The 72,089-nt window shown below is 47.8% G+C and overlaps 3 protein-coding genes and 1 long non-coding RNA gene across 6 annotated transcripts in view; 2 read left to right on the top strand and 2 right to left on the bottom strand.

Moving 5' to 3' along the window:
* Positions 1–12,247, bottom strand: part of LOC135806377 (adenylyltransferase and sulfurtransferase MOCS3-like) — a 19,767-nt gene extending 7,520 nt beyond the window's left edge. Inside the window, exons 1-6 of one of the 2 annotated variants that reach the window (XM_065320552.1) lie at positions 11,940–12,247; positions 6,822–6,966; positions 6,009–6,101; positions 1,491–1,546; positions 703–767; positions 116–190 (exon numbers count right to left, since the gene is read on the bottom strand). In XM_065320552.1, coding sequence (XP_065176624.1) covers positions 116–190; positions 703–767; positions 1,491–1,546; positions 6,009–6,101; positions 6,822–6,966; positions 11,940–12,029 — 524 coding nt within the window. In that variant the 5' untranslated portion in view covers positions 12,030–12,247. Of the gene's footprint in view, positions 1–115; positions 191–702; positions 768–1,490; positions 1,547–6,008; positions 6,102–6,584; positions 6,735–6,821; positions 6,967–11,939 lie in introns of those variants that run through there. The other variant, XM_065320554.1, reaches the window with a different exon arrangement.
* A 97-nt stretch (positions 12,248–12,344) lies between these two features.
* On the top strand, positions 12,345–14,097 carry LOC135807164 (uncharacterized). Its single transcript, XR_010551492.1, has 3 exons — positions 12,345–12,741; positions 12,834–12,999; positions 13,535–14,097. It is a non-coding gene; the product is annotated as an uncharacterized LOC135807164 (long non-coding RNA).
* Positions 14,098–22,671: 8,574 nt separating this feature from the next.
* LOC135806373 (28S rRNA (cytosine-C(5))-methyltransferase-like) lies at positions 22,672–39,821 on the top strand. The gene is made up of 10 exons (XM_065320549.1): positions 22,672–22,883; positions 24,490–24,548; positions 33,299–33,467; positions 34,141–34,424; positions 34,780–34,895; positions 35,528–35,636; positions 35,972–36,091; positions 36,489–36,608; positions 38,183–38,288; positions 38,817–39,821. The coding sequence occupies exons 1-10, from the start codon at positions 22,739–22,741 to the stop codon at positions 39,173–39,175; spliced, it is 1,587 nt and encodes a 528-aa protein (XP_065176621.1). The 5' UTR covers positions 22,672–22,738; the 3' UTR covers positions 39,176–39,821.
* Positions 39,822–40,775: 954 nt separating this feature from the next.
* Positions 40,776–48,449, bottom strand: LOC135806372 (uncharacterized). Of its 2 annotated transcripts, none has more exons than XM_065320548.1 (7): positions 48,166–48,449; positions 47,672–47,932; positions 44,993–45,567; positions 44,484–44,685; positions 42,737–43,048; positions 42,002–42,280; positions 40,776–41,700 (listed from the first exon to the last, which is right to left on the bottom strand). In XM_065320548.1, the coding sequence occupies exons 1-7, from the start codon at positions 48,236–48,238 to the stop codon at positions 41,189–41,191; spliced, it is 2,214 nt and encodes a 737-aa protein (XP_065176620.1). In that variant the 5' UTR covers positions 48,239–48,449; the 3' UTR covers positions 40,776–41,188. The 2 variants fall into 2 exon arrangements, with proteins under 2 accessions (XP_065176620.1, XP_065176619.1); XM_065320547.1 differs by having other exon boundaries at positions 47,672–47,935; positions 48,166–48,448.
* Positions 48,450–72,089: the final 23,640 nt, after the last annotated feature.

Below are 72,089 nucleotides of genomic sequence, written 5' to 3'. Positions count from 1 at the left end.
TATTCGGCAAAAGAAGCCTTTACTCTTCAAAAGCTGAGGTAGAACAAAATCTTGCCGGGCACTTAAATTAAAAAAAAGCTGGTGTATGGTCAAAATGTGAATGAGGAGTGGATACTGGCTAACGATGTCCATGGCATTGAAACTATTGAGAGCAACATGGTGACGTCGGCACTGCACATGTGAGTTGATCCTGTAAACAACACAGGGCATAAAGCAGCTTAGGAACACTATACATTGGATTGCATTTAGAACATGAGCTGGCTGGACGACTTGGTGTTATGATGCTGATGTCGCCTTAGAGGAGTAAACGAAGTTCACAGTCGTGATTCTCAACCTCAAAATTACAAAGTAAGGCAAAGAAGTATTGTCCAACAACATCTTCAACAACAACACCCCTGCACTATGCGCCACTGGACATCAGTACAGGTGCCTTGGTCCCTCTTCCCAAGCCTGGAAACAAGCATACAGGGCCAGTCAGCAGTAGGTTAATAGTACATGTACCGGTACTGGTAAAACCAGGTCTCAATGGTACCCATGCGGCTGGCCTACTGTATGGTCAACCCTGCAAATTCAGCTGAGCATCCAAAAAAGGTTTTCAACATATTCACGTCAAAGAATATTGTGGTACAGGCCATGTGGTCACTGAAAGTAGTTGACAACTTGACCAGGTTGTATTCTTAGACATGTCATACCAACACTTACCTGAACAATGCATCCGCTGCAGAATCGCATTTCCGAACATCAGAGCCTGCCTCCGTGTGTAATACCTGTACAGCAAGATGAGGCAGTGCAATGTGCACACACACATGCACACACACATGCACACACATGCACACACACATGCACACACACACACATGCACACACATACACACACACATGTACACACACACACACATGCACACACAGACACACACATGCAGACACACACAGACACACACACAGACACACACACAGACACCCACACACAGACACACAGACACACACACACACACACACACACACACACACACACACACACACACACACACACACACACACACAGACACACACATACACACACAGACACACACACACACACAGACACACACACACACAGACACACACACACCACTTACATGTTATCACACATAACCATAGGTTAATGTAACTACCCAAATCCTATCCACGCAGCATCAAGATTCAGGAGTATTTAACATAAGCTCCCAAGAGTGTGCAACTCCTGCTACCCTTTCTATGGGGTTCGCCGGTGGCAAAAATTCACATCACGTGGCGTAGTATTCCTGTTGTACATTTCCATCCAGTTATCTGGTTTTAGCGAGCAGCGGAGTAATACAAACAGAACTCCCTGACAGAAACTCACGCCGCTTTATGCAAATCCCCAGCATGATCATGGCAGATATTCAGACTGAATGCACGCTATCCTAACCTAACAAGTTGGCTGAAACAACAGTTAGAAAAAAAGAGACTACTCAAAGAAATTGGGCGTACTTGTCGATGAAGATTGCTAAGTTCAACTTCGTCATAGTCCAGCAAGCCAAGCTGACCTGTAACAATTAGAGTCAGAGAAACAAAATAAAAAATTTGAAAAAAAACACTAGAATGTAAAAACATCGACATGTGTTGCCAATGGAACGGAGCATGAAATGCACACACCCCTACAAAGAATATGAAGAAGACAAAGTGCAGACAATACTTGAACTCAGAAAATAAATATGCGCCGAATATTTGTTGACTTACAGTAACTTATACCAGCACCCTATATTCACTAACCTATACCAGCACACTATATTCACTAACTAATTATACCAGCACACTATATTCACTAACCTATACCAGCACCCTATATTCACTAACCTATACCAGCACACTATATTCACTAACTTATACCAGCACACTATAAGTAAGTGCAGCGTCTGGTGACAGCGCCGGCAAGGAATCGTCCATTGTGAGCGCACGTGCACGCGGACAAGCGGTTGTAGACACGGGCTCAACGAGGACGTTGATCAGCCGTGCATTCGCGGACCACAGCAGCCTCACGTACGACGGCCCAGACACTCTCGAGACCAACCTTGTGGCTCTGGACGGCAATCGAATCGAAGTTCTGGGGCATCTAGAGGTCCTTCTAGAGCGAAACGACGGGCCTGTCAACCTTCCCAGAGTCAAGGTACGAGCGCTTGTAGTTGAAAGCCTAAGCACTGTCCGTGCTGACGTGCTGATTGGAGCGGATGTCGCTTCGCGCAGCGGTGGGTTGCAACTGAAGTATAGTAGTGATGGACAGCTTTGCGGAGTTGTGTTTGGAGCTGCAGCCAGCGACACTGTTGCAGCCACTGCCGATCGGCTGTCCCCGAAGGGGCAGGATGATGATGGTCGATCTGGCCATCCGTCGCGTCGGGTGAAAGTCAGCACCACTGACGAGGGCAAGGTTATGCTCAGTATTGCGGACGGCGACGTGACCTGGAGCCCTACTGAGAAGCAATGGGAGTTGACCTGGAAGTGGCTCGATGGTGAACCTCCTGCAATGCCGCTCGGCCCGGGTATCGGAGAGTACAGCAGGACGAACCTGACTCCGGAGCAAGAGCGCCTGTTTGTTAGTGAGGTGCAATCCTGGATAGACAACGGCTGGCTGATCAAGCACGACCCGAAGCTACATGGTGAGCCAGCATGTGTGCTGCCGCTCATCGGTGTTCCGCAAGAACACAAGACGACGCCGGTGAGGCCGTGCCTGGATTACCGTCACTTGAATAAAAAGCTCCACTCTGACCCTGGTTTTGACCCACCAGTCTGCGGTGACACGCTACGTCGATGGCGTCAGGCAGGAGAGGATTATGCTCTGCTCGACATTAGGAAGGCATACCTCCAGATCCGGGTTAGCCCGGCGCTGTACCGCTACCAAGTCGTGCTTTGGAAGGGAGAAGCTCACGTCATGACGAGAATGGGATTCGGGTCCTGGAGTTGATAACTACTATGACGACCTGCTGGTTCCTAGTGCCCTGGTGCCGAAGGTGTCTGGTGCACTGCATGAGTTCGGCCTACCAACCAAGCCCGCAGAGCAACTGGCAGAGGCTCAAGTCCTTGGCCTCCAGCTGACCAAGTCTTCTAGTGGTGACACGTCCTGGTCGCGAAAGGAGCCAGCTGCCATGACCTTGGAGCGTCCGGCAACTAGGAGGAGAATCTTCCAATGGTGTGGACGACTGACAAGCCACTACCCGGTATGCTCATGGCTGCGACCTGCCTGCAGTTTCTTGAAGAGAGCAGCTTCGGCGGACGATGCGTCCTGGGATGATCCAGTCCCACCGGCTATCCAGGTCTGCTGCGAGGAGCTTGAGAAGCGGCTAGCCGAAGTCGACCCAGCAAAGGGAACGTGGAGCATCTCTGCTGGCGACAGCAACACATGGACGGTGTGGTGTGATGTGTCCGCCTGGCCCTTGGTGCTGCCCTGGAGGTTGACGGCAAGGTGGTGGAGGATACCACGCAGCTACGACCACACCAGGACAAGAGGCACATCAATATTGCCGAATTGGAGGCGGCCATCCTGGGTCTCAATCTGGCTGCGAAGTGGAATGCGAAGCGGATTACGCTGAAGATTGATTCCAAGACCGTCTTCGGGTGGCTGAAGCAAGTGATCAACGACGTCCGACGAGTGAAGACCACTGGCTTGCATGACCTGTTGGTGCAGAGGCGCCTACACATTGTCAGCGATATGATTGACACGATTGGAGCAGCAGTGGATGTTGCTTGGATGTCGTCCGACTCCAACATTGCAGATACCCTGACCCGAGTTCCAAGCGTCTGGCTTACTCGATCCGTGGGTAGCATTCCCGACGTCACCGCCGGCGCTGTGTGCGAAACGACAGTTGTTGGCCCAATTTCGTTTGACGCTGTGGCGGCAGCCCAGCTGGAACACGAAGTGGTGCAGCGTGTCGCCAGCCAAGTGGCTACCCGATCAGCGGTTCGCGATGCTGGTTACAGGAGCATGGCAAGTCAGCTCGTCGTCGAGGATGGCGTCCTGCTCCGAAGCGTTAAGCTGCCTGTTGAGGGTGAAATCCTCGTTCCTGTCATCGCTAAATCCGCGGAAGAGTCTGTTATTAGCGCTGCCCACACCAACTCCGGCCATGCCTCATGGCAGAATATGTACGAGATGTTGCGTGAACGCTGCTACCTACCACGCATGGCCGAGAAATGCCAGCAACATGTCCGCAGCTGCCAGCGTTGCAAGGCTGCGAACGCCGCAGGAGGACAAGCGGCGCCAGCGACACGACCAGATATGCCCGGGAGACCGTGGGGCTGTGTTCAGATCGACACCTTGGAGCTTGGGGCGAGCAAGAGCGGGGAGATCCACTGCGTTTTGGTCTGCGTTGATGCCCTGACGAAGTACGCCGAAGTTGTCCCGTTGCGTCGGCACGATGGTGCGAGCGTGGCCGATGCCATTGTCGAGTTGTGCTGTAGATGGGGAACGCCAGATGTGATCCGGATGGACAATGGCCGGGAGTTCCGCAACTACATTGTCAAGGCCCTTCTGCGGGTGTTTGGTGTTGAGGTCAAGACAGGAGCTGTCAGGCACCCACAGACGCAAGGCATGGCTGAGCGTTTTAATCGCACGCTGCTCGGCCTCATAAGGAAGGTCCTGGAAGAATCAACGGATTGGCTCGCCGAGCTCCCGGTGCTGATACATTACTACAACAGCCGCATCCACAGCGCCATCGGCATTTCACCAATGAAAGCAATGATCGGGTGGCAGCCTCGAGCATTGGTGAGCGCCCGCATCAACCTATCCGATCCCAGAGCGTGGCAGGACGAGCATGCAGCGAGGTGTGCGAGAGTGCGCGACCTGCTTGATGCGGAGATGTCCGAGAAAGACCACTGTGAATCCGAGCATGAGTGCCCGTTCGCGCCTGATGATAGCGTCCTCCTCCAGCAGCCAAAGAGGCGCCAGAAGTGTACACCTCCATACCAATGTGGCTGGCGTATCAAGAAGGTCTTGTCAGGATCGACAGTAGTCATCTGGCGGAGGTTCAAGGGTGTTTTGCAGGAGAAGGTCATCAACATCGACCTGCTGAAGCGTGACGTGCCAGCTGCACCTTCCTCGGACCCAGCAGATGAGCCTCGCCATGATACAGAGGAGGAATCGGCTGGAGAAGAGAGTGATGACAGCGGGCCATACGTAGTGTTCTCGCCGAGTAGCGATACTCCAGACGAGCGAGTGTTGCGAGACAGGTCTGCCATTCGACCGCCTGCCCGCTTTCGCACGCAGTAATTGCATGGTCGGTAGTGAGTTTCTACATGCCACCAGGCGGAGGTGATGAAGGATAACTGCTGATCTTGCTTGCATGCATTGGTCTAATATTGATGACTGTGGTGTCATGTATTTAGAGTCTAGTGCACGGTATTGCTTTGTGGTACAAGTATTACATTGTTCATGATATTCGTTACAACAGTGTATGCTCTGCGTAGATAAGTAGATTGGGTTGCAAGGATAGCATGTTAGAAATAATTGATTGGAACATCCGGGCCGCTCAATTACGTTAAGAGCACACTCTCATCATTGTTAACTACACTGTTGATCATACGGGTCAGATCCTAGTGTTTACCTAGTCATGTAATTTCTCGTGCTGCTGTGTTCAGCTGGTTGGACTACTCTAATACCTTAATTACTAGCCTTCGATAGCACGTGCGAGTGCGGGCTTTTGCTGCGCAACTGGTATACCTCACAGTGTATTTAGAATAGTCTTCAATAATAATCTAGGTCAGTGAGTTTCACTACTTCCTAGAACTAGTACAAGAAACACCAGGTCCTGAGATTGTGCGGTGTGCGTGCGTGTACGTGCCGTAGAAGAGTCTGATGGTCTTTCCCCTTCAATATTCACTAACTTATACCAGCACACTATATTCACTAACCTATACCAGCACACTATATTCACTAACTAATTATACCAGCACACTATATTCACTAACCTATACCAGCACACTATATTCACTAACCTATACCAGCACACTATATTCACTAACCTATACCAGCTGCAGCCAAGTAGAGTGCAGAAGGACAGCCCAGACCACCACAGCCAACAATCAATACCGAGGATTGCTTCAAACCCAATTGCCCTGTACAGAAACAACAGCAAAAGTTAGCAATTACATTACAAGGAAAGCCTACAGTGCTCAGCACAACCTGTTACACATCCAAAGAACAAGTACATGCAAGTACATGTACTTTATAAGATTCCATGCCATTTCGGCACCCTCAAGTTCAGCGCCAATCAGGTGAACACGACCGTTTCAGCGCTGTGAACGTAAGCACCGGATTTTACAGTGCCGCATACTACAGCGCCAGTAGATAAGCGCCAAATATGTCAGCGCCAAATACATCAGCGCAACCTTTCTCAGCGCCACAGATCTCACCGCCATGTATCACGGCGCCAATATATTGATAACACAAACTAGTACAAGCACTATACATGTCCTGTACATCGTCTAGCGCCTGACTTCGCGCTGTACTTTACCGAACGGTTCATGTTCGCGCTGTACTTGATCGCGCTGAACTTCTTCGCGCTGTACTTCTTCGCGCTGTAATTTACCGCGCCTTACTTTTTCGCGCTGAGCTGCTGGCGCTGTATTTTACGGCGCTGATAGTCATGGCGCTGAAGAAGCTGGCGCTGTGAAATCAAGCGCTGAAATGCATCGCGCTGAAACGGTGGCGCTGAAGTGGCAAGTCACCCTATATAACAGCACCAGAACCTGTAGAAGCATCAACAGCACGACAAAAAGCACCAATGCAGTGGCAGTAGCAGCATCGACAGCAGCAACACAGATGATAGCACTCACCCTTGAGACCAATTTCCGGTAGAATAAGCTGTCGTCCATATCGAGATATTTCTTCTAAAGACAAACTGGCTGCGTACCCTTCAGCAGATATCCCACCGTGCGTTCTAACTTCAGAACTTGCAGAGACATGTTCTTCACCATGCAACTGCAGTCAAACACAACGAACACATACATTTACATTTGGTAACTCACATAATCTAATCAAAGTAATAATAATAGCGAGGCGGACATCATCAAACGTGATTATATGTATAGATTATAGACCGGTTAGGAGGTCTATACAGGATATATAGACCGAGTAAAAGACCGAGGTCCCCCGAGGTCTTTTACGAGGTCTCTATATCCTGTATAGACCAACTATGAGGTCTATAATCTATTTATCGTGTTCTCCACGCAATAGTTTCTCTTCATATACGACATCTCCTTGTAATTCTAGTATTATACTATAGCCTATACCGCATTGTACTGCATTGAAAGTCAAGATCATTGTTTAAACTAGGTTCAGCATCGGTAGCACAGTGGCTGGGTGGTAAGGAAGAGTGACTGAGATTCACAAGGTTGTGGGTTCAAATCCCATCTTGTGTATTTCTGCTTTCTTCAAAAATTTCTTTTTCTAAGTTGGAGAGAAAATTTCTAAGTCCAAGAAGTTCTAAGGAGTCAAATATAAGTAGTCAAATATATCGTGTATTTGACTAAGCAGTCAAATACGCGATATATTTGACCGCTTAGGTATCAGGGAAATTAGTGGGGTCAAATACTAAGAAGGCGATAAAGTATAATACATGTATTGTTCTGATCCCATGGGGAATTCGCAACTCGTGGCCTGTCAGCGGCATCACTGTGCGCCAATGAGACGTGGTCGCATGGGCCCTCGTTCCTAAAAAGATCAGCCAGCACCTGGCCCGAGAAGAAGGCGGTTGACCTTGTTCAGCTACCGGGTCAGTTGAAACCAAGGCCCAAGTCGACATTCGTTACAACCACAGGAAATGATGACACTTTGCAACCTGAGCGCTTTGACTCCTGGGAGTGTCTAGTGCGCGTGACTGCATGGTGCCGACGTTTCGTTCACAACTGCCAGCAGGTGGCCAGTGCCAGAGTAGCCAAGAAGGGGGACGCCACCCAACTAACGGCTTCACGCAGGACTCAGTCAGCCGGACCGAGCATTCCAGTCAGCCTTCCGGTTACGGCGCCGGTGCAACGAGATGGTTCACCACGAGCGGTTCTGGTGGAAAATATCAGCATCGAAGAACTCGCATCGTCAAAGCGGTTTTGGATCGCGGCAGCACAGAAGAGCAGTTACAGTTCGACGCTCAGTCATCTCCTGGCAAAGCAGCCTATTGCAGCATCAGATCCCCCCCCGCGGCATTGTCACCACAGCTTGATCGAACTACAGAGCCACCTGTCATTGTCGTAGGAGGACGCTTGTCATCAGCAGAGCATCTTCCCGCCACAGTCCGGCGCCCTCTAATCCTGCCGACCAAGCATTGGGTCACCCACTTGATTGCGAAGCGAGAGGATCGCCGGTGCAACCATGCCGCTGGACACCAGCATCCTCAGACTGACACTGTGGTATAGGATAGTGAACGGCGCCTCAGTGATCAAAGCTGTAATTCGCCAATGTGTCACCTGCAGGAAGAGTCGAGTTTCACCTGCACAGCAGGTGATGGGCCCACTACCTGATTACCGAGTCGCTTAGTCATTGCAACCCTTCAGCCGTGTCGCAGTAGATTACGCCAGGCCGTTCCACACCAAACAAGGTCGTGGGAAGGTGAGGGCCAAGCGATACCTATGCGTATTCACATGCCTTGAAACCCGTGCAAGTCACCTTGAGATAGCGCATGCACTGTCAACGGAGTCATTCCTCATGGCCTTACAATGGTTTGCCAAATGTCGGGGTACTCCAAGGTTGATTGTTAGTGACAATGGCACCAACTTCCGAGCAGCGGATCAAGAGTTGAAGGCAACAGTGGAAGGCCTGGACCGTCAGAAGGTAGCGCGACAAGTCGTCAGCGAAGGCATTGTGTGGAAGTTCAATCCACTTAGAGCACCCCACTTTGGAGGAGTTGTGGAGGCAGTCGTCAAGTCTGCCAAGCGTGCACTGGCTGCAGTATTGCAGCAAGCTGATGTCACTGACGAAGAGCTGCTGACACCCGCTTGCGCAGTGGAGGAGCTACTGAATACCAGGCCCCTAGGACTGATCAGTACCGGCCCTAGTGACTTGTCACCGCTGACGCCCATGCAATTCCTGGTAGGCCGCATGGATGCTCCGCTTCCACTGGAGATCACCGGCGATTCGCACACTCCAGTGGACCCGAGAAAGTGATGGTTGTATGTCCAGCGGTTGGTGGCAGACACCTGGAGAAGATGCCTTCTGGAGTTTGTGCCACTCCTCAACATCTGGCTCGAAGGACCACTACGTTCTGACCCCGTGGGGAATTCAATGCAGTCTACTCATCAGCCTCATGTACCTGCTGGGAAGTTATACCGGATAACCGGTTATCCAACCGCTAGAAATCAATGGCTATGAAACCGCTAAGTTTGCGGTTACAAACGGTTTTTCATGCACATGTATAAGACCACAGTGCATGGTCTATGGCACCAATGTTAGCGCCATAATGCAGGATAGCATATCACTCTCAACAGTTGGCACATGTTTACATTGAAGACTAAAATTTCTTTTCACTCATCGGCAGGAGCTTTGGATTCGGAGAAGGATGTAGCGAAGGCCACAGTCATGTTGTTGATCCAGCGGGAAAGAAATTCTAGGATTTTGGCTCGGCTCTGAAAATGAAACCGTCTTCAACGCCGTAATTCAGCTTGACGCTGAGGAAGCCTCGTTTTGATGTCAATGTATAGGTCTCAATTGTGTTAAATGAAAATGGTGTGTGGGGCGATAGCTCATGTTTGTGTAGCACTCCTGCCTGACACTAATATCAGCGGTAACTCAGCCCAAGTGCTAGCAAGCCTTCCCAGTCAGCAGGGAGTGGGACCCAGGTGAGACGCTTACTGAAGCCTAAGAAAGCTAAGCCAAGAAAGTCCAAGCTGGAGACAGTGCCAGAGGCTCCTGTACCATCAACTTTAAGTGCCAGTGCAGCACCATTCCAGCCAGCACCACGTGCCCCTTCTCAGTGGAGCACAAACCCACTTGTCACCTTCCCTGTCCATCGTGTGAAGCCACTGGAGCAACCGACGTTTTCAGGGCAAGACAAGGATTACGTTAGATGGCGACAGCACTTCCATCGTATTGTTGACGACGATCCTCACACCACAGAGGTGTACAAGCCAGCTCAGCTCAGGCAATGTTTGTCAGGAGGGCAGGCCGAGGAGCTTGTGGAGGGAGTCTCAGATAGACCAAGAGCCCACAGAGCTGTGCTTGACGAGCTGGATGCCTGGTATGGCGGAGATGACCGCATCCTAGAGCAGCAAGAAAGAGCTGCTGCAGTGGCCTGGAATAAAGGACGCAGATGGTGTGGCCAAGTTTGCAGTGAAGCTCCGTACGACACTGGTGAACATAGCTGTCTGCGGAGTAGAGCCTGGTCGTGAGCTCTATTTGGTCGTGCCGCAAAAGGTCCCGGAACCGGTGCTAGTGGACTACTTCAAGAAACACGACGACCGGAAAAGTGAACATTGAATTCCCCACGGGGTCAGAACATGTATAATGAATCTAAAGTTTCCAACCATCCTGTATGGATTCACAGGAGGTGTGAGTTTCGAAATCCGAGGGCAAGGCTGAACGGTCGCTACTGGGATGACGATGACACCATAGGCATAGGTTAGTGGCAGAGCATCGCTGGCCATAAGCAAAGGTCCCTGGTTCGAGTCTTGGTGGTGACAGTCAATTTTATTCTTCAGACTTTTTCCGTTCTCAACGCCCTCAAACTTATGAATACCGGTAATCTAAATTTACCTAATCGATTTTCATGAGACACTCATCAGGGAAGGCTGTCTCAACAATATAAGCAGTACCTACAGGTAGGGAAACAATCATACCAGTATACTTACTTCGAAGTATGTCTAAGGGTAGGGAGTAGTACAGAGGTGCTGTGTGAAAAAGAGAAAAAGAACTGTGAGTGTTTTAAATAGGTGTGAACTAATACCGGTGACAGCGATGGGTGAAAGGAAAAAATGGAAAAGGGGTGAGAAAAAAAAAGAAGAGAAAAAAGGGGTGAATAAGAGGTACACTGTGACAGAGCGAGAGAATTTAGTTACGTTCAATGTCCGCCTCACTAGCACTGTTCATTGCTGCATAAACTCTTGTTTCCGCATTGCTTATTCATGTAATGACAAGCGGTGTTTGCGGTTGGAGATCTCAATCTTTCCCACAAATATTGATACTTGAAAACAAGTACCATAACAGGCATGATATCCCTCTGTGTGTGTGTGTATGTATGTATGTATGTATGTATGTGTGTGTGTGGTGGTGGTGGTGGTGGTGGTGGTGGTGGTGGTGGTGTGTGTGTGTGTGTGTGTGTGTGTGTGTGTGTGTGTGTGTGTGTGTGTGTGTGTGGGTGTGTGCATGTGTGTGCACATCCCCAGGATCATGCCAGACACAAGTGCACGGCAGACGGAGCTAAGCCAGTACATGAACGGCGTGGAGCATGCCGATGTGATGGCTGTGGCCACTGGCTGCTTAGCTGTGGCAATCTGCCGGGCCCGTCACAAGGGTGCGTCCCTGTGCCCCGACCACAGCGGAACCTTGCTGTGGTGCACACTGTGCATCCTATGACCGCTACTTTTGTTCGGTCCAGGTCAGTAATAGACACTGCTGCTCCAGCTCACCCGACCATACGACGGTATCGTGGTTACAACTGCAAATGACCCTACTCCATAAAAACTCTCGTTTTTGTGTCAAGGGCGTCATAGGACGACATTATCCAATTCTCTCTCCTCCTGGGCGCACGTGACCCTTGTGGCAGTGGCTCGACAACTACGACGACAAGACAGGACAGGTGTGAGTGTATGCGTGTGCGTATACACATGCATGTACATGTGTATTCTGATGAATGCACATAATCACTCAATAAGTGTCAAGTGAAATTCCATGTAAATGTGATTACATATACAGTATAGCTTTTGAGTTTTGACAGCAAATTCAATGAAGATGCACATTTATCTTACTTTCTCATGCAATTGCAGCCTCAGCTTTCTGAGCTCTTCTTCAGCGCAGGAGATTTTCTGCCTCAGATCAGCAATATCGTTTGACTCCATGATGACTCAATTTCTTCAACTATGCAGGTACAAGTAGGTATTGGGAAGACTCACGACTGGTAGAAAATCTTAGCAGATGCACACCGCTCGTGCGTTGGAGTAGCTAAACTGCCAATGATAACACAGATAAAACTACAACTTGCCTACGATCAGGATAAACTGCAACAATATCTTGCACTTCTTTGAAATCAATCCATACAGTGCATGGCCGACTTCTTCATTATTTTTTTCAGCTTGCTTTGCATTTTATTTGGGTTCAAATTTTTAGAGGGGCTCACGTGCACGGTCGTCATGATGGGGCTGTTAAGTGATGACGTCACAGTTCCTTCGATACGCATAACAACGATCCCACTGGGGACAAACAAAAGTAGCGTCGTCTCCACCGACCCAGTTGTCAGTGGCAACATATAGGAATCGTGTACATTTCTTCGTTTCTTCTTTGCTGTTTTCAGTGAGTGTTTTGTTTTCTCTTTGTCCTTGATCTCGACGATGTTGTCGTGCTCATTACCTTACTGAGACGTCTCTTGTGACTGTAGCCAGTATCACGGAGGATTTTATTGGCGTGACAAGGTAGATCGCCGAGATCGAGCGTGAAAAACGCTCTGCATTAGTAGCTCCTGTAGAATGTTTTCTGGGTTGGCGTATCCATGGTCAACAAAACCAAGGTGCAAGACAGCATGAGAGATCGTGTAAACGATGTGAACTCCAAAAGGTAAGCTCCTGAACAAGTGTAAAGATATGGGTATTTACAAACTCTCTTTTCATCCATCGATTGCCGCTATGCATTGCATTTTGTCTTCACAGATAATCTGGCCAAATTTATTGTAACTAGAGAGTGCAATCGTGCACTGCTTGGGGCCCATCCCAATGTCATCACATGGCTGTGGTGACTAGTGTATATCTGGGAGAATTTTTCCTCGACTGGTACGGAGTGCAGGTGGATCGATTATGAGAAATGCGAACATGTGAAGTAAGTAATTAGTTGTGTCGAAGAAATGTGCAATAAAATAAAATTTACTTTACACTCAAACATACACTGTAGATGTACATGTAACATCATGATAATGATTCTATCTTCATTGTCCCGCAACTGGTACACCATACGCACCGAATACATGGTGTGTGTGTGTGCGCGCGCGCAAGCGCGCGCATGTACATGCACACACTCTCATGCGTGGCCGAGTCGGCCAGATGAACAGACCATGCATTTACACGAGGTGCCCGTAATGTCATTGGAACGCTGTACTTTATGACTTTATTCCAAAAGAGTATGCCTTGCCCCTGACGAATGGAGTTGTGTCTGTGCTCAGCTGGTATCGGGCTATGACGCAACACTGCAATCAGCGCTGCAATTAAAAGAGCACTGCATGGATTATTTTGACTAACTTCCTTTGCGTTTACTTGGTTGAGCCCGTGGTTTCATTTCTGTGTTCTGTCATGATTGGCCTCTGGAAATAATCAGAGTGGATGTCATTTTGCCATTATATGTGTGCCTTGTGCGACAGGTTCAAGGCTAGATGCACTTCACATTCGGCGTGCGGTCTCAGCGTCTGGGACCTGATGAAGTCTTGGTTGGATGATTATTCAAGCCTGACACTACTCGACACACCAATGTTCATGTCAATGTAATTTTTTCAGAGCTGCACTATTTACGTGTTGATGCTTACTTCGGTGTTAGCGTGTTTCCCCCGGATTGTTTCTATCATCATGATCGTGTGTTCTTGGGCTGAGCGAGCACATGCACAAGTGTGCAGCTATAACCCTGTGTATCTTTGGTTACACTTTGTTCTGCAATGCATGTACCTTGTAACATTATGTGCTTGCACTGCTTTGTCTGGCCTGCGTATTTCAGGACTATTCAGTGCATTAGACCCAGGTTTGTTCGGTTGCCGGATGATCTCTTGTTGCGTCGCTCTGTATTTGTATTCATCAATTTTTGGGCTTGAGAATTGAGCTGTTGTGTGGTTCCCTATATGAAAACATCATGCTGGTGCTCTGTGTTTCGATTATCGACTGTCGGAGCAGTCATGCATTTATTAGCAGAACGGTCAATACTGTAGTCTTTTCACGTGTTTGTCTTTGTGTTTTCGCCGGGGGTATTAGCGGTAACACTGCACACAGAACGGCAGTGTTGCATCACTGGACGACCCTGCCTCTGCATCTGACTTAATTTCCCCAGGATCTGGTGCAGTTACACCAGACAGCCACTTCCTGTAAACACGCAAACAGCAAAAGAAGAGATCCCGCAAATCAGGAAAAACCATTATGGAAAATATAGAGTAGATCATACAACATTCAATAATCTGGAGTAATTACAGTGAGACAAACACTTCAAACAGTGCTCTCTCTCTCTCTCTCTGTCTCCATCCTTCCAAAAATACCCTATGACAATTCCCTAGAATTATTTTATTTTATATTCTTAGGACATCATTCTGAACATAATAAATTCTTCCATGGGTCTTAGATCACCACGGAGGGCGAAAATATATCTAAGTCATGCAGTTTACGGGAGGTGCGAGCTGTCATGGATATAGAGGCTGATATTGTGCCAGCGTGAGGGCAGAGACAGAAAGAAGACACTGATTTCTTGAACAACTCACCGATATATAATTGAATACACAAGGAGCGCTCATAATTTGATCCATCAGGACGCGAAACATCTTCAAAGCACTCTCAAACACGGAGTTTTACTGTGGGCAGCCAATTTCACAGCCATCATGAAGGCACTCGACGACTACAGGAGTTTTGTAGAGGAAAGAACAAGGAGTAAAGAGCGACAACAATCGCTTGAAGAAAAAGCAAAGAAAAACAACTGTCTCTCCAGTCATTTTAGATGCTGTTGCCCTTGACATCTGGTTCCATCCAGAGGACGCGACTTTTGTTTGGCGAAAGGCTAAAGGGACAAGCCCAACTATTTTTGCGGATTTTCTGTCATAAAAAATAAACGTCACAGGCTGCTCTTCGTAGGTGTCCGCGTCCCAGCGGTCCGGGCAAGCGACCGCACCTCAGTGGGACACTTGGCCGTGGCTTTTGTACTGCAATCTGTGGGAGAGCCTTTCCAGGGGTAGTACACACCTGGCCTGGGTACCAGGTATGGACGAATCCCTGGTACATGGTGTTGATCCTTTTTTGTTCCTTTCCTTTTTATTTGTTTTTGCTGAGAAAGAAACGTTGCTGTTTCTGTTCCCGCCAGCGCCTTTGCTCTAGTAAAACATTGCTGGCTGATAAATGGTCATTGCTCGTGATGCCAAAGGTGAAGGGAATCTGGGTTTCTTGCCATTTGCAACTCCCTGTCTCTGAAAATGTAGCTTGTAGCTCCGAGTATGTTAGTTTTTCGACGTGCCAGACCTATTGGTATGAGCTGCAGAGATGAGGAGCAACGAAGGCGTTGGATTAATGCGTTGGATTGATGCCAATAATGGTGTTTATGGCCGGACAACGCCAGCGGTTTTCACTTGTCAGGAGGACAGTCAAGTTGGAGCAGGCAGATGACGGATTATTAATTTTGGCGCATTTTTTTGCAGAGTGGGTGGCTTGCCGAAGAGAATCATCTCAGTACCTCATGGTTACTAGTATCTGACAAATGCCTCTTATTGCTAGTCTGCATTAGAGCATAGCAGAATTGGTCATGTCACAAGTACTAGTAGTGTCAAGACTTGATGTGCTACGATTGTACTCAGATCATGTGGCAACTTCACAGTAATTCGTCCTGCCACTTTACGCTCTCCCGGAATTCCCTGCAGAAGTCACGTGCCTGTGCAGGGGACAACGTGTTTGCATTGCTTACTGATGCAAGCGGATGGAGTGCAGAGCAGATAAGAAGACATAATCTGGCTATTCATATAGCTTCGGCTGCTATTAATTGGCTGGACTCCTGGAAACGTGGGCAAGAATCTAAACCAGTCCACGGAAACGATGTGACGCCACACAGGAAGCTAAATGGCAAACCAATCAAGTTCTTTGGTAATGAAACCTTTCACCAACGTTGTCCGGTTTCATGCCTAGTGTCACTCACACAAGACCAATGGATGCCACATGTACCTAAAAGATACGCTGTTGATCAACCACAACTCCAATACCACTGAGCAGCGTCTTCTATACAGATCCAATTAGATATTGAAGTATATGAGTCGAAGTTGCTGGTATAGTCTCTCCTAATGACCGCGTATTTGGCATAATTTTCTCTATACTGCACTCTAGAGCTACTTACCTTTTCCGACATTGAACTCAGGCAGTGACCACTCGCCCACAGAATGAGCCAATTGACACAGACACCAAGTACCATGTGCATTCGTCGCAAGAGAGACACGCAAGTTTGCAAGTGCAGTGGATGTACACCCACTGATTTTCTCTTATGCCAACGATATCAGACATGACCTGAGTGAAACATATCAAGACTAGCACAGCATTACTGCCCAATTCCGTAATTATAATTATTGCGATGCCTTGTGAAAGGATTCTCAATGCACACCTGGTCTACGCCACACGGAATACATCGGATGATAATGACCAAGACAGCTGCCTATGTCTTTCTCTTTCCTCTCTCTCTCTCTCTCTCTCTCTCTCTCTCTCTCTCTCTCTCTCTCTCTCTCTCTATCTTCATCTATATCTATCTATCTATCCAATCTGGGGACAGAACTGTTTCGTCCTTTGTGGACTCATTAGCACAGCACAGAGAAATGAGGCCGAACCTGATTGCAATGAAAAATAAATTCCAAAGCCATATTTAAACCAGGGCCGAATATACTGTGCCAAAAATATCTCTCTATCTATCTCTATCTCTTTATCTCCTTGAGGGCACACTGGGTCCCCTGTTTTCGCAATTCTCCACCTATCAACTCCCTTCTGTGTTTGTGTGTGTGTGTGCGTGCACGGGTGCAGGGTATATGCGCACATATCTTTCCTTCTCTTCCTGTCTTTACCTGGTTTGTGAATCGGCTTTTTAATCATATTTTTTTCGGCTCACTGTTTTATGAGTTCACCTCATTATTGCACACAGGCAAGCAGTCAGGCAGCATTACAACAAATCAGCTTTGCTTCACTCCTGTACAGTAGTGTCTACTACACTCTGCTTTCGCCGCATTCGACAACTCTCAGCACTCTAGATCTGTGTGCATTATGCTGCTACCTACTTGTATTATACTACTTCAGTATTAGAAATCCAACGAACGAAATCTCTCGTATCTGTGTGTCTCCACATGTTTCTCTGTCTGTCTGTCTCTCTATTCTATTAATATATCTATCTGTCTGCCTCTCTCTCTCTCTCTGTGTCTATGTGTCTCTGTCTGTGTCTTGGTTTTTCTGTATGCCTGTCTTTGTCATTCTCTAGCTGTCTGCCTATCTCGTTCTGTCCGTGTGCCTGTCCCTATCTGTCTGTCTGTCCATCTGTCTGTCTGTCTGTCTTCCTTTCTGTTTCTCTGTCTCCATCTGTCTGTCTCTGTTTTTCTGTCTGCTTCTCTTCTTCAGTCTTTCTCTGTGTGTCTCTCTTTGTCCCTCACTCGGTCACTGTTCTCTGTCTCTTTCTTTCTCAGTTTTCTCTCTCTGTTTCTGTGTGTGTGTGTGCGTGTGCGCGTGTCTCTCTCTCTCTTCTCTTCTTCTCTCTCCCCCCCCCCCCTCTCTCTCTCTCTCTGTGTTTCTCTGAATCTTCGTCACGGCCTTTCTGTCTGCCTATCTGTGTTTGTCTGTGTAACTCTCCAGCTGTCTCCCTGTTTATGCGCAGCATCCCTCCGTTTCTGTCTTTCTGTGTCTGTCTGTCTGTCTCTATCTCTCTACCAGCCGCTGTTCTACACATAATGAAATTGTGTGGCACCGCGCACGTGGCTATGCGTGGGACATTCACACGCACACACACACACACACATCCGTACGCTCGATCATACAAGTACATGTAGTAGTGAAGAATTCACCTCAGACACATTATTAAAACGTATCTCTCTTTCTCTCTCTCTCTCTCTCTCTCTCTCTCTCTCTCTCTCTCTCTCTATGCCTGCCACTGTGCTGCATATACAGTTAGTGAAATTGAATGGCACAGAACACGTACATGACTGTATATTTACGCACACATGGGGCATTCACGGATGCACCCACACACACCATGTATACGCCCGTCGCAAGAGAAGCACCAAATCTGCAAATGCACACCCACACACACACACTTGTACGCTCGATCATACAAGTACACACACACACACACTCATACGCTCGATCATACAAGTACAATGTAGATTATGTAGTAGTGAAGAATTCACATCAGAGACATTAAAACGTCTCTCTCCCTCTCGCTCTCTCTCTCTATGCCTGCCACTGTGCTGCATAATATTATACAGATAGCGAAATTGGTGTGGCATATAACATATACATGACTGTATATTTACCCACGGGCCAAGCGTGGGACATTCACGGATGCACACACACACACACACACCACACCACACACATGGCCTGCAGCAAATAACATTTCATAGCTACAAGACCTTCAAAGAAAGTCATGGTGTCAAGAAGATAGACACGTACAAGGATAATTGTAAAGTATAAATTATATTATACATGTACATGTAGCAGGGATATTCTCAGAGAGTCAAACTACCGGATGAAATGGCAAACGAAAGTCTCAACTTCAGAGAGTAGAGTAGAGAGTAGAGTGGGTGGGTGTGCAGACCAGCGAAGGTCATAACAAATTGATAATAACGTGTAACCAATGCCGGCAATGGATAATGTGTGAGCGACCAAAGAGGCGTACATAGCATTACCTGTACCACCATAAACACACCTTGACCTTGCCCATTGCGTAGCAATGATACCGCATTGTTATTTCTCCAGTCCACGACAGAATGACTGATGGCGTTTCAGGTCGCCGCTTCGACGGAACATGCGGCCGCAGGCGCAACCGTAGCCAGCAGCAGAGGGTGCCTTGTGTGGTCGATGGGCAATGGCACGCCACTCCGGATGGTTCTGGGCTGCATCGTACCATCCACATGTTGGTACCGGTGGCTCAACCGGCTCAAAGTCATGCATAACAACGTCCCTCCACCTCTTGCGTGGATCACGCGCGGGGCGCGGGGCAGGCAGTTCACCGAAGAGAACACACTTCGGCAACCGGTGATCTTCCCTCCGTGCCACGTGTCCAAGCCAGCGCAAACGTCATTCCCGTATGATGTGACCAATGTCCTCAGGCACTCCAAGGGCCTTTGCAAGGGCTGAGGACGTTGCGTGGGTCTCCCATTGCTGCCGTCGCGACACTCCAACGATAGATCTGACACATTGATGGTGGAAAAGGTTGAGGTGTCGTAGGTCCGGAGCCTTCGTTGTCCAGGTTGAGGCGCCGTACAGGAGGGTAGAGAGCACCACGGCAACATACACGCGACGACGACACTGCAAACTCAGTGACCGGTTCTCGGATACGGCTTGCTTCAATTGCAAGGAACTAAATACGGCAAGCAAATCGAGGGACATTAGGTGCAAACCTCGTTGTTCTAGTTGTCTAGACTGCACGGGGTCTTGAAAATACTGAGCCTCCACGTTGTATCTGTGTGGCATGTGGCATCCGTTGATCTCGTTTGAGTAGTAGTAGGCATGCACTGCATTATGTTTTGATGAAAGGTTCGATAGCTGATGAATGGGTTTATCATTTGGCTTCCTGTGTGGGTATTGCTTCTGTGGATTGGTTTGGAGCAATGTTCAGATAGTCCAGGCATCAGGCAAATTTATAATGGCGGTCCAAGCTAGTTGAATATCCGGATCACTTTTTCTCATCTGGTCTACACTCCATCCGCTTGCATCCGTAAGCAATGCAAACGCATTGTCCCTTGCACAGGCACGTGACTCCTGCAGGCAATTTTGGGAGAGCGTAAAGTGGCAGGACGGATATTCCCGTGAAGTTACAACATGATCTGAGTATAATCGTAGGCCATCAAGTCTTGACACTACTTGTGACATGATCAATTCTGCTATGCTCAATAATGCAGACTAGCAATAAGAGGCATTTGTCAGATACTAGTAACCATGAGGTACTGAGACGATTCTCTTTAGCAAACCACCCACTCCGCTATAAATGCTCAAATAATCTGTCATCTGCCTGCTCCAACTTGACAAGTGAAAATCGCTGGCGTTGTCTGGGCCATAAAACCATTATTGGCATTAGTCCAACGCCTCCCTTGCTCCTCATCTCTGCATCTCGTAACGATAGGTCTGGCACATCGAAATCTAAAACTAAAATACTTGGAGCTCTTATTTGTTCAAGCTATATTTTCAGAGCCAGGAAGTTGCAAATGGCAAGAAACCCAGCTTCTCTTCACCATTGGTATCACGAGCTATGATCATTATCAGTGAGCAACGTTACTAGAGGAAAGTCGCTGGAGTGAACAGAAAGCTTTCCAAGCAGCAACGTTTCTTTCTCAGCAAGAACAAATAAAAATGAAAGAAGCAACACCAAGGATTTGTCTATCCCGGTATAGGTACCCGGGTGTGTGTAGCCTCTGGCATGGCAAGGTTCTGCCACAGATTTCCAGTACAACGGCCACGGACAAGTGTCCCACTGAGATGCGGTCGCTCGCCCGGACCGCTCCGACGCGGACACCTGCGAAGAGCAGCCTGTGACGTTTATTTTTTTATGACAGAAAACTGCAAAAATAGTTGGGCTTGTCCCTTTAGTCCTACCCAGGGAGTCGTAAAAGCCCGGGAGAGGACACGGGATGCGCGCACGCGGACGATGTTTGCCTCGGCCAGAAAGTGAAGCACGCTAGGCCGGCGCGGCCGGATCTGCTCGATCCACGGCGCTGTGCTTGTCTTCAGGGCAGGGAGTCCTAAAATACCAATATTTTACAACTCGTTGTTGACACCATTATCCGAAACTGGTGGCGAAGGAAGGATAAACATGATTGTATGTCTGTCAGACTCAGTACAGGGGTGGGGAGTTGAGTGTGTGTGTGTGGGGGGGGGGGGGGGGGGGGGGGAGGCGTGTGTATGTGCACATGTGCTTGTACTTTTGTGTGTGTTTGTACAGTGTTTGTGTGTGTGCTTGTGTGTGTGCGCGCGAACGTGTGTGTGCATTTTTGTGCACAATTCCGTTATGAAGTACAAATGATAGGTTTACCTTTTGTACACTCGCCAAGACTTCCGTTTCCTAAACGGCTCAAGTCACCGCGTACTCAGTATACGAGTAGAAAAGTGTTGAAATTATCAAGATTTATAAATAACGACCTGCAACCATGTACAATGTAGATAGATAGGGAACACACATTGATTGTTTTTAAAAGAATCCAGGCATTATCATGAATCATGGAACGAGTGCGTAATAATGCTCTATGTTGCGTTTTGACGATGCTGAAGGAAGGGAGCCGTCGCGATTTACTCACAACACACGCACAGAAGTCCACTCGACTGCAATTTCTGACACAAATTCATAAATCCACGAGTACGCCGAGGAAGCTCAGCGGATCTCCACAAGAACTTTCGCCCATCACCTGCAATGGAATATGGGCTGTATGATACGACCAGTGGTTAACACGGGAAGTGGCGTCATTTTCCACAAATCTCGTTTCATTCACAACCATTTGACTGCAATTCAGTGCAATTTCTGCCACAAATTCAACTCCACGAGTACGAGGAAACTCAGCGGATCTCAACACGAACGTTGGCCCATCACCTGCAATGGAATATGGGCTGTATGCTACGACCAGCGGCTAACACGGGAAGTGGCGTCATTTTCCACAAATCTCGTTTCATTCACAACCATTTGACTGCAATTCAGTGCAATTTCTGCCACAAATTCAACTCCACGAGTACGAGGAAACTCAGCGGATCTCAACACGAACGTTGGCCCATCACCTGCAATGGAATATGGGCTGTATGCTACGACCAGCGGCTAACACGGGAAGTGGCGTCATTTTCCACAAATCTCGTTTCATTCACAACCATTTGACTGCAATTCAGTGCAATTTCTGCCACAAATTCAACTCCACGAGTACGAGGAAACTCAGCGGATCTCAACACGAACGTTGGCCCATCACCTGCAATGGAATATGGGCTGTATGATACGACCAGCGGCTAACACGGGAAGTGGCGTCATTTTCCACAAATCTCATTTCGTTCACCCCAACTCAAATAAAAGTGAAGTACAATTAGGGATTTGACTTGCATTTCCATCGCCTCAGAATAAATTAACTTCGATAAACTGAGAGAGAATGAGTGAGGCAGCTGGAAGATGAGGATGAAAATAGAGATCAGAAGACTCGACGGAGCAATCGTCTCCGTGCTCTAAGAGAAATCGGAGAATGTCCCAATTAGTATTTCAAGAAGACATCACAATTTTCGAAAATAATAATTTCCTTGCCTCGCAACACCGTTCCCGGGGGGATCCCTGGCAGCGTTCCCCGGCAGCGCGAGGCAAAGATGTTTTCTGGGAATGTGTGCCGTGTCCTCTCCCGGGCTTTTACGACTCCCTGGTCCTACCCTTTTGTTTGTCCCCATTGCTCTCCGTTGCTATGCGTATCGAAGGAGCCGTGACGTCACACTTAACAGCCCCATTATCCCACGTGCGTGATCTGTGATCAGTGACGTGACATGACCCTGATGACATCGCGATATCGATATCGACACAGTATAGTACAGCAAAACAAACAAAAGTGCAGTGAATCAGTCCTTTCGAAGTTTGTTTGCTTTTCGAATTTTCATGCAATTAATTTATTACGTTTCTATCCCAGGGAAGTAACATGTCTGTTGCAAGGTTTTACCGCGAGGCTGGTCAGGTTATAGACAGTGCTTTGGCCAAGGAAGGCTCCGTGAAGAATCTTTGCCTTTCATCAAAATGCAGAAGAAAGAAAAAGCTTTACGCGATCGTTCATCAAACTCTAACACGTAAGTGTAATTTTTATGAAAAATGATACAGTAGTCGTTGTCAACAGTTCTGCAGTGATACTTCAAGCAGAACTGTGGTCTGTACCCAATGCACACTGAGAGTAATACTTGAAGTAGATGGAACCTGCCCACTCTCATGATTTTCATCAAAGAACGAATTTCCGTGAAGTCACAATAGGTTTACCGTAATTCCGCGCATATAAGCCCATGGGCTTATATACGAAATAATGCAGTTTGGGGATAAAATATCCAGTAAAACGTATTCGATTTTTAGCCCATAGGCCAATATTCGAATTTTGAAGGTTCACGAAAAGGTACAAGTCCGTGCTCATAGCGCGTCTACCGTACTCTACTGGTAAACTGCACTGACCTGCTGTACCATGTTAAGAAGAGTCCATTTTGTGAAAAACTCTACTTGACACGTGAGTTGCATTTGTGTCTGTTTATTAGCCCATGGGCTTATAAACGGAGGTGGGCTTATATCCGGATATAGGCCCATGGGCTTATATGCGCGGAATTACGGTATGGAAAGACATCAAGCTGCTTTTGAATTAACCTTTTACCATTCTAGAGACCGTAGTGTAGTAGACGGACTAACAACCGTTGGCATACCTTCAGGACCTAGTCTATGCCACTTCATCGTAGGCCTGCTTTCGTCAGAGAGTATGCCAGGGTCAAATGGCCTTGGTGCAAAAAGCCTGCATCCCGGTGATAACGTCGTAGAAACTCGCCGGAGGTTCACACAATACCGTTGCAGTGTCGAAAATGGCTGATTTAGGACCCCGCTCGATTGGGGAACAGCATGCCACAGTTTCTGGGACCTAGACCATTCAATTCAGTGACGTGGAGACTGCATCTTCGCCGAAAATTCGAAAATTTTCAGTTCTGTGACTTTCACCTACTTGGTATGCATGCCCGCGCACACCATCAGCTCAAATGACTATTTTCCTCTACATGCAGGTGGTGTGCAGGACACTCAAATATCTCAGCAGATCAATGTACTGTAAATATACAAATTTTCGGCAGGTATTTAATTTCAGCTATATTCGGCACGGACCCAAAACGCCTAAATTAGAACGCCGATGAAATTTTTCACAGCATCTGTAGCACTATACCATGCCCTCTACCCCACGCCGAAAATAAATCGCCGCCGAAATGTCAAAAATCGTGAAGTGCCGAAATTTTGCAGCGCCGAAATTTTGTATATTTACAGTAATTGCTAGCTCTACCTACAGTTCTGTTTTCTGGAATTTGAGTAAAGATTCAGAGTGTGTAGTTCTGGGGGTACTCAGGTGAATGATCTAGGTCTGCTATTTGGACGGGCTCCGGAACCGGCCACTTTGAACCCGGAATGTGTGTGTTTGTGTATGTGTGTGGTGTGTGTGGTGTGTGTATGCATGTGTGCATGTGTGTCATTGTGTGTGTGTGTGTGTGTGTGTGTGTGTGTGTGTGTGTGTGTGTGTGTGTGTGTGTGTGTGTGCATGCATGCGTGTGTATGTGTGTCGATATTTGGGCAGTCTCAGTGACGCCATCACGATGTACGGCACACTGTGTGTGCGGATTTGATTGTAGTTTTGGTGTCCATGCTACTGTGTGTTCGCATCAGATCGCCGAGAAATAGAAGCCGTGCTGGAGGAAGCAAGCTGGACTAAGTTGGAACCAGATGTAAGAATATAGTGTATCACGTGGTCAAGTTAGCCCCAACACTTTGTCTTGATTGCCCAAGATCTGGGTGCATGTACCCAACCAGGGCAAAATCCATATCCAGTATCCATTCCGGGTCAAGCTACAGTAAAACCTGTGACTAACGACCACCCCTTGGGGCCACCGAAAGCGGTCTTTAGTGGCAGGTGGTCCTTAGAGGTTTGCACTGCACAACCATGAATGTGAGACCGTTCGTACCCCCGAGTGAAGTGGTCTGTACTACCAGGTTGGTCGCTAGTCACGGTGGTCTTTAGTTAAAGGTTTTACTGTGGTTTGAGAATGTGCACACTTCTTTAAAATTGTTCATCCTTTAAAAAGTGTTGCGACTTCAGTCTAGATTATCCAAACTTGGGCGCTTTGGAAATAGTCGGAGCAGTACTGTCATGGAGAAAGGGAGGCAGGCATTGTCATGATTGATTGTCGTGTTTGAAAATCAACTCTCTTACATGACCTGGCGATGTGAATGTGCACAGAATTCTGTAAGCAGATGCCGATAAGTTTGAGCTGAAATGTGTTTGTGTAGCTTAGTTCACACTCAACAGGACGGGACGTCATGCGATGTAAGGAGCGACGAGAACCCACCAGGATACATCTGACGGAGTCAAATCTGAACCCCAGGAACAGGAACATAACTGTACTACTGTACTACTACTGTACTGTACTACTACTGTACTACTGTACTACTGTACTACTGTACTACTACTGTACTGTACTACTACTGTACTACTACTGTACTACTGCAGGGACTAATTTACTTCAAAAAAATTGCATAGCAATAATTGCTACACACCTCGACGTTTGAATAGCAACGCTACAATTTTGCATAGCAGTTTTTTTCTGTCGACAATGCAGTCTTCAGTGCACTTCCACTTATACCGTCAACAAACGCCGTGCTGTTATTCCTCAAACCACGAAGCGAGGACGCCTTCTCCCTGCACATTTTGCAAAATATCTTGGTCATAGCTCCACCACTCGACTCTGCGCGAATCCATTCTTTTTCGGGATCAAATTCAGCAATCCACTTGTCCACAGTACCTTGCTTCACAGACATGCCGGCAGTGAAGAGGCTTCATCAATAAGGCTAGCAGAATTTTACAAAGATAAGTCCTGAACGGTCGAGACGCCTACTGCTAGTGAAGCAACGCGGTCTAAATCTCAAAAGCAGGTGAAGTACTTGTCGACACTCGCCTCGTGCTTCCGTTCAAGTAAGTAACTAGTTAGTTAGTTTCCAAGTGCACGTGCTGCGGTGCGCGTGCGGAGATCGTGTGACATATGGCCATGGTCCCGCGGCCCGCGCGTGCGTAGATCTATGGTGTAAAATCTACCTGCAGTGCAGGCTGGACAACCACACACACACACAGTCACAGTGCATGCCACGCCATCTCGTGGCGCCAAACCAGCCACACACACTGTAAAGCTACACATGTGCATGCGCTACGCGTGCACTACAAGTCTATGTCCAGGGCCATACTTAGCTAACAAGTAACATGTATGTTGTGTCGCAGTTTACCGCGACTCACTACGAACTTCGAATCGCAGACACAGTGTTTTGCGTCGCAAACTGCGATGCGATACCGGTTAAATTAGTCCCTGTACTGTACTACTACTGTACTACTACTGTACTACTACTGTATAACTGTACTGCCGTACACGTTTACTACCGTACTGGCAATATATGTTGCCGCGTAATGCGTAACGCAGGGGGGTGCGGCGTAACACGCGACCAGGCTAGTGCGACAAATTTTCGTTGCGTTCGTAACGCGCATCCGGTGGGGTGCGGCGATCTTTTCATTGCAGTTTGCAAAAAATGATGCGGCAATAGCAAAAAAATGATGCGGCAATAGCAAAAAAGTGATGCGGCAATAGCAAAAAAAGGACTGCGGCATTATAGAAACCTGTGTAACGGCTGCTGTGCGACTTTGCATGTAACGCCCTGCGTGCGGTAAACATGTGCCAATGTAACGCTTCATGGCCTCACTGCGACCATATATATTGCCAGTACGGTAGTATGTAGAAATCGAGAAGCGATGGAAGACTTGGATATGTTCAACTTTTCTTGCTGCCTGCATGAATGCAAGCGTGCAAAGTGGCTACTTTTGAAATTTGGACGGGTGATGGCGCCACACAGTGACATGCGCAGCGGCGACTTTGCCAATTTGAGCATTTCGAATGGCTGTGCTGCTCATGATAACTTACTGAATGGCTCACACGACCGAGTTGAATTTTACTATTCCGTTATAGCAATCAGCAGAATCAGTTAAGCGGACATTGGACGTAGTAATCAACAAGAATAACATATGGATAATAAAATCTCCTAACCAGTTTTCTAGAGACATTCATCAGGGAAACACGTCTCAATAATGAAATCTAGCAATAAACAACAATGCATACGTGGAAAAGTACGAAATACACAATGTGAAAGAAAAATAGGAAAAAAGAAGGTGAAGTACGAAAGACTAGAGAAGTGTGAACTAATAACAGGGGTGGGTGAAGAGAAAAAAAAGGAGGTGAGAAATAACAACAATGTGAGATTATGAGAGGGCGAAGTGTAAGGTGTACACCCGTGGGTATGTGTGTGTGTATATGTGTGTGTGAATGCTAAGAGAATAGTCTAAGTTTAGTGACATTTTCTTTCTGGATGCATAGGTTGGGGTTATGTTTGCGAATGAAAACAGCTTCCAATACGTTGAGTTCACTAAACCTACGAGCACGGCACAAAGCTGTGAAACAAGAGTCATCATACACTGAACGACACTGACTGTTGGACAACAGGTGTTTCTTTATAGCCGATCTCTTCCTAGTATCATCACCCTCACCTTCAAACCGCTTCCAGTCCACAGCGTTCAAGGTCGAAAGCGGCGCTTGATGAGATGAATGACCTGTCAGCTACAAGAGTAGCAACACCACCGTAGCCTTTCGCTGGCAGGTTATCAGAATGGGTTGTGGGTAGGCGGTCCAGACGGGATGGCGTGTAGCCTGGAATTGAGATGTCTATGGCAGCTGTCAGGCACATTTCACACAGGCAAACTTTGTCTGGAGAATACTGATGACAGACTTGACTAAGCTCGGGTAGCTTGTTCACTATGGAGCGGCAGTTAAGGGAGAGTACTGAGAAGGATGGAGATAAATGAGTGGGTTGCAGGGAAGAGTAGAACCCGGGTTAAGGGTCAAACCGGATTAGGGATCGGAGCCGGGGGGGGGGCTGCTACATCCCAGATTAAGGGTCACACCGGATTAGGGATCGGTGCAAGGGGGGGGGGGGGGGGTCCCGGGAGTGAGTGTATTGATTGTTTTGATGGCATACTACGGAGCTACTCCTAATAATACATGTACATGAAGCTGACTCTGCCCTAGAATCCACTACAATACACTACAATATCTATTCTTTCTTTCTTATTCTTGATATCTCTCAGACCAACAACACTAGCAAACTTCAGTAGGTGCACTAGTAAGAATCTCATGGGAGCACATGAAAGAAATCCAATGAGAAGATCATCTGAACTACAAGAATTGCAGCTTTCAGCAGCGGATTATATACCAGTGTGTTAGAAGCCGTTGCATGCGACGGGCAAAGCACAGGATTGACACGTTATTACACGAAGAAATAGGAACTCATCACACATCATCAGTCAATCGCAGAGTAAAGCAGATTACGTGGTGTTCTACCAATTCAAGACTATAATGTTTCAAAAACAAAAGGTATGAAGAGAGAAGGGGAAATAATAAAACCATGGTGAGAAGAGGAAATTACAATTCTACACTCCCAACTCTCCAGGCCTAGCCATACAGCATGAACACACTTTACCCATAATCATCATGTGTGCAGATGTGATGAAAAACATGATTGCATCTTGAGCAAGACCTCAGCACGAGGGTGGCAGGCCGGGAGCACCCTGGCTTATAGCACCTCATGCTGTTGGCATTGGGCGAAGAACCTGCCTGCTGGGTGTGAGGCATGGGTGAAATAACTACAGGCAGCGGCACTGCGGTGGTGGGAGATAACTGTGCATGGGACATTGGGGATACACAGGATAGAACTGGCAGTACAGCAGCGGTAGAAGATGGAGGCACACCGGATGCGACGGTTGACGCAGCAGTGATAGAGGATGGTTGCGCACAAGGAGGTGGAGGGACATGGGAAGCAGCTTGTGGCACAGTGGTGGTGGGAGGTGGTTGCGCTGAGGCTGCTGGAGGCACACAGGGTGCAACCAATGGCATAGAATCTGCTGGCACGTGCTGGATTTTCTTTGTCCAGAACTCGATCGGGTGCTCCTCAAACTTCGTGGCTAAGAAGTTGCAGAAATCTGCTCTCTTGGGATGTGTTGCTGAACGGGGCATGGTGATCTTGGCAGCGTGATGGCTTATGAATGCTTTCATAATGGGGATGGTTACACTGGCAGCCATATCAGCAATGTAGCCACACCTGTACAGTACATAAGCGACTGGATCACTGGCATCCTTCTTCGCCCGCTTTCTCTCTGCTGCCTCCAGAATTTCAACACTCTTCCGTTTGTGCTGCTGCACAAGCTCAGCAATGCGTGCCGGTTCGTTGAGCTGCTTGGGTGCTGCAAAGCTCTCGCCGATAGCGTTTTTCTTCACCGGCTTCTGACGTTTATCAGATGTCACTGAGCGAGGAAGAACCAGAATAGCCTCAACACCTGTCGTGGTCTTTTTCTCTGGTAACTGCTTGGTCTCTTCCAAGGATAGAGCTGCATTCTGGGCAGGAGTCACTTCCGAATCCAGGGACTGGAGTAGTGGTGATGTAGCAGAGGAGTGTACCCTTTCGAGTCTCTGCTCAAAAGCACGGAGCTGTAGCATGCGCAGCGAATCCTCAGACGATGAAGGGGTGGATTGTGAGAGCTGAGTACCTGCTGCAAGCGACTTCGATACAGTGAACACGTGTGAATGTTCCTCAACCCAATTGCGCTGGAACGGATACAAACCGGCTTAAGAAAACCCAGCCTGCACTGTGCTTGGGGTCAGGGCTGCCTCAAATGCCTTTGAGATGACCTCGGCAACTTTCCACTTGTTCACAGCGTTGAAGCCCTCCTCTACCCGAATGCTGTGCAAGAACTTGCGGAAGTGGCTCTTCACTGGACGAAAGCAGGTGATATCCAGTGGCTGGAGCTGCAGAACATCGGGAATCATGGCATGGGAGTTGTAGCCATCACAGACGAGGAGGGCCCACTCATGCTCCTTCCTGGTGCCAATGTTAGCCACCAAGTGCTTGGCGAAGGACAGGTATGCATCATCCGTCATGTACCCCTTGTCCGTGAGCACAACAGCAGACCCAGGCGGCGTTCCCTTTATTCGTCCATCCATCATGTGCTCAGAGTTGAACCTCTTCCCAGGTAGAATGAACAAGTTTGGTAGATACCGGCCATCTGCTGCAATGGTCGAGGCAACCGAAACATGGTCCCGACTGTTGCCAGTGGCAGCATGCGCATGCCTGGAGTTTTTTCTTGTTACAACATAACCCGCTGTCATATTGAGAGTAAACCCAATCTCATCCATGTTGAGCTCCCGCTCGGCAGTCAGCTTGGCGCCCTTGGACAGCTCCTCCACTCTTTCAATAGACTTCTGTAAGAGCTAAAAAAATGAGCCGATCAAGGTTGGGTTGAGAGCTCCCATTCGATTCCGCTCCAATGGGGCACTTCTGAGGCGAGCTAGATCTGGGTATCGGGTCTTAAATCCATCAACCCAACCACCACCTGCCACGAAGTGCTCCAAACCAGCACTCTCGCCCAGTTTCACGGCCATGGTTCGGATATCGCCCCAATCAACACCAAATCCTAGATCTGCCAGCTTCAGGATCGGGTCATGCAGTTTGTCCTCAATGGACTGGGGCAGTGCAGTATTGGGTCCAACAGTAGCAGAAACTGACAAAACCCCACTCACTCGACGTTGGAGGACGGCGAAGGGAATTCCAAATGAACACGAAGACTCTCTGATTGACATCGCTCCATCCTTGTGCGCTTTCAGGGCTGCCTCCAATCGCTCCAATGGCTCGCCAGTGGACCAATCCAGCCTCTCCGTTGCTGTTTCAGGTCTTGGAGCAGACAAAGAGCGAGAGGAAGCGCTGGGTGATTGCGGCGAGGTAGCCTGCTCAGAGGAAACTAAACGAGCTTGCTTCGTCAGCAGACGCCCACTGGGATCCCGGGTATTTGTCCGATGAAGTCCGCCCCTGCTACCAGCACCACTCCGTGGTCGTCCACGAGTGGGCACATTCCCTTGGACACCTGCTGCTGTTGCACTGACGTTACTAGCAGTGCCTGGAGTGCTGGCTCGCGCACGGCTGGCGAAAATGCTTTGCCACTGCTGTGCCTGCTCTTTCTTCTTCTCAGCCCTGGTATCGTGCTTGTCGTCGCCATTGAGTGTGTCCTCACCTTTGTTGTCGACCTCGTCATTCAAGGTAATATCGCCGGAATCAGCGTTCGCTGCCGCTTGATTTTGACTATTGAATCGCTTTAGGATCAGTTCGTTCTTGTATTCCGCCATTCCTCAACAGTCACACTTTTTCCTTTATTGGCTTTCTGGAACTCGTTCCAGCGTGGTATTCTCTCCATTTCCAGACCATCACTCACTCGATAAACACTCAATAAACAAAACGAACTGCACAAGGAGGGCCGTTTCGTTTACCGAAAGCGCACAACAGAATGCACCACGTACCGTGTTGAAAAGGAAGCATGCCAAAAGGCCTCGCGTAGAGTCTACCAATGCTCCCAAAAAGGGCACTTCCTTGTACTAATCGGCGAGTGCGTACGCACTTGGCACGTACATTATGCGGGGGATCCTTATACCGGGATTTAATTTTCCGGCCCAAGGGGGGTCCCCCGTCGGTTTCCGAGGAAGCCGTAACTTTTTTCGCTCCAAACTATTTTTCCGGGGTCCATCCACTCACAAAAAGTCGTTTTGCACACTTTTTTGCCCATCCCTGTACAACTGAGTCCAGCTATGTCCGCGCAGAGTTAGGTGGATCCCTAGCCCGGGTTCTACTGTACTCCTTGGGTAGAAAGGGTTGGCAGTTGGGTTTAGCATGGAGGCGTGTGGTACCGGAATGTGGGTGGTTGTGGTTGTTGGCGAGGATAGGATGTAGGTTCATCAAGATAAGGGAAATGCATTGCTGTCATATGTGTTGTGCTGACTCACCACTTTTGGCACCGTCGTCGGAGTGAAATCGCCATTTCGGACGCTGTGCTGAATAGTAGGCGGCCAGAACGAGTTCTCGAGTATCTTCGCTTCATCAGCAGCAGCCACTGTTACTCGGGCGCAGCATATCCCGAGTTACGCATTCTCGGAGACAGAGCAGTTCAGGACATTGACATCACGTGATTTGCACCATTCTGTGATGGCTTCACTGTTGCAGCCAGGGCTCACGTTTCCCACATAATGGACCAGCTTCGGTACATTCACCACGTCACTACGGACTTTCGGGGCGGCCTTAGGTGCGGGCTTGGTGTATCTGGGGGTGACTTTCCTGCGTACAACTTCCTTCCAGTCGGTGCTGGGGTCGAGTTCGCAAGATACGGGCCTAGCTGAGGTGGCTGCTGGACACGTGGAGTTCGGGATGCTTGCGTGCTGGGGTGTGAGTGTACAGCAGGAAGTACTCCCTGGTGTATAGCAGTGCTGTGTACGGTGGCGGGATGTGCTGTGCAGGTGGTGCAGGTGGTGGGGGGTCTGGTCGCTGAACCCCTGCTAACTGACTCTGCGTACCCTGGTTTGGGTAGTGCCCACCTAACTTCAGCAAGCTCTGACTTGATGTCCACAATTGCGGTTTTCATGCAAGAAAGGCTTTCCACCTCCGTAGTAATTTTTTTTACTATTTCAAGCAGACTAGTCATGGTCTCATCCTTGCTAACACATGCACTGGACTTACAGCTCCATGCGGATCCTACACCAACTCCTCGTAGGGCTGTGACTAGCTCCGGCCTGGCCGTCGAACTTGTTATAAAGTACGCATGCAAGATTCAGTCCATGCAGCTCGCGTATACCACAGCAGGAAAAACACCATCTGGTTTGTTCTAGGATAATTATAGAAGTGAAGATGTAAAGGGCAATCATGGAGAGCTAAGCTGAAGAGACACGTCAGCGTTGTCATGGCACTAATGGCGTTATAACACGGCAGTATAGAACTTGTCAACCCAGTACCCAAAGTAAGACACACGTCAGCCATGCAGACGTAATGTAGAAGAAGACTGATTCATAATGAGGTAAGACATCGTCACTCTTCCTCATGCATGCATCGAAGGAACGTAGAACGACACACGTAGTAGAACGTAGATCGTACAACAAATACGATAATAGATCAATCTATAACAGAGCTCCAGTCCGGAACAGCATGATGGCGGGCTAGTTCCTTGATGCAGTCAAAGCCGAGGACAGAGAGGTCGGTGATTATGTCCAACGCCATGGTGAGAGGCACTATGGGTATCCACGTTACAAGTATCACTGGCTAAGGGCTCAAAAACACTATGGGACCTATATAGAAGAACGATTTGGGGCGGAGCTCCAGAAGTTGCATCCGCTCCCCATGGACTTCGCCTGCCCGCGAATATTCGAATTTTCGAACCTTCGACCTAGATTTTATCCGATCGATTATTCGTTGAGGTCTAAGAGATCGAGGAAATTCGAATAATCGATAATTCATTACATCACTAGTATTTGCCCATCATGCCTACATGTCTATTTTATTTGTGACTGTGTGTGTGTAGATGACCCAAGGCTTGTCATGGGTGCTAGTTCACGATCTCCTGTTTGGACCGGGTGTACAGTGTGGCGGTCAGTTGAAGGAGACATTCACTGCGCACCAGACTTGTCTTGAGGAGGCGTATGCAAGTGTGAAGGAGAGTTCCCCATCATTGGCACCTGTGGCAAGAGTGGGTGAGTGATCGGGATCTGATTTGTCCTTGTTCTGTAAGGCTGCAGATTGTCTCAAATCAAAGACCCGAATCTCTAGTTTACCTCCGCCAACATTGGGGAACTTCACTATGGCGGACTCTCGATATTCTAGAATCTACCGTGACAAGCTACGGGAGAAATTGGCGAAAATCACGATTTCAAACATTTTCACAAAAAGCATGTGTGGCATGAAGTAAACACATGATTTTGCCAAATCCACATAGAAGGGTTGGTAGTGGTGACATCTGCCAAGCTCTGCTTTGATTGGAATGAATAAATATTTCGCTGTCCTGTGGCATGGCTTGCATTGGTCATAGTGTAGCCAGAGATCTTGTCCACTGTCCACAGATTGGTATCCATACTGAGTTGGGCTTGTGATGGGTGTATGCTCATTCTTGTGCTGCACCTGTTGACCCGTCTGGGTAGCAGGTGTTGGCGGTTGTGCAGACTGATCTTCGCTGGCAAATTGACACGGGCGGCCTTGAAATGCATGTTTCTTTGCACACTGTCACTACTATAGTGTGACTGTCTGGTGTAGGAGCTTCATATTTTGTGTACATACGTGTACGTGTACGTGTGTGTGTGTGTGTGTGTGTGTGTGTGTGTGTGCGTGCGTGCGCGCATGTGTGTAACATGTGTCTCTTTGTGGACGTAGCAATACCACGACATGCACGAATCAACACAATACTTACTAACCATGCCGAAGTGCTAGATGTGTTACGAGATGAAGGCTATGCCATTGTTGACAAGAGAAAGAGCACCGAAGAATCGCCGAGATCTGCTGGTGAAGCAACTCCATCATGCTCAGTTGGCAATGCCATTCGACCAGAGCAGTGTGTCCTTGATCCTCATCTGGATAATGTGATTGCGTTTGCACCGGGCACAGACCTGCATGCCCATCATCTCTATACCAGTGGTCACATGATCCTGCAGCAGAAGGTACTCGCTACATTGCACTGTATAACGCCCACTGCAGTGTGCTATTGACGACAGGTGTACTTGTGTGCCACTTTCTCTGTGTGACAGTCAATGCTACATCAGTGCTACATGTTCCACCTAGAACACTGTTCCTCATTGGTGCATGTGCATGCACCCAGTCTCTGCCAGCTGAGAAATGTTATGCAGCTCCTCGGTATTAGGCAGACCCGTTCTAACATGCAGCTTCTATACCCGTGTGCAGTACTGTTGTACAGGCCCGGAATTCTTTCAAAAGCAACCATCTATTCATACACTACTAAAGTAGCTGCTTGCATTCTACTGACATAGTTTTTTGTGATTTTCCCTTTCTGTACAGTCCAGTTGCATGTCAGCGGCTGAATTGAGTCCACCTGCTGGTGCAACGGTCATTGATGCGTGCGCTGCACCCGGTAACAAGACTACTCATCTTGCTTCTCTGATGAACAACACAGGGTACGCGTCTTGCTCATGTCCAGCTTTCCTTTCCTGTAGATCTGTCTGCTGTGGACTTGGTGCTGATGGGACATGTGGTCTGCTGCTCTGTCTCCCTAGCCTAGGCCATAGGGATGACTTGCTCTGCTAGCACACCTTAGTATTAATCTATCAGAGCTGTAGGTCATCAGCAATGCGTGCTTCAAAGTGCATCAGATGTGTATTGTTCAACACGGAATGAAGCCACTTTGTTTAAAAATAGTAACTTCACCATGCAGATCATGCAGAGCTACCTGTGGTGAAATAGCAGCCACAGTTCTTAACCTATAGCACACTTTTGTTCTGACACACACACACACGCACACACACATGCACACACACATGCACGCACACACACACACACACACACATACACATACACACACCACACACACACACACGCACGCACGCGCGCACACACACACATACACATACACACACACACACACACGCACACACACATGGATAGGTTTGGAGGCAATTCAGCCCTAGCTACTTGTGGCAGATTTCATTGAGTTGTGTTTCGGTAGACTGACTTCACACGTGCATAGCTGAGCATTCCGTATGTGATCTGAAGTGTGCGCGTCTCTTTTCGAATTATTTTCTCTCGCTAGGCGCATCTTTGCCTTTGACATCGATCGCAATCGCCTTACTGTCCTCAAGGAGACTTGTCTTCGTGCAGGTGCAACATGTGTTCATCCCAAGCTTCAGAACTTTCTCAAGGTACACTTGCTTACCCACTGACTGTTGTACTGTGCTGTGCATGCTGGCTGTGTGTGTGTGTGTGCTGTGTGTGTGTGTGTGTGTGTGTGTGTGTGTGTGTGTGTGTGTGTGTGTGTGTGTCTGCTGTGTCTGCTGTGTGTGCTGTGTGTGCTGGGTGTGCTGGGCGTGCTGGTTGTGTGCTGTGTGTGCTGGGTGTGCTGGGTGTGCTGTGTGTGCTGGCTGGAAGCTCAAATGATGCATTTATTCATTTTATTGTCGTGTGCGCATCCCTGATTATTCGTGTTGAAATTTGAACATGTTTTTTTCCTGCTGTTGCTTGTGCCCCTCGTTTCTAGACTGATGTCACTGCAAAGGAGTTCCAAGCTGTCTCACACATCCTAGTGGATCCATCATGTTCTGGCTCTGGTATGGTAGATCGTCTTGATCACTTGCTTCATGACAGCAACGAGGATGCGGTGAGTACTTTAGAAGGCAGGACTTCTGCACCTAAGGATACTGAATGCTGATATAATACCCTCTTTTATCACCAAGAAGCAGGTTAAGCTAGGTTGTTTGTAAATCAAAATTTGCTGTACCGTTATGTGACTCATGTAATGCTGTATAGTGCCAAATTCTGTGTATGCTTTGGTATCACATGGTGTTCTTTATATCTATGAAATTGTCACTCACTCATTCATTCACTCTCTCCCCCACTCATTTACTCCCTTGCTCGCTCACCCACTCGCTCGCTCACTTCCACATGCCCATCCATGCATGCATGTACCAAAATGTACATGTTCCTGCTGTTATTCAGTTTTGGTGGTTGACCTCCAAAGAACTTAGTTTCCCTGCCCGCTCTCTGTTTCTGTTCAGTCTGTTTTAGAGAACCGTCTCGCCAAGCTGTCCTCTTTCCAGCAGCAAGCAGTTTGTCATGCACTCAGCTTTCCGTCGGTTATGGATGTTGTCTATTCGACGTGTTCCATTCATGCTCAGGTCAGCAGACTCAGCAGTGCAGTAGATCAGCTAGACACACAATAAGACCCGCGTTAGAAGACTCAGCAGTGCAGGAGATTTAGCTAGACACACAATAAGACCTGCATTAGAAGACTCAGCAGTGCAGTAGATTAGCTAGACACACAATAAGACCTGCATTAGAAGACTCAGCAGTGCAGTAGATTAGCTAGACACACAAGAAGGCCTGCATTAGAAGACTCAGCAGTGCAGTAGATTAGCTAGACACACAAGAAGGCCTGCATTAGAAGACTCAGCAGTGCAGTAGATTAGCTAGACACACAAGAAGGCCTGCATTAGAAGACTCAGCAGTGCAGTAGATTAGCTAGACACACAAGAAGGCCTGCATTAGAAGACTCAGCAGTGCAGTAGATTAGCTAGACACACAAGAAGGCCTGCATTAGAAGACTCAGCAGTGCAGTAGATTAGCTAGACACACAAGAAGGCCTGCATTAGAAGACTCAGCAGTGCAGTAGATTAGCTAGACACACAAGAAGGCCTGCATTAGAAGAGTGTTTGTGAGGAGTGTTGTCTACAATAGTACATGTAGTGCATGTCATGCAACTCAAAGTTCTGGAATTTAGATTACTTGTGGATGTGCGTTAGGTGATCACCTAGCTTGTGTTACATTGTAGGTAATCCTCTACCATCAGATCTGGCAGATATTATGGCTCAGTAGTTGAGCTTGTAATGATCTTCACTGCTGTGGTATTCTCATAAAGGTACAGCTCGTGTCCAAACATCTTGACTCTGTTCTTGTCAAGACTAGCATTGTTGGATAGGAATGTTGTTCTCTACAAAACTTGTGCTGTGGCAGAAGCGGCGGGTACTAGTACATGGCATTCGTGCTTTGCACTCTGCACACTCTGCACACTCTGCATACTCTGCACACTCTGCACACTCTGCATACTCTGCACACTCTGCACACTCTGCACACTCTGCACACTCTGCATACTCTGCACACTCTGCACACTCTGCATACTCTGCATACTCTGCACACTCTGCATACTCTGCACACTCTGCATACTCTGCACACTCTGCACACTCTGCATACTCTGCACACTCTGCACACTCTGCACACTCTGCATACTCTGCACACTCTGCACACTCTGCACACTCTGCATACTCTGCACACTCTGCACACTCTGCATACTCTGCACACTCTGCACACTCTGCACACTCTGCATACTCTGCACACTCTGCACACTCTGCATACTCTGCATACTCTGCATACTCTGCACACTCTGCACACTCTGCATACTCTGCACACTCTGCATACTCTGCACACTCTGCACACTCTGCATACTCTGCACACTCTGCATACTCTGCACACTCTGCACACTCTGCACACTCTGCATACTCTGCACACTCTGCATACTCTGCACACTCTGCATACTCTGCACACTCTGCACACGCTGCACACTCTGCACACTCTGCACACTCTGCACACTCTGCACACTCTGCATACTCTGCACAGTATACGTGTACATGCAATGTTGTTTCAGTGTAAGTTCTGCTGATGACGTGAACCTCTGTGTCTGCTTTCTAATTCTCAGGAGAATGAAGATGTAGTCACGGCTGTTCTGCGCAAGCATCCTGACTGGCATCTTGTGAAAGTTCTTCCCCAATGGCCTCGCCGTGGCCTGGACTCGTACGATTGTGGTAGGTGGCACATTTCTGTGTGGCCGCTTCTAAACTGCTATCATTGCCAGTGAATCCCAACCGTACTGTAAAGACCTATTCACTAAGTGTTTGGTCTAACTGGCGTGGATGCCATAGAACACATGTCTAACCAGTAAACTACAAATGTGATCACTGTGATCGTCTGCTTTGCGGCATCGGCTCTTATGACCTGTTCATCGGGGTGTAAGCCGGGGAAACACCTCCATACTGCACCCCAGTTACACCCTGAGACCATGACTGTGATATTCCAGTGCCCTTCACAGTGTCTTGTGCTGCTACGAACATCTAAGTCCAGTTGTGGGTCATCTAAGTCCAGTTGTGGGTGTTGTTGAGTATTGGATTCATTTTTTTCCGATTTGACAGTAGTGGAGCAGCACACAATCATGAAGCAAGATTTCTTGAAAATCTGTTCCCAATCCTTGGGTGAATGATACTGAACATGTTTTGGATAGATCATTTGACTATCCTGCTGCATATACTGTGTGTGTGTGTGTTTTGTTTGTGTAGGTCCGCTTTGTGTACGTGTTCTTCCGGAGGATGGCACTAGTGGATTTTTCTTGGCTCATTTCCAGCGATGTGCACCTTCAGTCACCGACACGCCCCTACAAGTAGAGGAGGCGGTAGATTCCTCAATGCAACTATCAGCAAACGGGAAAGATCGCAGCACCAATGGTACAAGTAATGCTTCAGGGAAGCTCTGGAAGCCTTCCTTGGCCTCCAGTACTGGTCCCAGCAATTCCAACTGTCGGCAGAAAAGCATAAGTGCAAAGAACCTGCAAGAGCGTCCCCCACTCAGTAAAGATAAATCTAGCAAGAGACAGAAAGTGACAAAGCGGAGAATTCGTCGAAAACCTGTAACAAGTTAGTGCACTCAGAGATTGCCGTGTGATATTTCATGAACTTTCCAAAAGTGGCTTGTTGCTTTCACTTCAGCAAGTTGTAGTGCATTGTCGGATGGGCTGCTATGGGACTGTATATTCACTATTCACACGGCTTTTCCACCCCTGGACTATTTGGACGTGCTTTGCATTGTTCCATTTTTGCTCCCAAAGCGGCGGCACATGGTGGCATGTCAGTTGGTAAAACCCACTCTGACCGCCCTTTCTGAACACATAATAATTATTATTATTATGCTTCTGAAAACTGAGTTGCTATGGCTCACAAGGCAAGGATGAAGGCGTAAGTAACCTTCCATTTGTTTCAAAATTGGCCACAAACGAACCTGTTTCCTTTCGGATCTAGCTTGGACAACACAACTGATATTCCTATATAGAGAGTGGCTGTTTTACAGTGTTTTCTCATGACAAAGCTGACCCTAACCCACCCACCAAAGAATTACATGACTTCTTTTTTCTTTTTTTGTTGAAGTTTACAGATCATCCTGCTTGAGCTGTACAGGAATTCTATTTTCATCTTAACATTGACTTTGGTTGACAGAGCTAAGTATAGCTACTGCTAAGTGATTGAGGAACACACCAGTCTGCATGGCTTCACATGGAAACAATGAGTTGATGATTGCTGTCTTCCTGGGGTTTCTGCAGCATTTTTCGGGTGTGACTTCCTGCCCTCACGACAATGCCAGGTATTCTCATGTGTTGCTTGCTGCACCATGCACCAGCAGCACTCAGCAGTGCATACCTGCAGCTGGTTGAGAACAGCTGCTGCATTGAGTTGGTTGCCACTTATGCATGTTATGCTGCCAGAAGGCACAACTGAGTGACTCAAAATGAAACCTCACTGCACACTCTACTTCTTCTGATCTGGTGTGGTGGAGAGGGTGTCCTATTCCCTGGGGGCCCTGGGACCCACGTGTGTCTGTACTTTGTATCATCCATGCAGGTCGTTTGGATGTGTCGATCTGCCTAGTTCACTAGGACGCTGTGCACCCCTGACCTGCCTGATAAGTAGTTCCCACGATTGGTTTGTGCTAACTCAGTAACTGGCTGGGTTTCCATCTACTTGTAATTCTCATTTTTCTGATTTCTGGCAAAAGATCAAAGACTGAAAGGCATCTTGAAGTGCAAGAGACAAACGAAACTTCACAAGTATGAGTGGTGCATGCTGGGTTCTGCTGCACTGGGAGTGTAAATGATGTGCTTGTACACACAAGCTTAGCAAGCATGGACTAAAAGGAAAAGGAATTATCTTGATTGATTGATCTGCCCTAGAGTCAATGACAATGACGTGGTGCCATGTCTTTTTGGCACTTCCAATTAAGGCAGCTGTGAAGTCCTGAGTCAAGCAGGGTTGGATCTAGGGCTATAACCCGAGTGGTGCCGAAAATATCATGACACATTTTCTTCTTTTTTTAAATTAATGATCATAGGTACACCACCGCATACCATTTCTGGCAAAACTTGAGGTGTGCAAGGGCACCTTTCGCACCCCTGGATCCGCCTTACTCTAAAGTTCATAATCCCACTACTATGTAGTCACTCTTGCCGAATCAGAAACTAGCCGTACCGGTTATGGTGAAACGTGTCTTGAAATTAATTCAATTGATTAAATATTAGGTTTGATCAGTGCTGGAAAAGCCAGCTGGTATAATGGAATAAAGGAAAGTGGAATAGAAAGCGGAGAAGCTTATAGTTGCCATCAAGGCTCTCAAGTTCGAGGATACTCAACGAAAATCTCTGCTCCATTGGAAAGATTGGCAATGCTCAAGTTGGAATTTTGGTGAAACTGGAAAAGAAAGGAAAAAAAGCAGCTGGCCAGGCAGTATACACATTCAAGTGACCAAGTCCTAAAAGTGATGGATTGAGTAATTCAGATTACTGCATAGTGCAGGAAATAGTGGGGCAAACTTAAGAAAAAGGGCAGTTATAATTAGACACACGATACGCACGCCACCGCCGCACACACACACACACACGAACGCACTAACTCACTGACTCGCGCTGCTGTACACTCGTTGACGACGAGACAAGACTGCTTGAAGTAGAATCGACTATGGTTGAGGACGCATTGGAGCGGTTGTCTACTTTGTCGCTGGGGGTTGACTCACCGGGGGTTGACGCGCTTGTGCTGGTGCTCGTGTTTGAGCGGTCGTCCAGTTTGTCCGGGCACGGCACTGCTAAGATTGGGTTGTATGTCGGCTGAGTACCTGTGTTGTACGGAGGTGGAACATTGTTGGTACCTTGTTTCGTCTTCCCCGCACATCGTTGCACAGCTGTTTTACAAGGTGCTGCAGCGTTCGTGTTGCTGCGATATTTGCACACAACATAGACAACTGTGCCACTTGTGGCCACAATCAGCAATAGGCAGGCTGCTATGATAACAACAAGAAGGAGCGGGTACTGCTGAGTGTTTTCCTCCGGACCGCCATGTACACCTTCTGTACTGCCGGCCGTGGCTTTGGATGGAGTCGACGATGGCGTCAATGCCACTTTATCTGTAACAAATCACAGGAAGAAAAAAAAAACAGTGTACATGAGACAGGCGACTACAGAAACAAGTTCAAACAACCCTAGGTAACCAATACTAACCATACTAAATATATACTGCATTGATGTGCCTAATTCAGTATTGGTGACGCTTTATAGCAGCATGGTTGGCAAATGCCGTCTGTTGCCAAAGAGGGGGAAAAACAGCCGAAAACACCACGCGTTGCACTACAGCAACCATCTGGCAAAACATGCCAGCCAGCCCGCCCGAGCACACGCACACATGCACAAGTATCTTCTTATACGTACCACTTGGGATTGACTGCGTGTGCTGATGCTGTGCTGTGTGTGTATTGGCTGCTGTGCGTGGTGTTATGCTTCCAGTTGCCTGATACCCTGGCAGTGGTGGTGAGTTGCACATAGTGCCATTGCAACACATGCCAGAGTCACAGAGCGTCCTTGTCATCGTTCCAATGCAGCGCCTATCCGTGTAGTTGGAGTTGGCATAGCAGGAGCCGCCGAGGCGCGAACACACTCCGCTGCTGCATGTTGAGCAACTACAGTTGACAACCGCCGTGTCGCATGCCACTGTGTAATGAGCAAGACCAGAAGGGTACACAGAACAACAGCTGTATAGGAAGAGGTTACACGTCCAACCGCTAAACAGACGGCTATGAGTCATGGAGTGGCTACACTGTTTCTTATAGCCTATCTCGTATCGAAGCCTGTTTTGAATACAAGCCTGATTTTCAAGATACACTGTCGGCACATAAGCCAGGTTTTGGTGTTCACACACATAGAAATACCAGGTTTGAATAGAAGCCTGATGTGAATATAAGCCTAGCCCTGACATCGGCTTTTACAGGAATAGGCCCGGCTTCGATACGCGGCATTACGGTATGCTACTACCACAAACTGAGCAGAAGCCAAGTGCATTTTGTCCTGAGATACTTGCATGTAGCCATCCAGAGCACAATAGTGTGAGACGCGAGTGAGTGGTAGCGTGCTACCAGCATTGCGGCGGCGGCGGCGGCGGCGGCTTACCTTTAGGAAAGTGTGGGTTACACTGGTTACAGTTATCGTGTGCACAGCAATAGACGGGATTTCCCCTGGAGCTGCTGCGGTCGGCATTGGCACGTTGAACCTTCTCAGCACTGCTCCTCTTGCAATACAGCCGCAGTTCCCGCTTTTCCAAGCAGCGTCGGAACATACCACCTTCGGTCATCTCCACGGAACACACTCCAGAGTCGGATGTACAGGAGCCGTTGGCACAATTCGTGCAATGACACACTTTGGCATATGCTGGTTTGGTTGGTTTGCTTGGCCTAGTTTCACTTGTTGTGTTCATTGTCGGAGCTTTTCGAATACCATAGTACAAGTACAGCAACAGCAGCAGCAGCAGCAGCAGAAACAAGCAGCAGAAAAAAACAGCAGAAGGTCAAGTACAGCAGCAGGTCAAGCACAGCAGAAAAACAATACAGAAACAAGGCTCCACTACTACAGTCGTCCCTCTCTAATCCGGAACCCTTGCCAACCGGCGCACTTTCTGACGAAACCGAATTAATCCGGCACTTGAATTCCGCCTCCGGCAGTGACTTTTTGAAACGAATCGCTCAAACTGCACGTAGTTTGATTTCATAATCCGGCGGTCGTAAAGCGCGTACCGTACAGGTGCACTCCTTGCCAGGCCGGCCAGGCTAGGCCAGTCTGGTCAGTGCCGCACGCGCGGGGGCCACTTCAGAGTTCAGTTCAGTTGACTCGAGTTGCGGTGCCACCGTAATCACTGCTGCAGACCTGACTGCTATATTTTCACAATTTGCTGACAGCAAGGAGTAGTGTGCTGCCAATTTTCAGGTGTGTGTGTGTGCGTGTGTGTGCAAGAGTACATGTGAACATGTTCTCTATTTTACTTTATCACTTTATCACTGTGTATATTCCTGGAGAACAGGTGAGAATATAAAGCCGTGCACCAAATACTTGGGTTGACACGGAAAAACCCTGCGTTTTGACGTATGATACATGCATACAATTGGGTAGGGCCGGGTCAGAGGGCAGGATTTCTTAATCCAGCACCCTCGTTAATCCAGCAGAACACGCCGTAGCAAAAGGTGCCGGATTAGAGAGGGACGACTGTATACTACATGTAGATGAAACGTAGAACTCCATTGTTTCATGTCTTCAGACAACAAACCACACAGGCAGTCACAAACAGTAACTTAGCCAGATGTACATGTATATTGTGAACCCTATCAGCTTTTCTTTTCTTCTGGAGAGGGGGTCGAATCAAAGGGAGTTTCTCTGTAGTGCAACTGATTACATTTGTTTTTCATGACATTATCCGCGCGCACAGGTGAGGGAACTGTACTCCTCTGGCTGGGACACTGGCCCGAGAATTCAAATGTCGGGTATTATAATTATTAATTATTAATTTTGCATCGCAGAGGCCGTTTTTTAAAAGTGTGAGGGCATTGTGGACATAGTGGATGGCTACAGTGGACTCTTCACATCTTCCGAACGGTGATCACAGTGACTAGATAGCTGAACACAGGCCGCACTCTACTCCATGGTGTTTACTGTGAATCTGCTGCAACTAACATTCCACCAGTTGGCGAGGAACAGGCTAAAGGATGAGCATAATTATAAGCAATGGCCACGTGCAGCAGAGCAATATCTCGAGGGTATAGTCAAGTAATCCTCAATATGCTGGAGATGGATGGTTATGCATCAATACAGCATACAACACAGTGAATCGTTATCGCCCCCGTTCACACAAAAACAATTTGCAACATACCGGGTATAGGGGTCTGACGGATAGGTCTGACGGACAGTCCCTTCTGACACGCTTGAAGCTTTGCTGGATCAGAGCCTTTGCAGTTACAGCAATGACCAGTGCAACATGAAGACTTAGAGCTGCTGTCGTGTGAATCGCAGAACGCCTGATAGCTAGGAGCACTCTTAGCGCTCACACAACTTGTCAATAGCATGTTGTTGGACTGAAAATCGACAAAAACAGAGAATGGGTAGGGATCATCATTACCCACAATACAATGGTGATCCAAGATCATCACTACCTTCGTCTCCCAGTATGCCAGTGGCCGGGAGACTGAAAGACCCTGATTTCGACAGTAAGACGACACAAACTCATAAAACAAGTTGCTGTGACCGCAGTGATATCCGGATTTCCTAACACTTGCTTGCAATTTATTCTGGATTTATTATAGAAGCGAAGCAGTCAAAAGAGAACATATGCCTCATACACTGGATTTGAACACTCCCCTAACATGCCACAGAAAGACATACCATGATGTGATAGCACAAGCCGTTAGTCGAACACCAGCCGAGAGTTTTGTTGCAACCCCTTCCGGAGTTGCACACACATCTCAGCTGCTCTCCTGCACGCCACGTGGAATTCCAACTAGGCGCTTTGCTGCCGCAACCCGGTCCACCAGCTGTTGTTGTTTCTGACGTGGGTGTAGCAGTCGTTGTCACTGGTGGTCCTGTGCTGATGCCCGGTGGAATCTGAAGATCGCTTTGACAGAGTTTTCTGTTCGAGCAACACTTCATGTGCACTTGATGGCCTTGTTCACAGAGAAACCCTGTTTGTTTGGGGACACAGGAATCGCGGATCTGTATATTGTCATTCGCGTCCACGGTCCAGGATCTTGCACACCACCCACCCTCCGGCAATTTACAGATGGATCGATTAGAATGGCTTCGTTGGCAACCAAAGGAACCAGTAATCGGGTCATGGCATAAACAACGGAGTCGTTTATGGCTTGGCTCAGGAACAAATGTCAGGCCGTCCAATATCGATGCAGGCAAGCGCCGCCGCCGCCTCCGCCGTTGTTGATGATGATCTGACAGACTGCGGACAACTGCAAGAAGACAAGGTGTACACACACGCACACACGCATGTGCGCACATGCACGCACATGCACCCACACACACACACATGCACGCACGCACGCACACACGCACGCACACACACATGCACGCACACACACACACACACACACACACACACGATATGTATCCTACTGTAGTCCTTCCCGGCATGCAACATGTCCATCAAACATCCTGTGCCTCTAAAGGGAGTTGTCAAGGCTGACAGCTAATTGTGGACTTAATCAAATGTAGACCGCCCAAAACACGCATAAATCAGTATGCAGCGAAGTCAGAACGTAAGTAGCGATTAACAATAGCGGATGCAACATTCACACTGTGACACTAACTGCACATATGCCAGGAAATCAAGAAGTGGCCAAGAGGTCATGTCCCTCCCTTATCAACAGTAAAACGTCTGATGGCACTCAGATCACCGGCTGGATAGACTTCATCAGGACAAGCTTGCAAGCAGCCTACCAATGCTGATGCAGGGGGCATGGTGTTCAAACTGCAACAAGAACATCAGTTGCCACTGGACTGAGATAATGAGGCTAAAACTGCTCTACAGTACGGTGCTGAAGAACAGGTTCAGCATGCCGGTGCCGGGTGCAGAACACGGCTTTTTTTGGAAATTGGATATGCAAATGGGCTGTTCTTTCCTTCCGTCCAACCCCAGTTACTAAACAGAAGCAGTATGTTGAACACTATTTGCGTTTCGGCCCGTCATTTCCTTCCTACTGAATGAAACTCGTACTGTCATAGTGTTTTATGCCGCAGACAAGCAAGATCCATTCACATTAACTTAACCGTGGCGAGAGATTATTTTCTTTTGAAACATTGCAACTTTCTTTCTGTATGCTGTAAAACAAATAATCACATAGCTTCCTTAACCCAACAATGCTACTCAATAGTCACAGTACCCAGCCCCAGTGCACACTGCTAAACTTGTAGACGTTTTGCCTGCCTGGCAGGAAGCAGGAGTAGTGACCCAGGAGTGTGAGAAGGACGAGTACCCGTATGACAATGGCGGGGGCTTTACCATTGGGACCATTAGTCCATTACCCTTCTTGCACATCAGTAGACAATGTAGTGGTAAGGCATTGTTCTGCTGAAGTTGGAGATCCCTCCGTACAGAACAACCCAGTGGCTTGCAGAAGGTACCAACAATCAATAGTGATTTGCGCCATGAAGAGCACTACGAGTGCATTGTAGGTACAGACAGGTGGAGATGGGGACACTGGCAGCAGCTTAGCGAAATGCCTCCTCCCATCGTTTCGAACTCAGAGCCTCTGGCCAGTGTCAACGGTCAGCGGTGTGGAAGGTATGCCGTATGGAGCGCGGTACATTGACAGCATCGCGGGAACGGCAGCCACCTGACAAGGCAAGAGCAACATATTTTTACATTGCGCAGCTACAGCCAGAGAAGGCATGGTGTCTCAAAATAACAACAGCCCTGAAAGCGATGCTGCGCAATTCGCTAACAACACACGCACTGTTGTGAATGAGAGGAGTACTTCTCCTTTCGTTTTACCTAGCTAAGCAGTACAAGCTACCAGTTGCGCCCAAGTGTCTGTTTCTGGGCAGAGCTATGGTGCAGTGCTGGTGAACTCGTTGCGGTGCGAATTGTACACAAGGAAGTGAAGCGTGCCGCTACAGTCAAATCTCGAGGAAGAGGGCGACCGCTCCATTTTGCAAGTTAGCTCAACACCCCCATGCAATTTTCGCCATAATCGCATCACATAATCATTCTAATAGTAATACTAATTAGCTATGCGGAGCTAAAAAGAGTACTCGAGAGTAACTGCAGAGCAACTTTCCTTCGAAAACCGACGTTCGCGCCGGCTATAAACACACGGAACCCAGGCATGGCGGCCTCGAAAGGATCCTACGCAAAGGGGAGGCGAAGTAGCACAAAAATACATCGAAGAATCTGTCGTACACGCCAGCAGCACACAGCTACCGGCTAGCTGTGTGCTGTAGTAACGTATTAGGTCGGTGAGGCTTGCAATGCCTCCAGGGTAGGTTGTGTAAGTAGAAAAGCGTGACTGCGAAACAAAAGCCGATTAAACATTATCGTGTCAGAGTACGTCTTACCTCTTCGATCAGAAACAAATCCGCTCTGTCCCAGCCGCTCAGGGGCATTGCAGAGCCTCCCCGAGCGGCAGCAGAAAGCTCCTGGATGCTCACAAGTCTTGACATCGTCCGAACACGCCAACAGAAACTCAGATTCGTCGATGCCTGGTCCAGGAGATTCAGCGACAAATGAGCGTAGGCAGTGGCCATAGTTGGATGCCAGCACGCACGTACGGTTCGCTCTGCAGCTGCCGTCGCCTATGTTGCACGCACACTCCAGCGCTGCTGAACAGAAAGAAAATGGATCGTAAACACATCGACAAAGCCTAGAATAAAATCCCTAAGCAATAGCAAACATTTTCAGTCCCGAAAATGACCACAGCTCAAGTGAGTCAGGGCAATCGTGAAACCTACGCCCGCTGGCGAATAAGCCAGGATCATCAATGTAAATAGATTTCAGGCGATGAACACAAACAGAAGAGGCCATGAGGTGCCTGGCTCACTCAAGCGCTCACCATTTGCCTGCAAGCAAGTCGCGATCAATACGATCAGGAAACCCAATGGCCTGCGACTATTTAGGTGCTCCATTGCAGCCGACTCCAAGCTGGCCAGAGGAACTCTACCTCCTCGCCGTTTTGTTTCTTCATCGGGCCGACACTCCAAAACTTCTCGCAATTTGCTCTTGCCCTGCCGCTAATACTCGTCCAGTGGCCAGTGGACTGCCCGTACACACATTTCTCACTGTGTCTTTGTGTGTCGACCATGCACAAACTCAGTACTGCATACAGGCGCGGGTGGATATCACGATTTTTTGAGCCTCTATCCTCACTGCTGGGCTAGGCTGCGCGCTGCACGGCGCTAGTTGTCAGAACGAGCTACGACTCACTGCCACTATTAGCGCGGCCATGTATGCGAAAACTGCCATTTTTGACGTGCAATGTGACTGAACATGTACGTGCAGTGCACGTCTCTGGCGCGGAACTTCACGCAACGCAGAACCACAATCAGTCCACATACCGCACACACGCCATGATCATGGCCACTACATGTACACCGCACACACGCTCACCATACGCTCACAAGACGCTACTCACGAGGCGCATAGCATCACGTCTTCAATCGTGAGTGCGATGAGAACCGGCGCCGGTACTATACTGGTTCTCGCGTTTGTGTGTACATTATCATTATCGACAGTGTGTATGCAGCTGAGCGTGTGGACATACAGCCGCGTGATGGTCACACGATAATGCTAGCGCACTTCCCCGTCGCGTCTGTGTTACGATACGAGACAGCGCTCTCTCTAGCTTTGTCATCACGCACCAATCGAAAAGTCGATGGGCCGTGCGCACGTGCTCTAGCTCTGGAGTCCTGGTCATATGCATGCATATGCTGAGCGCTGGGTACTCTGGCCGCTTGTCTACGGCTCAAGAACTCAATACCACTGTTACCAGTAACACTGACTGAGAACACTACACGGTAGGTCTACAGCATGCCCATGGTACACGCTAACAGGAACCCTACCGTGTACCCTGTACATGTAGCAGAATGCAGTCGCGCATGCGCTGCAGAGATAGAGCTAATCAGCCTAATGCCACGCCCTCGAGCTGCGCGCGCCTTGGCACATTCACAGCCCTGGAGGCATGTCAACGCACGGTCATATGCAGGATGCGTTGACACAGTGGTTACACGCGCAAGTCAAAAGACATGTGGCACTGTGCCTGTGGCACGGAATCCGGGAGTTCAGCTACTAGTACTACTACTACTAGTAGTAGTACTAGTACTAGTAGCTTCAACCCTTCATGCACATGTACATTTTGTAGCAGGCAGACTCAAGGATGTCGACGTGACTTTGGCTATTATTATTATTATGAACAGTTTCGCGTACTTGAGGACCAGCCTCTTTCCGCCTCTGTGTTCCTGAGCAATAGAAGGAGAGAGACAAAACTATACTATTATGATGATGACAAGGGAAGACATGGACTGCAAGGTACGGTTTACAAATCGACAATAAGCAAATAGCACTGAGAAGGATGGGCAACTTCTGTTTCGTCAGTGTTCACTGTGCGTTTTTTACGAAGGCCTTCCACACTTGCCTGTCAGATGCCTTCTGCCGGAGGCTCTGCAGATGCGGGCTCCTCTTGAGTGGCGTTTGTCTGTGGACGCAGTCTTGCTGGATCTGGGTGACTAAAGTAGTCAGAGGTCTTCCTGGCTTGGCTGTGTTCGGTGGATTGAAGTAGAGTGCCATGGCTTGTTGCGGTGGTGTGTCTTCGGGTAGGCGTAGGACATGTCCCAGCATGGTCATTCTTCGTCTGTGGACTTCCTCGGAGATGGGCTGGCTCTGACATCTCCGGTATAACTCGATGTTTGTGATACGATTGGGGTAATGTATGCCCAGTAGCGAGCGAAGCTGTTGCCTGTGGAACACGTCCAGCTTGTCACTGACTGCCTTTGTTGATCCCCACGTACAGCAATTGTACAATAGGGTCGGCAGAACATATGCGTTGTAGAGGCGAACTCTGCGAGCTTCTGAGAGACTTTGGCTATGGTTGTGTAATATTATTACATGTACAAGTATTTCCAAAGCTAGACTTGAACGTAACGTTATAGTTTGTGCTGTGTACAATCATGTACATGTATAATGTACAATGTACATGTACATCCTGAACTAATCATGGCTGGTACTGTGGCAGAGTAGTAGCAGAGTCAGTTGGGACTCCGGTAGAGGCTTCACTCCGCTAAACTGAACAGTCAACTCCGCTGTAGGATGCTTTCTCAGGGAAAACCAAAAGTCCAAAACTGAACTTATAACTCACTTTCAAGTATCAGTGACAGTGTGTGAGATTGGAAGGAGGTTAGGAACTTACCACCGGATGTGGTGCGATCATGTGTGCGTTGCTTCTCTTTCACCTGTTGATGGTCCAGTCCTACACTGCACCTTGATTTCACCAACCGGAGTAACACTGGAGCAAGAAGTCTTGCAAAGGTAGTGCACGCCGAGATGAATAAGGGGGCAAGTGGAACTCGTTTGGTCGCAGTGAATAGCCTTTCACTAGAACAGTGTACCGCGCTGCCTCTCACACCTATACTGTACACCATGGTACACTGTACCATGGTGTACACTGTACCATGGTGTACACTGTACTTCGTCTCACTGAGGACTAGGTTGAGTAGTGAATACTACTGTACTACATGCAGACGCAGTATCCCGCAAAGTCCATACTGCACGATAGAGCAAGTGACATTGTATTTGTAGATCGCGATTCAATACTCGAAACGGAATGAGTTCATCAGTCATATCATGTGCTTTGAGTGGAAACCACGTGGCTCGTGCTTGTCTTGCCACGCCATGCATTACAAAGCAAAGCAAACGATCTAATCAGCTGTAATCGCAAACCTCAATCCCCGATATACTGGTCACGTGATTGTTGATGAACACCGTTCTGAAAGCACTTGATCGTGATTATGTTTCTGCTTTGTAATTGTACTAAGTAAATACTATTATTATATAGCATGCTTGCTGCAGCCTACATGTACATTACTGATTACTAAATCTTGCTTGTATGTCAATCACATTTTCGGAATATTGTAGTCAGTTTGCTGCCTGATGATCCATGAAACCATGAAACTCGGAGTTTCAGGAGAAACGCTTTGTTTCCTTCTTTCAAGTAACATTAGTCTGTGTGGCATTGTACACTGTACATGTACACTTTCTACATTGTACTTCAGTCCAGTATCAGAGAGCGCCTGCTTGCTTGCTTTGACTCACTTGAACTGTGGTCGTTTCTAGGACTGAGAGGCGTGCTACAAAAAGTCAGCGATGCCCGAACCAGAATGGTGCTTTCCCGCAGCATTGGACAGTCTCAGACATGTACAAATCCAATCAAGAGTATAATACAATCATGTACAATGTAGGCTGGGAGGTTATGATTAACGGATTTGCTCTTGGTACAATCTGTATGTGTACTCGTAAAATGTACATGTACATGCACTGACAAAGCTCGAATTCGAAGTAAAAAGTCATTCACTCTTTCTCGGAATTCGAAGTACATGTACATGTACATTAGGCTTTCCTTGAACCCAGATAACGGCTTAGAACTCGACTCCCGCACATAACATCTTGTACTCGTACATGAGTTCACCTGTCAAAAGCTACTCGGTTGATATCCATAGGATGATGCACCAACAAACTGATTATGCTACTGCTAGGATACTCTTTTTCTTCTTCTTGTACCAAGTAACACTACAGCTGTAACACTAAGTCGTATCGTTCAGTAACGTTACGGCTACTAGTTGGGTATATCTTTGTAGCACGTTACTATTTTGTATTTAGTAGTATTTATTTTATTTAGTAGTAGTATTTATTTTATTTACCATCGGATGCCTCAACAGTGATACACACAACTCTTAAGAGGGCCGATAACGGGATAAGTGGAAAGGAAAGGAAAAGAAAAGAAAAGAAAAAATAGAAAAAATTTGGAATTCAGCCATCAAGCAGTACAGTAATCAAACACCAAGTCAACTTCAATATTTGTTTTGTAGGCAATTACCATGGTTACTGAATCAGAACGACGTAACTAAACAGTTACACTTTAGACTAGTACTAGTAGTACCAAGAGTACATAAACCAGAGTGTGCAACTGTGCATATCAGATCTGAAACAGCGCAGTTCGTGCACTACGTCACCCTGATGAGATCAGCCAAGCCGCGACTTGCGTAGAGCTCAAATTTTCATGTTTCATAGCCCGGAAATCAGCCAAGTTTGCTTGATTTTAGACGTCCTGTTTCAGGATTTCGGTGTTTTGTGTGACTGTGTACGCTGCGTACATCCACCGACAAGTAAAGTCACCAGGCTATCCGTCTCAAAAAACCGAAATCAGGACAAACTCAGTGAACTGCACCACCACCGCGACTGGTTACGCAACTTTTCACCGTACCTGTGGCTTACCATGCCGTCAGAAATGACGTAGTGCACGAATTACGCTCCCACAGGAACCATCCCGAGTTGCACACTCTGGTTTATGTACTCTTGGTAGTACTCATGGTACTAGTAGTACTTACAGGACGATAGCCTCCTCCCGCTACAGTAGTCCGGGAGCTGAAATCTGTAGGATGCTTTTTATTTTCGGGGTATGCCACTTCAGAGGGAGGACTTGAAACTTCGCACAGAGGTAGGTAAGGGTCTCTAGAGGACGATTTGAGAACTTGGCCGTCCCGAAGCTGTGCACCAATGCCTGTGCAAGGAGGTTTGTTCGCTCGTCGAACACTATTTCGTTGCCGTGATTTCACAGTTTTTGCGCCATTCAGCGCTTGAAAAATGGGGAAAATCAGCGGGTTTCGCTGACGTAACCAGACATTTTCATGCGAATGACTCAATTTTGCTAGATTGTCAAGAGAAACACAAAGAAACACGAAGCGAAACGCAAAGTCACACCGTCGATGAAGTATTTTTCATTCTGTTTGTATAATTGTGTCGTTCTGAGTTCTGAAGTAACATACAGTAGCTGGTTCGTCGGAGGAGGACATGACTGGTGTTCCTGAGATTGTCGTGCGTAACGGCTAAATGACTTGCCACTTGACCCTGATGTCGACAGGCAGGTCTCGTAGGAACTGTCCGTCTCCATCGAGGTGACTCTGGATTGTTTTTACCAATAGTGTTTTGTAGATTGATCCTCACTACAAACAAGAGTACTCCTGCTACAAACGATTTCCTGCTAGTCAATGAGCGGACTGACAACGTGTGTTAAAGGTGGTAAGGTACACACCATGGCAGCTGCCTTGAACGGAATCTTTGATTATACCAGTGAACGTAGAAATGCATGACTTATCTTGAATAACGTCTTTTTGAATCATTGTTTTGTTGAAGTTTCGGATGCTGCACAATGACATGCGCGTACGTGGAAGCATTCACATTGTAGAAGATCATGGGATGATTATTTCCCTACTTCATTCAGTCCTTTGTGTGGTAAATTGAGTAGTAGTAGACGTAGTATATTTTAGGAATTTCCGCAAACGCAATCAGTAAATGTGGCGGTAACATGTAGAATATAATCATGTTAAAACTACAGCTACGGTGCATCATATTTATGTGAACAAAGGCTGAATGCAGATATGTAAACAGTGTCATGGACGCGATATGCATCGGCACCACCGCATACATCCAGGCAAGACGATGTAGCGCAATATCTGTGTTGAACGGTTTTTGATCCCTTCATCATGGAGAACAGTATCCATTCTTCATCCGGTTTGCGATCCTCTGCTCTGTGCTGCCAACGACGTCCACTTGTTGCTCACATGTGTAGTGCTGCTGAGCGGGTTGCCACATTCGGACATGCATCGGCGAGTACCGTAAAAGCCCGTAATAAGGCCCTGGGCGGAAGCGTTAGTGACGGTCCAGAACATGGGCGCTAATGATTGGGTTGTCACATTCGGACATGCAACAGCAAGTATAGTACAGGGTTGGGGTGACCCGTTGCACTAGAAGCATCCAGTGCTGTAACCTTTGCGATGTTTGCAGCTATGCCGAGCAGTTATCTCCTGGGTTCCGACTGCTGCTCCGTGGAGATGATAGTAGGGCACTAGACAGCGGCTTTGTAAATTGCCATTCTGGAATGCTACCTCAGAGCAGCCGATGATGGTGACGTTCTTGCACAGCATGTTGTTGGTACCACAATCACAGCAAGTTCACTGGTGATGATTAACTTCTGGCCGCGTGTTGCATGTTTCTGAGATTCGTAGATAATGACGCGCGCGTGCATGAGTGTGTGTGTTTATATGTATGTATGCGTGTGAGCATCTGCATGTGCGCATCCACGTGTGTGTGTGCGCGCGCGCGCGCGTGTGTCGTGCACATGTACACGTGTATGCGCGTGTGTGTGTGAGCATTTGCATGTGCGCATCCACCTGTGTGTGCGCGCGCGCGTGTGTCGTGCACATGTGCATGTGTATGCGTGTATGTGTGTGTGTGAGCATTTGCATGTGCGCATCCACCTGTGTGTATGTGCGTGCAAGCGCGCACGCGTGTGTGTGCGTGCACATGTACACGTGTATGCGTGTGTGTGTGAGCATTTGCATGTGCGCATCCACCTGTGTGTATGTGCGCACGCGTGTGTGATGAATGCGCGCATGTTCGCACACATGTATGTGTGTGTGTGTGTGCGCACGCGCGCGAACAGAGAGTCACATGTGTGTGTGTGTGTGTGTGCACTCATGCACACTCGCATACATGTGAGTACACGCTTGCAAGCGTGTGTGCGCGCGCGTGTGTCGTGCACATGTACATGTGTGTGTGTGTGAGCATTTGCATGTGCGCATCCACCTGTGTGTATGTGCGTGCAAGCGCGCACGCGTGTGTGTGTGCGTGCACATGTACACGTGTATGCGTGTGAGCATTGGCATGTGCGCATCCACCTGTGTGTATGTGCGCACGCGTGTGTGATGAATGCGCGCATGTCGCACACATGTATGTGTGTGTGTGTGCGAACAGAGAGTCACATGTGTGTGTGTGTGTGTGTGTGTGTGTGTGTGTGTGTGCGTGTGTGTGCACTCATGCACACTCGCACACATGTGAGTACACGCTTGCAAGCGTGTGTGGGCGTGCGCGCGTGTACACATGCACGTGCGCGCATGTATGTTCTATCTTGTTATGTTGCCTATCCCATGCTCTCCTTTGGTGCTGCCACGTAGACGTCTGTCGTAGTTCCTGTCAGAAGTGCATGCGGAACTGGCAGTGATTGTCATTCTACCTTTGTTTCAAACAACGTCTCGTTTTCGAGTTACATGATCTCTCACAGGATCCACAAAGTATTTTGTGCAAAAGCAGCTAGGCTCACCTGAACCAGTGAAGAACGAGTACCGGAACAAACAAGCTGGCAAACTGCAACGGAGTTGACACCACCAGCAGATAAATACTAAATAGGCCAGGCAGAGTACCGACATGGGTGATGATGATCTTGCACGTCCGGTGACTGGTGCATACGGCTGTGGCACTGGCAGTCAGGACTCAGGGACGCGGAGGCCGACTTGTCAGCAAGCAACATCTCGCCTACTCTGCCGGAATCTTCGCTCGACCTCAGTCAGACCTGGAAATATACTTTTGAAACTTTGCTTGCACGCGTTGCAGAATTGCCGGAGTAGGCGCGAGTATTATTGTGCACTATTGCTGGTACACACTCTATGTTGCGCTTTTGTCCAGAAGCGCCATGCTTCGTGACTAGTGGACCTGACGATGGCAATACTATTCTCACTTTCAAAGCCAAAAAAAAAATCGTTATGAAAATGTATGTCACGCTTTGAGAAAGTAAGCTTGCAGCGTCGTCATCTTCTGGACAGGCGCATAGTCACTGATTTGGAATTTTGAGCGTGCGCACCTACTTCTCAAACCGAGAAGTCGGCTGAGAACGAAAAACATTTGCGCCTAAATGCTTGACAATTGTGAATTTGATCGTCGAACAAAATGCGTCCTCGCGATGTCCGTGCACAGCTTTGGGATGGCCAAGAACTCGAAAGCCCTTCTCTGATAGACCCATAACCCATTGCTGAAGAGATCTTGTACTCCATCTCGCCCGACCTGGAGCGCCACTTTTTTGAAGGTCGGCTCCCTGACTACAGAGGAAAAACTACGGACTGTCGGTCAGTGCAGTGTCAGTGTACGTGTACCATGGTGTACAGCTGGCAGAGGTTGGCTAGATCTACAATGTACATTATACAGTCATGTACATGTCTATTTAGTATTATCTGATTATAGGATAAACCTTGTTTTGTTGAAACATGTTGTTGGTTGACAGCATGAAACAAGGTGGAGGACCACCGTGTTCGGAAACAGTGACCTTTCTACAACCATCCACACGGTTGCTAGAGCCGCGGTCTTGCGACCATCTGAACCGTATGGGTGTTAGACCCGGTTCTGACCCTATCCAGGAACGAATAAAGAATACATGATTGACGATAATAACAACAAGAAGTCTAAGACAACTCCCAAGAATACAGAGGGTCAGAACCGGGTCTAACACCCATACGGTTCAGATGGTCGCAAGACCGCGGCTCTAGCAACCGTGTGGATGGTTGTAGAAAGGTTACTGTTTCTGAACACGGTGGTCCTCCACCTTGTTTCATGCTGTCGACCAACAACATTATACATGTTTTCACGTTGACAGCGTTTTACCTATCAGGCAAGGCTTTCATTATAATAACAACATGTACAGTGTGCTAAGTTAGGCTGCGTTTACACGTGTCCCTTAGCACTCTTGAACAATGGCCAGTGTGAGAGCGCATGATAGAGCTGTAAGTGCGGCATGCCACACTGGGTACGAGCAATTGCGCAAGTACATGTAAGTATTAGGTGCGAGATGAAAATGAGAGTCACTGCTCACATGAACGATGAAGTAGCTGCTTAGAGAGGCACTCTGCTGACCGTATGTTACGAGCTAGTTTTCCTGGTGCTACAGTCATGTTGCTTAGTTTGTCAACAGCCACAGAGCCCAAGAAAGGATGTGCATGTGCATGCACTTGGATTGCCTTCTCAATGGTTGGCGATATGAATAGGACTACCAGTCAGTAGGCTGTGCGTGTGCATCATGCATGCATCTACACGACCACACATCTTGGTGATCCGCATGAGAATGTGACTTTGTACACACAATACTTGGAACCGTTCATGTACCGATCTGTACGCCAATGTGTTCATCACCTGGTCACATCATGGGCCCTACACAGTACACTCCTGCCCGTTCCGGTGCCACAAAACTGTCCTATCGCTATGCATGCTGACATCTCCAATCACGCCCCGATGACAGGATGACACAGAAAAATGCAATTTTCCATCTTGAGCAATGGAGCGGCTTCATCTTGTCGCCACGCAGACCCTTGTCGCACTCATGATCTCAATGTGTTTGACGCGCTGTTTTGGAGTGCGCTGGCATGTCCGTGCACGAAATAATAATTGGATTTGCCGTTTTTACACTACTAGTACATGACATGACTTTGAATAATTATGTGCAAATCCTGTACATTAGCCATGATTACTAGGTTGATAGCCACAGAGGTACTAGGTATTGCACTTGCAGTGTATACAGTCGTGTGACTATCAGTATCTGGCCATGTGCACTTGTGTCCATGGAAATTGAGAAGTGTCTCCTCGCTGTTGCAGTGTTGGAGAGGACTCTCGATCTCAGCATACATACATGCAATTATTTGCATGTAATTGCCATGATAATTGATATGGGCGCATGTACCTGCATATGGACACACTACTCATACCATATTCGACACAACGTTTTTATTACAATACAATCAGCAAAACGTGAGAACAACAATGGATAAAGAACGGTTAGCTGCACTGCAGGTACATGTACTACATAATACATTGTACTCAGTCAATGTCATCATGGTCATGGAGTAGGATCAGACTCATGGATAGCAGTAAGTTCAGAACAGCTTTGGCTTGGCATACATGTGCAGGTACATGCACAGCACTACAGTACAGTACTGCCTGGCAGACCATCATGATTGGTCAGTTTGGCAAGGACCTCCTGCCGAGTCCTTGTAAGTGCCCAAAGTCACCCAGATCACGCCACTGATCTGTCCAGCAGTTCAATTCTGAGTTTTGTACCTACTAGTTTGGGAAGAATTTATTCAATTAGGGCGGGATTAGCCGTCAGGTGTCTGGGAATCATTGGCCGTCCACGAGCAGTTGATTGCGTCAAGAGCTGGACAGCTTGAGCATTCATGATAGACACTGCAATCTGTAAGCAGTCCATACGTCCTGACCAGCATCCTATCAACCACTAGTAGATCCACTATCGCTCACAAATGTTGACAAATGATGTGGCTGTGTGCTGGTGCATGATCATGCAGCATTCTGCACGGTTTACAGCATTCACTGCATACTTGTACATGTAGCTAGCTGGCTGGGAAACTACAATGTAGATTGCATGGCAGACCACATGCCAAATTCATTATCCGTTCAGAATTTCTGTAGCACTCATTTCCGCTCTTGTCATGTTTTTGAGTGCTACCTTCACAACACATTACCGGCACGCAATATGTTTCAATTAGAATACATCTGGTAAAATGCACTTTGTGCATTTCTCTAATCAAGAAAAAGCACAGGCACTTACTTGTCCACTGTACATTGTATTGTTTCTGGCACGAAGCCATTCTTCAGCGGCATGCAAGCCAGAATGAGATGCAGTGACACTGCAAGGCGAGTGCTTGCTTTCCTTGTACTACATGTACATGTACATAAAAGTTGTATGCTTTGCATGGTTTGACCAACCATGCAACCGCTAAAGTAAGCACTAAACTACGTGTAAGTAATTTTAGTTAATTATTACTTGGTAACTCTGGAGCCACCACACTGACTGTGTATCACCAAGAGTCCTGGTACATACCCTTTTGCAGATTTGACAAATTCGCCAACAAAACCTGATTTGCTTGTAAACAGCCTACAATTAAGGTGGCAGATCCCCTTTTGGGTCCAAAAAAAGGACCAAAAAATGAAAGTTGTCAGAATGAGGCCATATCCGGCTCATTTTCCTCCTAAAGTGATGAACGTTCCGCTGGTGTAATTTGTTATGCGGTAAACAACACGACGGTTGGGAAATTTTAAAAATTCAAACCAACTCCCACTGCGAATTTGTAAAAAATCAGCTGATCTCCACTTTGAATGCAGTTCGCAAGCGCAATCAATCTTCGTTCCGGTTCACTGCGTGGATCGCGGAGGGTGCCAAGACCGCCAGCTATTTGTGTGTGTGTGCCGTGTTGGCTTTTAGTTGTACCCCGTACCGACCCGTACATCTACTCAGCTCTGCAGTACAGTCAGCAGGTACTAGGTCAGCACTGGTACGGTGTCACTGTCAGCACGAACAAAAAAAATGCAAATCCGCGTCAAAGGAAGTACAGAAAAATTTGGAAATTGGCGTGGCCGCTGTTCTCTGTAGCTTTTGTCTTCTGGTCATTGGCAATAAGAGGAGATAGTCCGCTAACTACAGAGCCAAGAAGCGTGTTTTCTACGGGAACCAGTTCCAGAGCCCCAAGCGCAGAGATCTGGAGAAAGAAAACGAGTCTGCATCTCGTGCTCAAACTGAATGTGACTCTGAGCAATTGGGAGTACCTGACACTGGCGTCTCGTAGCTGTGAACCCTTGGCTGGCGATCTGAACTTACTTGCAGATGAGGATACCGAGAGCGCTGGTGACTCCAATGAAGACTCGAGTGAGGAGAGTGATGAAGTCCTGGATTCTGACAAGCGGAATTTTAGTTTGCAGAAATTAAATTTAATTCCAGAATTTATTGTCCACATCAGCAGTTTGCAGAAAATGTAAGAGCTGGCCTAGTCTCCATAATTGAAGTTGCATGCAACTACTGCACTGCTGTTGCTTCACCGCCCGCAGTGGGAAAGACATCCAGTTATTTTGAATTGAATAGAAAGAGCGTACTGGCTATGCGCCTGCTTGAACGAGGCCGCGAGGATTTCCGGAAATTGTGTGCATTCCTCGATTTGCCAGCGCCGGTTGCAAAGAAGAACTACCAGCGCCACGTGAAGAATCTTCACCAAGCTGCTAAAGCTACTGCAAGTTTGAGCATGAATAATACTGCTGAAGTTGGGTTCACACACCGAGTTGCAGCCGGGGAGGAATCGCCAGCCGAAATCGCCGTCGCAGCGGACGGAACATGGATGCGACGAGGATACAGCTCCTTATATGGCATGCAGACTGTGATTGCTTGGGAGACACACACATTTTGTGGACGTGGAAGTGTTGACCCGCTATTGTACTTTCTGCACAAGGAAGGAGACTCCCTACGGAACTATTTTGGAAATGCTATCTGCAGGATTGCAGGCTTCGTCACAGCGATGGCCCGTGTTATTTGGGCATCTGTTTGCCACAACGTACAGTCCAAGGATGCCGAGAAATGCAATCAGTTCTGCCCAGAAGGACTCAGGGTGCAGGTGGCAGCAATAGAAGTGTGGATATGGCAATGTTTCTGTGGCAGTTTCTTCATCGTCAAACAACACTATCCCTGTTGCAGTCTTTGAAGAAATTAAACCTGTATATGTCCATCTTGCCGACAAATCCCTCCTACAGGGCTGTGTTCGCCGTGCCACACAGAATGCCAATGAAGCACTCAATGGCACTATTTGACATCTCTGTCCAAAGGAATCGTTCTGTAGCTCCATAACTGTTGAGACTGCTGTGTTCCTGGCAGTGATCGTGTTCAATGAAGATCACAGTGAGCTTGCCGAAGTAGTACAGCGTATGGGGTGCACTGTTAGTCCGTCGTTGGAGAGAAATCTAGGTGTCTTTCAAGAGGAAAACTGTACCACAAGCGTAGAAAGTCGTCAGAAGAGGAGCAAAAGGCAAGGAAGCATTGCAGAGCAATGAAGAAAGGGTTTCTGGATCAAGCACAGCACAAGGAAGAAGAAACATATGCTGCTGGTGGCTTTTGAAAGGTGAAACTGGAGTGTACTTTTTCCTGAATTTGACCCTCTTTTTCATGGACTCCGACAAGCTTGAGCCAACATATCTCAGGGCTTACTTGTCATAGAATCATAATCTTGGGCATTATTCACATCTACGTGAAATTTGCTAGGTGCTAAACTAAACAGAACTGTCAATATCCCAGCGAGGTTCTTCCAACTGGCATGCCTCTGAATTATCTGTAAACATCGCGTTTCTGATCTGTAAAATTGAAAATCACAATGCTCCACTGTACATATGTTTGCAAGGTTTAGTCTAGTTTAGCACCTCGAGCTGTCAGTCTGCATGAGTTCTGAGCAAATTAATACTGCTGGGTACCATTAGCCTCTGTTCTCTTTTGGCTCAATCCTTGCCCTGTACGTGCGATATGAACGCATTTTGGCTGAGAGCAAGTTCGGCACTTCAAGATATGTGAGATGTGTGAAAAATGATTCTGAACCTAGGTATGAACACCCTCAACATCACTGCCAAGTTTGGTTTGGATATTCCTAGCTGTTCATGACTTCTGGTCCAAAGAGTGTAGTATACGGAAAAGGGGAACTGCCACCTTAATGCCGGGATGTATTTTTCAATTATTTGTTTTGCAAAATGAGTTTCGTGTATGCAGCTTTGAGCCTGTGGGTATCAGGTGGAATGGAATGGATGGATCATGAATCTTCTGGCCAGCAACACTTGAATGATGTGACCGGTTCCTTCCAGAATCATTTTCATCTACAGTCACCCTGGTCATATCACCGCTGAACCTCCAAGCTCTGATAACGGTAGTAAAATGTCATTTCAATAGATTAATTTTTTCAATAATTTTTTCATTTGTATTGTATTGTATTGTATTTATTTAAAAGGATTCTCCAAAAGCAAATGGATGCTTATCACGGAAGTCTCCCACATAAATATCGCAAGAAAAATGGGGAAATGGGGGAGAGGAGAGTGGAAGATGAAGCATGGGAAGAAGGGAAACAAGTACCTAAATATCGAGGTATAAAAGCAGGAAAGAAATCGACGAGGGAAGAAATCACCTCTGCAGATAATAGCGGGACATTTAGATGAAAAAAACCCAGCAAGGATTAATTTCAAGGAAAAAAAATTCTCAAACGGAAAAGTTTGGAGAATATCTATACGAACTTAGAAGTTGCGACTTCGGCGGTAATAGTCATGAAGTTGATTGTTCCAACTAGGAACACACGCTTCTTGCCGAACTTGACACTTGACTGACTCACGACTGCCATCCGGAGCACACGAGCAGCACGTCGCACCTTCCACTCGGCAAACCTGCAAGAAAGCACCACTCCCTGCTCAATATCAACTTCATGACTATTACCGCCGAAGTCGCAACTTCTAAGTTCGTATTGTTGTCCCTCACGCGGACGTGCGACTAGTTGTTGGAGGTGACAGCGTTGCGAATAGCTATACTGGCTCTCAACGTCTGTTTATCACAACTCCATGAGCGACTCTGACTCACGCTGCTACCTGGAGCTTCACGAGGTGTTTGTCGCGCTGGAAACAAAGCGTCTCTGTAAGTTTGTATCCCTGGTGATGGTTTGGCCTGGAGAGCAGAATATCTATGCTGTGAGTAATGAGCCTTTAGAGCAATGCGAAAATTTGACCAGGCGAGACCACACGACGCTTGCAGACAACAGGACGAACAGCTCACCAACCACGCTTTGCATTAGTCAGTAGTGCTACAGTGCTCCTGACAAGTTTTCTTTCGTTTCGTCATTAGATGACGGGAACAACAGAGGAAAAGCAGTTCGTTTAATGAAAGGGATGAGCTGAATAATGCTTTTGTTACACAGAAGATACTGGCGCAAAGTGTTAACACTCAACTAACTCACATGATGAGACAAACCGTCATAAGGTGCGGAATGGAGGTGTTCTGAACCCTACCTAACCAGACACAAGTGCAAAGTCAGGCAATCACGATGAGAAGGAAAACTAATGTACACAAAATAGGTTGTGCTGTACATGTCCAGTTACAAAGAGTACGAGAGTGGTGACATACTAGTAGAGGTGAAAAGTAGACGCGCAGTGACAGTCAACAAATCATAGTGGACATCTAGCATCACATCTGAAGATTGCAAACTGCTCAAGACATCTAGTACTTGACTCGTGACAAACCTCGAAAATTAAGTTCTAGCGTCGTGTGGTCTAGTCTGGTCAAATGCTGGAAGAATCAGGTCTGCCCTCGTTAGCACGAAGTCGGTTACAAGACCAACCTCATTAGTAGACAAAATTCGTCATAAAAATTAACTACATTCGGTTGTCCCAATGGTTTGATTCCCCTCATTACAAAAAAAGCAAAAGGCCCTGGACCTCAAATTTGCTCGAATGGCTCAATGTACGCTGCCTGTCTGTCTCTGTCTGTCTCTCCGTCTTTCTCTCTCTCTCTCTCTCTCTCTCTCTCTCTCTCTCTCTCTCTCTCTCTCTCTCTCTCTCTCTCTCTCTCTCTCTCTCTCTCTCTCTCTCTCTCTCTCTCTCTCTCTCTCTCTCTCTCTCTCTCTCTCTCTCTCTCTCTCTCTCTCTCTCTTTCTTTCTCTTTCTCTCTCTCTCTCATACACACACACACACACACACACACACACACACACACACACACACACACACACACACACACACACACACACACACACACACACACATACACACACACATAATAATAATAATGTCTATCCGCCTCAGTGTCTGTCTGTCTCTCTGACTGTGTGTCTGTGTATCTGTCTGTTTGTCTCTTTCTCTTTCTCTCCCTCTTCACCAGCTTCTTCGTGAGAGTTACTGGTGACCGCACTCGGGGAGCAGCACATCACCTCGTTCGAGTACCATTTTGGCCCGGTCCTGCGGGTCGAGCGACCATGCAGTTCATCGGCGCAGTCCTGTGGAACCAGCTCCCGCCTGATCTCCGTTCCGAGCCCAGCCACCTTCAGTTCTGTGCCCTGCTTAAAGCGCATCATGGCTCCGTTTAAATGCTTTTCGGCTAGTGTGTTTCTGTGGTATAGCGGACTGAAGAATAGTAAACGTGTTTTGCAATATATGTATGAAGCTATTTTGTATATAGTATGTTCCCATTCCGTTTTTGCTTTGGTGTAGCCCTGAGGTTGATTGCTTATTTATTTCTACCCTCCTCTCTCCATACTTCTGTCCCCCCCCCTCTCTCTCATTCCTTCTGTCGTCCACATGTATCAAAGGAGGCGAAATCGCCTGTTTGTGGTGCGACGTTAAATAAACTTCTACAACAACAACAACAACTCTCTGTCTCTCTCTCTGTGTCTGTCTCTCTCTCTGTCTCTGTCTCTCTCTGTCTCTCTCTGTCTCTCAAGTATTAGTTACAAAGCACTGGGATGCCCAGCAAGCTATGCAGCGGAAGTGGTGTGGCTGTGATTTGGTTTACTGGAAGATACTGAAGTGCTGTCTGACGAGGGTACGGAATTTGGGCATATCTCAGTGGAGCTTGCCTAATGTTACCAGCTGTCTGGCATGACTCTAGATGATTTCCTCCAGGTTTCAGTCTCAGATAGGCTCCGGCGGATTATGCTCGCGAAATCATGGAATTATGCTTTCATGGATTCTCGCATTGTGCTCGCAAAATCCTCGTATTATGCTTTGGCACGCGGGGATACATATTCACTTTGTTGCCGGTACCTATGGAGCATCCAAGTTCGGAAAATTGTGCTTTCTTGGTACTTGCAAGTGGCCATAAGTACAACAAAAAGTTACAGTCATGAGTATCCCCATACCAAGGTGTCCCTGCATGCTAGAGATCAACATGGAAAAGAGAAAACATTACTTCTTCTCAGTATTCCAGAGTTGACTTCTTTTACAAGTGTGAATTTTAACAATCAAAGCGAGAAACGAACAAAGGAGAAAGGAAGGAAAGACAACGTAATAACACCGTCATAACAGCAGTAAATTACACCTAGAACATTAACGGCCAAGCTTGGCCGTACTGAACACGACACGTTACTTGAACAATTTCAACCCAATTATACTATCTTTCTGTACACACAAATTAGGCTTATACAGACGCTGATAGATAGCTTCCAACACTTTTAACTGTAGTCCATAACCATGACGACCACGGCACAATACAGTGAACGAAGAGTCGGAATACGAATTGCAACAATCAGGACTAGCTAGCAGATGATTGTACACTGAAGACTTGCTACCACGAAACCTACGCACAACACTAACACTCTCACGGGCACTCTCACCATCACTCCCATCACTGCTCTCCGACTCACTGCTGTATAAGCCTAATTTGTGTGTACAGAAAGATAGTATAATTGGGTTGAAATTGTTCAAGTAACGTGTCGTGTTCAGTGCGGCCAAGCTTGGCCGTTAATGTTCTAGGTGTAATGTACTGCTGTTATGTGTTATCACGTTGTCTTTCCTTCCTTTCTCCTTTGTTCATTTCTCGCTTTGACTTCTGTTAGATAGGAATACATACATTATATGACATGCACATGTACTTGACTTGTTACACCAGCCTCATCTTCTATCCTCTTTTACATGCACTACTAATACTATACTATGCGCTGTATTCATCTATTGTTCCCACACACTTTCGAGGTTGACCTTAGATAGCACACTGGAGACCTTTTGATGCATTTCACTTTCAGCCGCCCTTTTAGTTATCTACACTAACAGCTGTACATACATCCTAATGCCCCTTTCAACAGTTGTCTTCCTGGTATTATTGCACGCCTGCATGTACATGTATACGATGTATTGTACACCCTTCTATTCAGTTCTTCCTCTAACGTATTCCTCTTGCACAGGTGCCATGTCCCGACCTTTCCCATTCTTCTGCCCACACAATCATGTACCTTGTAGTTGACCTTTCTTCTTACTTCTCTCTGCTCTACGTATCCCCTGACCATAGGCTAGCTTACTTACTCACCCTATAAAAGCTGCTGCCTTTCTAGTTTCCTGCAGATTAGTTTCATGCTAAACTACAGTGTATTACCTGAGAACTCTTTCTCTCTCTCTCTCTGAATAAATGTGCAATTCTGTATGATAACCATTATCCATTACTGTAACTGCTTGCTCTACCGACTGAGCGAAACCGGGACTTAACACTTCTTTTCAAAATATTTTTTCATTGTCAAATTAGCTTGAGTTACCTTTGAAAAATATCATGTTCAACTGTCTTCGTGATCGCCATACTCGTCCAGCCGATGTCACCCTCACCCTGCGAATAATCAGCTCATCTCTCCCGTAGCTTCACCTCTCCTTCCATCATGACCCAACATCAACAATACCTCTTCAAGTTTTTTAATTATTATTAGAGCAATCATAAGAAATGGTTTGCTCCCCACACCGGAGCTCGCGCTATTCCGCCGACTTTACTTGACACTTGACTGACTCACGACTGCCATCCAGAGCACACGAGAAGTCCATCGAACCTTCGACTCGGCAAACCTGCAAGAAAGCACCACTCCCTGCTCAATACACAGTGTTTCGGGGAATTCACCCCTCATCAGTTGAGCTTGAGTAGGCTGAGGAAGATTGTGCCTGAAGAGCACCACTTATATAGTGCTCTCCAGGCACAAACATCACCAGGGATACAAACTTACAGAGACGCTCCGTTTCAAGCGCGACAAACACCTCGCGAACACCAGATAGCAGCGTGAGTCAGTGTCGCTCCTGGACGGTGAGACAGACGTCGAGGACCCTCGGTCATTCGCAACGCTGTCACCTCCAAACCAACTAGTCGCAAGCCCGCGCTGGGCACAACAGTACGAAGTAGTGGTTGCGACTTCGGCGATGATTTGTAAGAAATGGTTTGCTCCCCACACCGGAGCTCGCGCTATTCCGCCGACTTTACTTGACACTTGACTGACTCACGACTGCCATCCAGAGCACACGAGAAGTCCATCGAACCTTCGACTCGGCAAACCTGCAAGAAAGCACCACTCCCTGCTCAATACACAGTGTTCCGGGGAATTCACCCCTCATCAGTTGAGCTTGAGTAGGCTGAGGAAGATTGTGCCTGAAGAGCACCACTTATATAGTGCTCTCCAGGCACAAACATCACCAGGGATACAAACTTACAGAGACGCTCCGTTTCAAGCGCGACAAACACCTCGCGAACACCAGATAGCAGCGTGAGTCAGTGTCGCTCCTGGACGGTGAGACAGACGTCGAGGACCCTCGGTCATTCGCAACGCTGTCACCTCCAAACCAACTAGTCGCAAGCCCGCGCTGGGCACAACAGTACGAAGTAGTGGTTGCGACTTCGGCGATGATTTGTAAGAAATGGTTTGCTCCCCACACCGGAGCTCGCGCTATTCCGCCGACTTTACTTGACACTTGACTGACTCACGACTGCCATCCAGAGCACACGAGAAGTCCATCGAACCTTCGACTCGGCAAACCTGCAAGAAAGCACCACTCCCTGCTCAATACACAGTGTTTCGGGGAATTCACCCCTCATCAGTTGAGCTTGAGTAGGCTGAGGAAGATTGTGCCTGAAGAGCACCACTTATATAGTGCTCTCCAGGCACAAACATCACCAGGGATACAAACTTACAGAGACGCTCCGTTTCAAGCGCGACAAACACCTCGCGAACACCAGATGGCAGCGTGAGTCAGTGTCGCTCCTGGACGGTGAGACAGACGTCGAGGACCCTCGGTCATTCGCAACGCTGTCACCTCCAAACCAACTAGTCGCAAGCCCGCGCTGGGCACAACAGTACGAAGTAGTGGTTGCGACTTCGGCGATGATTTGTAAGAAATGGTTTGCTCCCCACACCGGAGCTCGCGCTATTCCGCCGACTTTACTTGACACTTGACTGACTCACGACTGCCATCCAGAGCACACGAGAAGTCCATCGAACCTTCGACTCGGCAAACCTGCAAGAAAGCACCACTCCCTGCTCAATACACAGTGTTTCGGGGAATTCACCCCTCATCAGTTGAGCTTGAGTAGGCTGAGGAAGATTGTGCCTGAAGAGCACCACTTATATAGTGCTCTCCAGGCACAAACATCACCAGGGATACAAACTTACAGAGACGCTCCGTTTCAAGCGCGACAAACACCTCATCCATAGTCTGCAGTGCACAGTCATGGCTGCTAAAATCCAGAGAGGTCATGACTTCGTGACATTCATAATGTACATGACTGTACATGTACGCGGAGTTTTGCGGACTACCCGTCACTATCTCGTCCGCCCCAGGATTCCTGATAAGGCTGATTCACTCGCAGCTTCTGCTACATGTACTGCATCAACATGAGAAAAAAAAGAAAGAACTTTGAAGAAGACGAGTTCGAGCATACAATAATGTATTGCCATGATTTCTACCCTGCTTTTCATTGAAAACACTATCTGCATGACCTCGGACCCTTTACCATGCAGACCACCATCACTGATCAAGTGCATTGTACACAATTTCCCATTTCACAAGCAATGGAAAATTGTGTAGTGAAGTGGGAATTGTATAAGGAGTTGGAGGTGAGATATAACTATGTCTAGCCCTCGCGATTTACGCGATTTCATGCTCGAACACAGCATTTTTTTAAAGTTCAATATTCTAATGAAGCTGTACTTGATGCAGCTCATCCAAGGCCCTTCAGGCCTATTTTCATGGAGAACAAACCCAAACAGGGTGGGTGGGTGGGACATAGTTATATCTCACCTCCAACTCCTTATACAATTCCCACTTCACTACACAATTTTCCATTGCTTGTGAAATGGGAAATTGCATGTCGGAGTTTCCGGTGAGATATAACTATGTCTTGTTTAAAGTCGGTTCCGCACCCTGAGCGGAAACAAGAAACTATCACACTGTCCACACAAGGACTTAGTGAAAGACTTTAAGTTCTAGTAAGGTGCGTGGCATGATAAACAAGCATAATCAGCCCACACTATGCCAGGCACAGACCACCGAATGACCATCACTGAGTACAGATGGAATTATCATAAAACTTACGCACGGAACGGCGAGTGGAGTAGATCATACCAAAATGGAATGCAACGTAGCATTGTCAACTATGCAGAATTAACGGACAATGCAAACTCCAGAGTGGGAACACCTGGGAAAACTGGTGCACCAGGTATATACAGGACCTTTGGAAAAGGTCTGAGAAAACCCCAAATGTGTAGGAGAAAAGAACACGGCGGACTGAAGCCGTGGACCCTATCGGCCGCAATCATGAGCGGCGGAATAACAGACTGTCAGCCAAGGACAGTCGCACCGAAGGTGGTGCCATCAGAAAAACGATGGTGTCCACACCAGCATCCGACATGGAAGTGAGGAGCCACCTCAGCGGCAACGGTGCGCGGTGAGACCGGCTTGTGAGGACGTCGGAGCGACAGCAGCAGAGGGTTGGCAGACGCGGCGGCAGCGGGCGGGAAACTCTCTCTCTGTGCGAGCAGAATACTGCCTTAGAGCATCCACACACAACGGAGGGTGCTGAGGGCAAGCAGGGAAGACAAACTACTTGGCTGGATCACCGACGCGCTGATTCTGGGTAAAAGTGGGGATCCCAAATGAAGCAGCGTTGACAATAATGTCCATAAAACGAACATCGAGCTTCTGCAGCTCAGAGCAACGCCGGGCACCCGTCAGAGCCAGCAGCATAGTCAACCTGAGAGTCAGTTCTTTGAGAGACTCATGTGTGAAGGACATGTTCCGGAACCAATCCAGGACTGCCTGTACATTCCACATGCTGCCATAGCACGGCTGAGAAGGACGGGATTGATATGCACCGGGGAGCATATGAGACACCAGAGGATGCGGGCCAACCACAACGCCATCGATGGGAGGATGACTGACCGGTACAACCCTAGCGTATGATACAGTCGAGCCAGACGGAACTGGGAGGTCAGAAAATCGAGGACCTCGGAGAGAACACCCAGGGAAGCAATTTGCCGTGTAGCACACCAATCACACCATGTGTTCCATGCCGACTGATACACACGGTCGGTGAGGGAACGCCATGACGCCAAGAGTAGGGTGGCAGTGTCGCCCGAAACTCCGCTGCGGCTGTTGCTAGCCCGGAGAGTTTCCATGCGACCTGGGTGAAGTGAGCTGACTGTACTGACGGGTGAACTTTGTGATCTGGTCCAGCAAACAAGACCGGAGAGGCTGACAGCACGCGCGGAATGTCCACCACTAGTGCCAAGAGAGCTGGAAACCAAGCCTGGCCGGGCCAAAGCGGAGTGACCATGACTATGGATGGGATTTCCTGTGGAACAACCCTGGCCGGGCATTTGCCAATCAAATAGATTGGAGGGAAGACATAGACTTGCAGGCAGGACCAGTCGAGACGGAAGGCATGCGGGCTGTGTGCATATGGGCGCCAACTGACGTACATGTGCAGTCGAAATTTAGTGCGAGATGCAAACAGGTCGCAGGCACTCGGTCACATGATCTGGTGAACCTGGAAAACTGACCGGTTGAGCATCCAGGCGCTGGTATCCGTGTGATGGCGAGAGTGATAATCAGCAACTGTATTCACTGCACCAGGTAGATATTGGGAATCAAAGTGATATCTCTGAGCAGACTGACACCACTCCCACAGCGTGGCAGCTATCCTGTCTAATGTCGGTGATGAACGGCTGCCAGTGCGGGGCAAACAGGGAACAGCCACACGGTAGTCGAGCTGCAGGAGAATACTGCCCTGGTATAGAGAAGGCGCTAGCGACTGGACAGCATACTGGGCTGTGAGCGGTTCCGGGACATTCATGTGAAGCTGCTTCTCGGCAGATGTCCATCAGCCGCCTGTGGTGACATTGGCACAATATGCACCGGGGCCCCACCCCGAATGACCTGCATGGGATGCATCGGACTGGATGGTGAGGCCCGGTTCGGAAAGGCGTACAGGTCGCCCACTCCACAGCTGGAGATGCCGAATCCACTAATGAATCTCGGCATGGCACTCATGACTGAGAGTAAGCCGGTAAGTGTAAAAGGGACCCTGCCGTAGGAACGTGGTCTTCAAACACTGCAAGCGACGATAGTTAAGTGATGCAGGAACCACGGCAACCATGGTGGACACCATCATGCCCACAATTGACGCAATACCCCGAAGACATACGGTGTGAGCAGCCAGCAGACGCGCACATTGTTGTTGAAGCATGGATGCTTTCGAGTCTGGCAATGAGAACTCCATGGTGACGGAGTTGACCTGAATACCCAGGTATTGTATCTGCCTGGTGGGAATCAGATACGACTGCATCCAGTTGATGTCGAACCCAAGACCAATCAGCAGATGAAGAATGGTAGCAACAGGGAGAAACAGGTCGGACGTTGTCCGTGCCATGATAAATATGTCGGCGAGGTGAATCACCAGGTGTAGGCCGAGCGAACGTACCATCTTCACCACAGGGTGCAGAGCTAGTCTTGGTGAAGACTCTGGCCTCTGGGACCACTGCGCAAGCCAAACGGTAGACAGTTAAACTGGGAAATCTGTTGGTACCACTGAAAACTGGAGAAACTGACGATCGAGCCGCTGGACTGGAGAAATAAGCATCTCTTAAGTCTATCCCGATCAGCACATCCCCTAGCTGCAGGTGATCCGGCACTGTCTTCAATGACTCCAGCGCGAAGTGGTGATACTACAGATAGTTGTTCAGCGCTCGGAGGTTGATAATTGTGGGGGCCGGGGTTTGCCATTATTAAAATTATTTCTTTTCTTTTTGTTTTGTCTTCTCACATTCGTCACTCTGTGAAATGTCACGAATGATAGCAAATTGCCGTGTACCACAAAGAGCCATTGGCAAACAAACCAATGCATGGCTCGTAATTATTATCGCCTTACTCAGGACCGCCGGATGCAGCGTTTGAGTGGTCCGGTAGTATCATGGCCGTTATACTTTGTGTAGGGTATGACGGGTACACCTGCCCTCCACAGCAGGAAACACGTGTTCGTGGCTGAAAAGTTGGTCCGGTAATAACCTGACCAGCTCCGGCGGCCTGTTATTAATCGCACATCACGGCAGTATGCTACAAGCACAATTGACAAACATG

The sequence above is a fragment of the Sycon ciliatum genome, chromosome 1 (genome assembly GCF_964019385.1).
Source record: "Sycon ciliatum chromosome 1, ocSycCili1.1, whole genome shotgun sequence".
NCBI classification, from domain to species: Eukaryota; Metazoa; Porifera; class Calcarea; order Leucosolenida; family Sycettidae; genus Sycon; species Sycon ciliatum.
This window is presented reverse-complemented; position numbering and strand designations above follow the sequence as displayed.

Bases quoted from the DNA above. Each gene is read 5' to 3' on its own strand.
- LOC135806373 (XM_065320549.1), top strand. From the start codon at position 22,739: ATGTCTGTTGCAAGGTTTTACCGCGAGGCTGGTCAGGTTATAGACAGT. The intron at 33,468-34,140 runs GTGAGTGATCGG...TTGTGGACGTAG, and splicing joins GGCACCTGTGGCAAGAGTGG to CAATACCACGACATGCACGA. The intron at 36,092-36,488 runs GTGAGTACTTTA...GTTTCTGTTCAG, and splicing joins ATGACAGCAACGAGGATGCG to TCTGTTTTAGAGAACCGTCT.
- LOC135806372 (XM_065320547.1), bottom strand. From the start codon at position 48,238: ATGGAGCACCTAAATAGTCGCAGGCCATTGGGTTTCCTGATCGTATTG. The intron at 45,568-47,671 runs GTAAGACGTACT...GTCTTCTTGCAG, and splicing joins ATTTGTTTCTGATCGAAGAG to TTGTCCGCAGTCTGTCAGAT. The intron at 43,049-44,483 runs GTATGTTGCAAA...GTATTCGAAAAG, and splicing joins CCGTCAGACCCCTATACCCG to CTCCGACAATGAACACAACA.